Genomic DNA, 72089 nt, shown 5'->3' with positions numbered 1-72089 from the left:
GGATGTATAGATTAGTAGTCCTTATATCTACACCAACTCATAAAGAATTCGAGATGGTAGTTACTCTGGGGGTGGAGGAGTTATTCTAGAAGAGTGTAAAAACTCATCTATAATAATTCAAGCTTCATCAGTGAAGATATATAACTTTGTAAATTCGAAATTACCAAAAAGTTATTCAACTGAAGAAAGTTCTACACTGTATTATCTCTATTTCATTCTTTAAAAGAATGAGAGATACGTCTTCTGTTTATTCAGATGTACTTAATAAGCAGTAAGGATTTCAGTATCCCTTGATGAGTAATGCATACAGTTAAGGATGTTGCATAATATTTTATGAACATGGTTCCAGAAATTTGGGTTGAGTAAAATATACTACACTTGATCTGAAGATCAAGACAATAGATTGATTGAAATGAACAACTTGTTTTATGTTAGTGCAACTGGGAGTTTGTTGGGATTTTATGCCCTAAATAAAACCAATTACAATCTAATCTGATTTGTTATCAATAAAAGATTAGAAGTCATTTATGTTTGCATGTTGTTTTCATATTTGTGGTTTAATATATATACAAAATCTGTTAAGTCCAGAACATATAGTCATTTACAATTACAGTGATGTCAACACAGTGGAATGTGATTGTCATTATATGCTTCAAAAGACAAAGTCCCTATTTCATCAGTGCATTGAATTTACACTGATGTGATAATCAGCGATGAAGTGTACTTACACTTTGCATAAGTGTTATGTTCTTTCCAGAACATTGGTAAAGTATACTAGCTTCGAATGTATGGAGTATACATTAGACTGGACATATATTGATCTTGGTTAAGATATTATAATATTTACCGTTGTATCTTTCCAAGTCAATATCACTAGTTGATCTTAGATCAAAAGATCTTAATCCTGATATGCTTAGGTCAGGAGTGCTATTCATGTTCTTTGATTTGTTAGTTAAGCCTACTTTCTGGTCAGGGTGATACGTACATTTTGGGAACATGGTAGTATGATTGAGTGGGAGCGCTAAACATAGATATGGAATCTATAGCTTCTATAGGTATTTAGAAGTTAAATGATGATTTCCTTCGAGCTTGGCTAAATAGATGTAAATGGAAGAGCTCTTGTTTCAGTGATTATATTTTAGTTCACTAAAACATCATTTACAGGTAGCTAAGTGTTTTAAGGATCAAAATACATTGAGGGGTGAAACGGTTAATTTATCCCTACTCAGTGTAAATCATCTATAGAGAGGATCTTTGATTATTTAAATTATAACGATGGTTAAATGTGATAGCGTATCTATATGGTGGAATGTATAGATCGTTCTATATGACTGAGAGTGCAATTCCAAGTTCTAAGAGTGGATGCAACAAGGAATTAATAAGTTAGGGAATTTACTTGGTAAATTCTAGTTCAGCTTATTGGAAGCTCAGTAATATAGGCCCATGGTCCCCATTCTAGTTGAGACCATACTGCTTGGAAGACTCAAATAATTGATTTTAATTAATCAATTATAATTCTAAAATTAGACTATGTCTAGTTTATGAATTTTCACTAAGCAAGGGCTAAATTGTGAAAAAAAGAGATTCTAAGTTTTATTTATTAATTGGAAGACTTTATTATGTCTAATTAATAATTATATTAAATGATAATATTATTTAATAATTTATTTTAGTTATTAAATAATTAATTTTGGCATTTAAATGGTGAGAATTGGAAAATTGACGTTTTTGAGAAAATAGAAATGAGAATTGTCAAAATAGCAAAATACCAAAGTGGGGCCCATTAACCCTATGGCCGGCCACTTAATGGTGATTTTTCAATTAATATTTTCATTATTTTAATGCCAAGTAATTCCTAACCTAAACCTAGTGATTACATATAAATAGATAGTGATGGCTCACAGTTGAAGAGATTGAAAATCAGATGAATTTTTGCCTTTAGAAAAAAATTGAGCCATCTTCTATCCTTCTATAGCCAAACCTCTCTCTCCATCTTTCCTTCTTCAATTTTTCAAAACCTTGAATGATAGTGAGTGCCCACACACATCAAGTGGTATCTCAATCATAGTCTGGAAGATTGTGAAGAATCCAAACTGAAGTGAAGGACATTTGGGCTCAGATCTTGGTGATACTTTGCGACAGACAGGATACAAAGGTTAGAGATCTGAGTGGAAGGAGACATATTATTCCGCTGCACCTAATGTAAGGTTTTCTGAAACTTTATATGTGTTTAATTTCATTGTTTTAGAAATTCATATTAGGATGTTAATGAAACATACTTGTTAGTAAATCTAGATCCTGGTAAAACATATTCCAACAACCTGTACAGGCGCTATAACACCCTACTAGATTAGGCATATTATCGTGATTTTTTTATTAATTGTGCAATCCAAATTACTAATCAATAGGTTTGTTGAAAAGTGTGATTAATTAAATGACATTTAGTTGAAGTTAATAAAATAAAATGGAAATGAAATAATTTTCATTCTATTCGTTTGTTTACTTACATTTTAAAATATTAGAATATCATTTTAATGAAATGATTTTTTCACTATTTCGATGGAATAACTATTCCTTAAAATAAAAAAAAAATCATTCCAATTGAATTTTTAAAAAAAAATTAATAATTTTTTTATACATTTAAATTATATTTCATTCTATTCTGATTTTTATTCTCATTCATATTACTATTCTTATATTTTTATTTCAATCAAACCTCACATTAATTAATTTCTGATGAGTTACATTTATTATGAATTTAATAAAATGTCTATATATATAATATACAAACTAAAGAGATGATTGCAACACAGTAAATACCTTAGTACGAATTTGATTATTCGTTTGTCGAACACTATATTGAAGCGCCGAGTGGAGTTCCTCAAATATTGCTTTACTATTATATTATACAATATAAGCAGTCAAATAAAAGAGTTCAAAAGTTGAAGCCAAAGCCCGGCCGGCCCAAACATTCCAATTTCTCATTTATAACTCAAAACATGACCATGAAAAAGAAAATCTATATTACAAACTCTCGTATTAATTACATATACTCACGTCCTTATAAATACTATCACACAGCTTTTTTTTTTCAAAAAATAAAATAAATTGTACATATATTACAAGATCATTGTCTGTTAATTAATCTTTTGTAAATAATAAATTAATTCGACAACTCAAAATTATATATTTTGAATTATTACTTTACAACATATGGTAATGGAGATTCCAGCAAATCTCATTCCAGATGAGGCAAGCCCTGAGTGGATGAACAAGGCCGACAATGCGTGGCAGCTGACAGCTGCCACGCTCGTCGGCCTCCAAAGCATTCCGGGCCTTGTCATTCTCTATGGAAGCATGGTGAAGAAGAAATGGGCTGTAAACTCGGCTTTCATGGCCTTTTATGCATTTGCCGCTGTTTTAGTGTGCTGGGTCGGGTGGGGTTTCCGCATGTCGTTTGGAGAAAAGCTTGTTGTTTTCTTAGGGAAGCCAGCTGTTGCCTTGGACGAGAAGTTTCTACTAGGGCAGGCGTTTCTAGGGTTGTTTCCAACGGCCACGATGGTGTTTTACCATGGGATGTTTGCAGGGCTAACGTTAATTTTGGTTGCTGGTGCCCTGCTTGGGAGGATGAATTTTGTTGCGTGGATGTTGTTTGTACCTCTTTGGGTTACGTTTTCTTATACTGTTGTTGCTTTTAGTATATGGTGCCCTGATGGGTGGCTAGCCAAGCTTGGGGTTATTGATTACGCTGGTGGCTTTGTTGTTCACCTCTCTGCTGGTGTGGCTGGTTTCACTGCTGCATTTTGGGTACGTAACTGAGAATTATGAATATTATATCTTTTATATAGATTGTAATTAGTTATCATTTAAATCTTTTTCCAATTTTTGTTTATTTTATTAGTTAATGATTTCGAAAATATCTAATATGAGTTAACAAATGAAAATCGTTAATGATGTTGTCGGTAATTAAATTCTTAATCTAAGCTAGTATATTATATTGAGCATTGCTATTCGGCACTAGTTGTACCTAGCTAGCACCTTCTCGACATGTCGCATTGCGATTGAATAGCGATACTCTCTAAAAATTATTATATTTAATTATACGAGACCCAATACATAATTAGACCAATAGCGATATTGACATACAGGAGGGTGCTAGGCACACGGATGCCCTTTAACATTTCTCTATTATATTCTATTAATTAATGTAAGGTACCCTTGCTCCTTGGTCTGTTTGATTCCTCTAGTCCCACATGTTTGTGTGTGGATTTTAAAAGGCATTATTTATCTTCTAACTTTCTGCTACTCTCTAACAGCATGTTGTCTTTTTAGATGTGGAATATTAATGCAAGCTCTTGATAGTATAAAAAAAGTGTTTGATGCACACAAAAAATTACACAAAAATTTCATATAATTTTTTGTGTAAATGGCATTGCATTTTAAGCATGTCATTATTTAGTTAAGAAAATTAGAGTGATCTTACTACTGAACTGTTTATAAGGTTTTGATGCTTAAATGTAATGATCATATCCATTTGTCGTAACCTATACAAAAATATCTTAATTAAGTAATGATGATGTTATACATATAGTTTCAGTTTGAGTAGTCATTAATATATAAATGTTCAATCGATATTTGTCACATTATTTAAAATAAGGTAAATACTATTTTGGACCCTGTGTTTTGTAAAAGTTATAGATTGGACCCTGTGTTTTGTTAAATGACAAAATAGACCCTGTATTTTCTAAAATAGTAAAAATAAGACCCTGAGCTTAATTTTTAACAACTTTTTTTTAATACAACCAACTTGAAGACAATGCTTAATACGAACAGATACAAAAAAATGTAAACAGTTTTGTCATAACACTTTTAGATTGGATTATAATTAAACTTTATTTTGACAAAAAATCAATTTAGGGTCCTATTTGTACTATTTTAGAAAATACAGGGTTCATTTTGTCATTTAACAAAACACCGGGTCCAATTAGTAACTTTTGTAAAACAGAGAGTCCAAAATGGTATTTACCCTTTAAAATATTTAAAAAGAAAAGTTGCTACGTACGTGTCTTATACACTATATAAGGTGGCATATTTAAGATTTATATTGATCCCTTCCCATACATAATATTGAGAATGTAAGTGTAGATCGTAGTAGTCTTTTTTCAGTGAAATTAAGACGGGTAGTGTGCAAGGATTAACTAGTACTATTATAAGTGTATGTTACAATATTAATATGAAAATGAAACATAATTTGTAATATTATTATTTAACATAATAATGTGAATACGTCAGGTGGGGCCTAGAACTGGAAAAGATAGAGAAAGATTTCCACCACCAAACAACATGATATTGATGCTTGCAGGCGCAGGCCTGCTTTGGATGGGTTGGAGTGGATTCAACGGTGGAGATCCATACGTGGCAAGCGCGGTCGCATCTCTTGCCGTCCTTAACACCCATGTATGCGCTGCCACCAGCTTGCTGATGTGGGTCATCCTTGACACTGTCTTCTCCGGTAAACCCTCTCTCGTTGGCGCTGTCCAGGGAATGATCACCGGTTTGGTCTGCATCACTCCCGCCGCTGGTAAATTAAAATACTATATCCTTAATGGCAACTTTTATAGCTAGCTATATAAAAAATTCATATATAAATTACACTCATTGAGAATCAAGCACTTTTTCCACTATATACAGGAGTGGTTCAAGGTTGGGCAGCCATTATAATGGGAGTGATAGCAGGTAGTGTTACACGATGATGGTGCTTCACGACAAGATAAAGATCTTGAGACACGTAGACGATCCGATGGCCGTATTCCACACCCACGCCATAGCCGGCAGCTTAGGAGGAATCCTCGCAGGGCTATTTGCCACGCCAAAGCTGTCTCGAATCTTCTTCATGGTCTCCGATTGGGACAAGTACATTGGGCTATTTTACGGCCTCCAGAGCGGTCGGACGTCGGCTGGGTTTAGACAAATGGGACTTCAATTGGGAGGCATTCTGTTTGTGATCGTGGTAAACGTGGTGGTCACTAGCTTGATCTGCTTGTTCATTCAGTTTTTTGTTCCGCTTAGATTAAATGATGATGAACTGGAGATTGGCGATGGTGCCGTACATGGAGAAGAAGCTTTTGTGTTAATCGATGGGGAGAAAAGAAGTGAGGGATTTGAGATCAATGCCAAGAGGAATATGGCTTTTGATGTGGAGGAATATTCGTCTGTAGCGTCAAGATCGATCGTGAGTGAACTTCAATTAGTGTAACAAATTATAATCATGATCCATGAGATATCAGTGTGGTTTTACCAAATTAGATTTCAGCTGATTTGAGATTTTGTTCTTTTATATTTGTCACCTATGTTTTGTTTAATTTTATTAGGTTATATATATATATATATTTAAATATCATATATAATTTTATAATATAGAATGTTTAATTTAGATAAATAATAACAGTATAAAATATAACAGTGATTTGAAAAGTTATATATGGTGTGTACAGTTTTAAGAAATAAAAATTTAAAGTCTGAAATATATTAAAAGTATTAAGTCTTACGTAAAAAAAAAAAAAAACATTTAATAATGAAGTTATGAAATTGTAAACCAAAAAAATAGAGTGTTGATAGTTTTTCCTTTTTTAAAAGAAAAATATGTCTTAAGTTTTGATAAAAGGAAAGAATCATTGATAAAGTTTTAACAAAGAACAACTAAAATTAAATAGATATAATAAGAAAGAAGAATATAGAGAGGAAGAAGAATATAGAGAGGTCTGCCCACATTTGTGCTCTGCGGCAGTTTGTTTGTTTTGGTAGTTATTTTTTTAAAATTTTGATTCTATACTTTCCCTCCTTGCTTTTTTGCCTGTTTTTACCAGTTTTGTTCGATTTTTCTTTGTTTTTTCCTCTTGTTTTCTTCAACATGGATCCATTCATTGACAGAATGAAATCCACTGTTTCTTAAACTGATGATGACAGATCGGTTGTTGCCATTACTGATGAAGGTGCACCTGATTTGAATGAAAGACTAGACTTCGTTCTGGTTGTTCGAATCCTCTCTGCCAAGAAGGTCTGGCTGACAACTTTGCAAAAACAGATGGCACAACACTAGGACGGAAGATTGAAGGCTGTAATTTCGGAACATCACTCTGATTTCTTCTTGATCACATTTGGATGCATAGGAGACAAGATAAAGGCTTTAGAGAAGGAACCGTGGCACTTTCAAGGCCACCATATTGTTCTGTTTGCTCCATCAACATTAAATACAGTTACTCCACAACAAATGATCTTTTCTCCTTTTTGGATTCAGGCTTACCGACTCCCTTTCCTTAGTAAGACTCAATCTCTTGCTAAGGCCTTAGGAAATCTTATTGGTGAATTTCTTGAAGTTTTTCAAGATTCTTGTTTTGAAGGTTGGGGACCTTTCCTTCGCTTTCGAGTTCGTATGGATATCACTAAGCCAATACTTAGAGGAAAAATGATCACTCTTCCCAAAATCAAAGATGAATTTTGGGTGGAGTTCCGTTATGAACGCCTTTCGAATTATTGTATGGAGTGTGGACAAATTGGACATATTTTCAACAAATATTTTGTCCATCTTGAAAATACGGACATTGGAATTGAATTTGAATTGGCTTATAGATCGAGCCTTAAGGGTGCACCCTTGCCTACTTCTCGTTATGATCAGTATAGAACGGATTTCTCCAAAGGGAATGCTTGGCCCCTCTTGACTTGACTTGCCTGATCCACATTGACTGCAACTATCCCACAATTATGCACTCGGCCCCCTTCTCACCCGAGACCACTACTCGAGAGTCTTCTAACCAACACAAGGGTATTTAACTTCCTGCATCACCTTTTATCACCATTCAAACTTTCTCTCCTTCTGTCGAATTAAACCACAAGCCTCAAGTCATTACTGCTATTTCTACTGATCTATCTCAAGGCACAAAATCTGATATCTGTAGCAATTCAGTGGCTCATTTGAATGATGTTTTCACTCCTGACATTGGTACTTTTTCCATGAATCACACATATGCCACATACCCTTCAAGTCCTAATTGTTGGGTTTTGTGCCCTAAATAAAACTCATTTCAATATAATCAGATTTACTTATTAATAAAGATCAGAAATAACATTTTATGTTGCATGGTTCACATGATTTATTTCATGATTATATGTATATAATGTATGAATTCTTTTTAAGTCCAGAACATATGAATTTGTTAAAGATTATAGTGTTGTCAACACAGTGGAATATAATCTTAATTATATGTTCAAAAGTTTATTCCCTAACTTGTCAGAACACTGGATTTAGACTGACATGGTATAATCAGCGATAGGTATTCTTACACCTTGGAAAAGTGTTATGTCCTTTCCAGGACATTGGCAAAGTTACCAGTATCGGATGTATGGAGTATACATCGAAAGGGACCGATATTGAACTTTGATTAGATATATTAAAACTTAGCGTAATATCTATTCAATTCAATATCACTTGTTGATCCTAGATCAAATGATCTTAATCCTGATATGGTTAGGTTCAATCTCAAGAGTGTTATTCGTGTTCTTTGATTTGTTAGTTAAGCCTACTTTTGGGTCAGGGTGAGACGTACATTTTGGGAACACGGTAGTGCAATTGAGTGGGAGCGCTAACATAAATATGGAATCTATAGCTTCTATCTGGCGAATAGAAAGTAAAGGATGATTTCCTTCGAGCTTAACCAAACGAAAATAAATGGTGGAGATCTCATTTCACTTAGCTGAAATATCATTTATACAGGGTTAAGTGTTTTAAGGATAAAATACATTGTAGGGTGTTACGGTAATGTTATCCCTTTACAGTGTAAATCATATATATAGAGGATCATTGATCACATTAGGGTTATAACAATGGATAACTAATGACGTGTCTATATCATGGAACATATAGAGCGTTCTATATGACTGATAGTGCAATTCCAAGTTCTAAGTGTGGATTCAACGAGGAATTAATAAGTTAGGGAATTTACTTGGTAAATTCGGTTCGACTTATTGGTATCTCAGTTATATAGACCCATGGTCCCCATACTAGTTGAGACCATGCTGCTTGTAAGACTCAGTTAATTAATTTTAATTAATCAATTATAATTCTAAAGTTAGACTATGTCTACTTTATGAATTTTCACTAAGCAAGGGCGAAATTGTAAAGAAAAGAGATTCTAGGTTTATTTATTGATTAAGACACTTTATATGATTAAGTTATTAAATAATTAGAATTGGCATTTAAATGGTTAAATTGGAAAATTGGTATTTTTGAGAAAATGGGAATGGAAAATAACAAAATGGGAAAGTTGCAAAGTGAGGCCCAATCCCTTTGTATGGCCGCCCACTATGCACAAGAAATTACCATTTATAGTTTTCATTATTTTAAAGCCATACAATTCTAACCTAAACCTGGAGGAAATTCTATAAATAGAAAGTGTTGGCTTCAGGAAACTTACAACTTCACATATTGTTTCCCTCAGAGAAAATGCCACACGCCCCTCTCTCTCTTTTCTTCTCTCTAAATTTCGAAACCTTTGACTGATGAGTAGTGCCCACACACATCAAGTGGTATCTCAATCATAGTATGTAAGACTATGGAAAATCTGCATCAAAGAAGGAGAAAAGAAGATCCAGATTCAGATCTTGATTATGCTCTGCTACAGAAAGGAATCAAGGGCTAGAGATCTGAATGGAAGGAGTCATATTATTCCGCTGCACCCATTGTAAGGTTTTCTTAAACTCTTATGTGTTTATTTCATTGTTTTAGAATTCATATTAGGATGTTAATCAAACATACTTGGTAGTAAATCTAGATCCTGGTAAAATATTTCCAACACTAATATCCCTCAAAAACCATTATGCCAGACTATTAATATGGACTTATCCTCAAAGAAGGCTGGGAAAGCAATTGCAGCCACTATAGCTTCGCACCAACCTATCTTACACCCTGATGATATGGAAGAGTTCGAAGACCAGGAGAATAGTCATCCAAACAGAATTTTCAAGAGACAATTCGACAGTCTCTCTCTAAGGTAAACTCTTAAAAGATGTCGCGCCTCCAATGCTCATAGTCCTTCTCCTTCCTCAGTAGAAGTGACTGCCAACCCGCAAGTTTCAGACTTCATTGATGATTCTGCTGGTTCAGAGGATGTTTTAGCGGTGATTGCTCAGCAATCCCACTCTTCATCATGAATGTCGTTAGTTAAAATGCACGGGGCCAAGGGAGTCTGAGTGCGTTCCGTCGCTTGTGTTTGCTTGTCCGTGAGCAAACTCCCCACCTTTTGTTTCTTATGGAAACAAAGTTAAAATCTAGTTGTATTTCCCGTTTTAAGCAATGTTTAAAGTTTAATAATGGCCTGGAAGTTCCTCGTTTGGGACTAAAGGGTGGCCTAATGTTATTATGGCATGATGTAAATGTAACACTTTTATCAATGAATACTAACTACTTTAACTGTTACATTTCTTATAATGATGGTCCCTGATGGTACTTTTCTGCTGTCTACGGTTTCCCTGAAGCTACAAATAAAAAACACACATGGACACTTTTGAAGAGACTGTTGGAAATATTTTACCAAGATCTAGATTTACTACCAAGTATATTTTATTAACATCCTAATATGAATTCTAAAACAATGAAATAAACACATAAGAGTTTAAGAAAATCTTACATTGGGTGCAGCGGAATATTATGACTCCTTCCATTCAGATATCTAGCCCTTGATTCCTTTCTGTAGCAGAGTATTATCAAGATCTGAATCTGGATCTCTTTCTCTCCTTCTTTGATGATGATTCTCCTTCTTGTTCGTTGATTTTCCACAATCTTACATACTATGATTGAGGTACCACTTGATGCGTGTGGGCACTACTCATTCACTCAAGGGATTTCGAAATTTAGAGAAGAAAATAGAGAGGAAAGTGGTGGCTCAGGAATTCACTCTGAAAAGAATGAGATGCAATTGTGTGTTGTTTCCTGAAGCCATTACTTTCTATTTATAGAATGCCCTCTAGGTTTAGGTTAGAATTGTGTGGCATTAAAATAATGGAAATATAAAATGGTAAACCTCTTGCATAGTTGGCGGCCCATATAAGGAAATTGGGCCTCACTTTACCACTTTCCCATTTTGTTATTTTTCATTCCCATTTTATCAAAAATGCCAATTTTCTAATTTAACCATTCAAATGTCAATTCTAATTATTTAATAACTTAAAAATAATTTTTAAATAATATTGCCATTTATTGTATTTATTAATTTAGACATATAAAGTATCTTAATTAATAAATAAACCTAGAATCTCTTTTCTTTACAATTTCGCCCTTGCTTAGTGAAAATTCATAAAGTAGACATAGTCTAACTTTTAGAATTATAATTGATTAATTAAAATCAATTAACTGAGTCTTACAAGCAATATGGTCTCAACTAGTATGGGGACCATGGGTCTATATAACCGAGCTTCCAATAAGTCGAACCGAATTCACCAAGTATATTCCCTAACTTATTAATTCCTTATTGAATCCACTCTTAGAACTTGGAATTGCACTCTCAGTCATATAGAATGCTCTATATGTTCCACGATATAGATACGTCATTAGTTATCCATTGTTATAATCCTAATTTGATCAATGATCCTCTATATAGATGATTTACACTGTAAAGGGATTAAATTACCGTAACACCCTACAATGTATTTAATCCTTAAAACACTTAACCCTGTATAAATGATATTTCAGCTAAGTGAAATGAGTACTCCACCATTTATTTTCGTTTGGTTAAGCTCAAAGGAAATCATCCTTTACTTTCTATTCGCCAGATAGAAGCTATAGATTCCATATTTATGTCAGCGCTCCCACTCAATTGCACTACCGTGTTCCCAAAATGTACGTATCTCCCTGACCCAAAAGTAGGCTTAACTAACAAATCAAAGAACACGAATAACACTCTTGAGATTGCACCTAATCATACCAGGATTAAGATCATTTGATCTAAGATCAACAGGTGATACTGAATTGAATAGATATTACGGTAAATTCTAATATATCTAATCAAAGTTCAATATCGGTCCCTTCCGATGTATACTCCATACATCCGATACTGGTAAACTTTGCCAATGTCCTGGAAAGGACATAACACTTTTCCAAGGTGTAAGAATACCTATCGCTGATTATACCATGTCAGTCTAAATCCAGTGTTCTGACAAATCTGGGAATAAACTTTCGAACATATTATTAAGATTATATTCCACTGTGCTGACAACACTATAATCATTAACAAATCCATATGTTCTGGACTTAAATAGAATTCATACATTATATATAATCATATAATAAATCATGTGAACCATGCAACATAAAATGTTATTTCTGATCTTTATTAATAAGTAAATCTGATTATATGAATTGAGTTTTATTTAGGGCATAAAACCCAACAGAGACTTGCTGATGTTTCTCCTTTGGACCCTTGGTTACTTGTGGGTGACTTAAATGAGATTTTTTCTCATTCACACAAAAACTCAGGCCCCTTACGATTTGATAATCACATGATGGCGTTTCGAACAACTATTGATCTTTGCTCTCTTCTTGAGCTTCCATACACGGGTTCAGCATTCACTTGGACTAAAAATAGAAGGAATCGACAAGCTTTGAAAGAGCGTCTTGGCTGGGTTTTTATCAATAAAGTTTGGAATGATAGTTTGAACTTGCCACAAGTTTCCCATCTGGACTACTATGGATTAGACCATAGAGCAATCCTCAGTGTCATAAATTTGCAATCCATCAGTAATGCTGTCAAGTATCAATCACGCTTTAGATTTGAAAAAATGTAGATTTAGGAAATTGAATGCTCTGACATTATTTCACACTGCTGGAATCTTTCTCAGGGCAATCTCATTGATGTGTTGAATCAAAACCTCTCTGATTGTGCTACTGATCTTAGATCTTGGCATCGTGATAAATTTGGAAGCCTTAAACAAAAAATTTCTTCTGCTCAAGCTGATGTTACTGCCCTTTTTCGAACACTTCAGCACCATCCAATTCACATGCTCAGCAAGTTCAGAAAGCAGAGGCCATTCTAGATGAATTGCTTGCTAACGAAGAACAATACTGGCAGCAACGTGCACGAATTGATTGGCTGCAATCCATGGTGATAGGAATACCAAGTTTTTTCATGCGAAAGCTTCAGCAAGATACACCAACAACAAGATCAGATCTTTAACAGATGACAATGGTACTGTCTACACTTCGAAAGATGACTTGTCCGGTTTGGTTGCATCATATTTTGAAAACCTCTTCCAAGCTCAAAATGAAGACCATTGGGCCTTGCAACATGTTCTTAATGTCATTCCAACAACTGTTACAGCTGAGCATAATGCTTTTCTCTTGAAAGATTTTACTGCTGAGGATGTTTTTGAAGCTCAGAAAATAATGAATGGAGATGGTAGTCCAGGAATTGATGGGATGTCAGCCTTATTCTATCAAGACAACTGGCATATTGATGGAAACTTAGTGCATGTTTGGCATCATAACTAAAAAACTATTTTTTGTTTTTAAAAACAAAAAATTGTTTTTTGAAAATAATTTGGCTTGTTTGGCGTTATTTTTTGAAAACAGTTTTCAGAAAACAAAGTTAATGTTGTTTTCTGTTTTAAAAACCAATTCACTTTTGGTTAATATTGTTTTTAAAAAATACTAACCAAGCATGACTTGTTTTTTAAAAACTTCAAAAACTATTTTGTGTTCTCATTTCTAAAAACAATTTTTTGAAAACAAAAAACAGAAAACAATACCAAACATGCTCTTAGTTACTCAGGCGGTTCTTCATGTTCTGAATGAAGGGGGCAGCCCTGAAGCTCTCAACAAAACTCTAATTACACTCATTCCCAAGACTAAGAAATCGAAGACAATGAAAGATTTTCGCCCAATTAGTTTGTGTAATGTAGTCTACAAACTAATCTCCAAGTCTTTGGTCATTCCTCTCAAAAAAATTCTCCCCCATGTCATCTCAGATACACAGAGTGCTTTCTTACCAAATAGGCTCATTACGGATAATATTTTGGTAGCTTTTGAGTTGGTCCATTGCTTGAAGCATAAAACAAGAGGCAAAAAAGGTTTTTCTACTCTAAAACTCGATATGAGTAAGGCATTTGACAAAGTGGAGTGGTCTTTTATAGTTGCTGTAATGGGTAAGATGGGGTTCAATATTCGTTGGATCAATCTTATCTTGAATTGTTTGCAAACTACTCAACTCTCTTTTGTTATAAATGGTGCAATTTCGGGCAATGTGAAACCTCAACGAGGCCTAAGACAAGGAGATCCTTTATCTCCTTATTTGTTCTTGATTTTTTCTGAAGGATTGTCTCGCTTATTACAATATGAAGAGTCCATTGGCTGTTTAAAAGGATTAGCCATATCTCGACACTCTCCATCCATCTCTCACTTACTCTTTGCAAATGATAGTCTGTTGTTTTGTGTGGCAGATGATAGATCTTGCGGTGCTATAAAAAGAGCTTTGGACACTTATCACAAAGCTTCAGGCCAGTAACTTAACACCGATAAATCCGTCATGTCTTTTTCCCCAAATACACCTGAGGCCGCTAAACTCTCCTTCCAAAACATACTTGGTATGTCTATATGTGATTGTCACGAATCCTATCTAGGCTTACCTGCTTATTCTGAACGGGATAAAAAGCAATTATTCAATAACATTAAGGAGTGAATTTGGAAGCTATTGCATACCTGGACTGACAAGATTTTCTCAATTGGAGGTAAAGAAGTACTCTTGAAGGCTGTCATTCAATCCATTCTGCCACTTACGCGATGAGTTGCTTCAAACTTCCTGTAAAATTCTGCCGTGAAATTGAGGCTATGATGTCTAATTTTTTGTGGGGTACTACTTCAGACAAGAAGAAAATTCATTAGAACAATGGAAATTTCTTTGTAAATCTAAATTGGAAGGTGGTTTAGGATTTCACAACTTTATCCATTTCAACCTAGCTATCTTTGCAAAACAGGCTTGGAGGTTATTTCAAAATGCTAACTCACTTTTATGTCGTGTCCTCAAGGGTAGATATTTTTCTAGAAACGATTTCATATCAGCTAATACCTGTGGTTTGTCCTCTCTCACCTGGCAAGGGATTTGTTGGGGAAAAGAATTATTGAAGAAAGGTATTCAATTAAAGGTAGGGGATGGATCTACTATAACATTTGCAACCGATCCCTGGGTCCCAGGGAATTCAATCTTCACCCCAATGTTCTACACTGGCAACACGAATAACTGTGTGGTAGAATATATTACACCAGATAGAGAATGGAATTTCAGCAAGTTGTCTGCTGATTTTTCATCTGTGGATATGGAAAGGGTTCTCTCTTTACCTTTATCTAATAATGTTACCTCTGATTATTGGATTTGGCACTACACAGGTGGTGAGTATAATGTTAAGTCTAGGTATCACTTTGCTTGTTCCTTAGCAGATGATACCATAGACTATGTTTCGAATCCAAATATTTCCTGGTGGAGGTCTTTTGGAATCTTAAAATGGCCCCTAAGGTGATGATATTCGCATGGACGACTATTCAAAATGCCCTGCCAGTTGCTGCAGAACTGTTCAAGAAAAAATCACTTACTTTAGCTTCATGTAGCTTGTGCCTAAATGCATGGGAATTCGTGGGACATGCAATGTTCTCCTGCAAGCATGCAAGACAAGTTTGGAAAATTGTTGGGTTTGCATTTAACTACAAAGCTGCTGTGTCCATGAAAGCTGAAGACTTTTTGTTTCAGTTATCAGAATGTTATACCAAATCAGAGTTGGAAATGATTTTCTGCACCATGTGGTCAATTTGGTCTGATCGGAACAATGTCATTCATGGTAAACTTGCACAACAGCCGACAACAATCTTTGCTAAAGCTCAGAATTTTCTCAACAATTACAAGTCTTCACAGCAGCTCTCACTTCCTACTAGTTTATCACCCACTGGCTTTCCTTCGACTTGCAAGGTTTGGAAACCTCCTCCTCCAAACTGCCTTAAGTTGAATGTAGATGTTGCTTTCAATGCAGCTTGTCATAAGATTGGTTTTGGATCTATAATAAGGGATTCCAAAGGCATAGTCAAGGCTGCTATGTCTCACCCTATTAATGGTTGCTGTCAGCCACAAGAAATGGAAGCTAAGGGTCTCTTTTATAGTCTAAAATGGGCTAGACAGTTTAACTTCAAGGTTGACACGGTAGAAATAGATTCCTTGATCCTTGCAAATGCTCCCCACAAATCAACATCAAATCGATCTTCTTTTCAAGATTTAATTATTGATGTTCAAACTCAATTATCCTATCTCCTTTCAGTTTGTGTTAATCATGTTTGTCGTGATGCTAACCAAGTAGCTCACGGTTTGGCTAAACAAGCTTTAGTGTTGGATAATGTTTGTACCTGGCTTGAGGACTTTCCCTCAGCTATTCTATCTGTTGTTGTAAAAGACTCACTAATTTTATAATAACAGTTCTTTTTTCTCAAAAAAAAAAATAAATAAATAAAGAACAACTAAAAGAAAAAGAAGTTTATTTTAATTTTTTATCAACTTAGTGAATAAATAAATTAAATATTATTGTAAATAATAATAAAATCAAACTGAATAGATAATTAAAATGCACCATTTAAAAGAGATGTACTGATGCACATTCTACTTGTTTCAACATCCAGAAAAAAAAATAGTATATTTTTATTAATATTCATGTACGTTGTTATAGCTGTTTAAGATATCCTACAAAATTTTAAGAAATTTGAAATAATTTACAATATATAAAATAATATTCAAACAGTCTATTTTACATGCGTATAAAATAAAATAGTCATGCGTTTGAACGCAGTTTCTGGCGTGTTAAATTTTTCTAAATTTCTTAAAATTTGCAGGATGTCTTAAAAATAACTATAATTTACATGACCATGAAAAAAAATTGATTAAAAAATTATTTCGGATACTAAAACAAATGGAGATGTATCGATGTATATTAGTGGGAAGGCAGAGCAAAAACAGAGGAAAAGAAAATCATCTTTTATTGATTGAAAGAATTGAATGAATTGAATTGATACAACAATAGGTAGCTGGTCTTATATAGGTAAGTACAACAAGTAACTAAAATAACAGAAATAACAGAATATAACGGTCTAAGAGCCCCCTTCAAGATGGAGTGTAAAATTTTTTGACACTCATCTTGGATATGTGTAACGCCCTGTCCAACAGGGACGCCACGTGTGTGCACTTTATTTAAAATACCAATAATTATATAAGATGTAATTATACTAAAAGTGTGGGTAATTAAAATTTTGATAGTTAAAAACTCATCCTTTAAACTATTTAACAAAAGATAAGTAACACGATTTATGGGGTCCCCCTGTTTCCAAAATATTTACAAACTGGTTTCAAAGTATTTTACAACATAAACTTTATATTTTCCAAAATACAATCAAAATAGAGCATCCTGTAAACTGGGCTGCCTGCGGCTGGTATGTACATTGCTGCTGTGATCATAACTCATGGTTGTTCGACTTTAGCTTTTCCTTTACCTGCACCATAAAGCACCAGTGAGTCACAGAGACTCAGCAAGAAAGTGATCAAAACAGTAATCGAAAGAAAATAATTATCCACTTATTCTCATGCCATTATGTTTACTCACTATTCAATAATAATAAGCATTCCCTTAAACATCATACATTTCTGGTACTTAATAAAGTACCACTTTTACCACTCGTTACATACGAGCTGAATATGTCACTATCGTTGCCCGATAACGCAAACGATAAGTAAGAAACCTAACCGCGGTTTCAAGAGTAATTACTCATAACGGTAATAACCGTTTCCAACCCTAGGTAATAACCTAGGCTTAATAAGCTTTAATCAACGTCATGATAATAATCAAGGTCACCTCCATTCATTCATTGATTTTTAACCACATATGGTGCTTACCACTTTTCTTACCTTAATTCAGAAGTCAAGAATATGGCCGACCTGGGTGGAAAAACAAGCTAGGCAATCCCGGTCCCATGTCACGACAATTGAGAAACACAAATAAATACCTTAACATAATATTCCGGATTAAAACCCTAATTTAGAAATCAAACGCAACCTAACTCCCAACAACCCCAATTTAGGTCAAGCATCCCATATTTAATTTAAAACAGATAGCACACAACTCCCCGGGTCAAAACTGAACATAAAACAAACCCGAAGAAATTCTCCCCGCAGTAACCGGCCGACCGGTTCCTGGTATACCAGAACCCATCCGGTCGACCGGTTCTGGCAGACCAGGAACAATAGTTCCTTTTCACCAAAAATCGATCCAAAACCCTTCCAAACCTATCCAAACTTTCCAGAACAGTTTATTAACATACATATGACATAACCTAAGCTGCAAAACACAATGGTTCAATCTCTAGCTTGAAATCACATACTCAAGTGAAGAAATCAAGTTTCTTTTAGCTTCCTCACTCTCCAATCAATCCCAACAGCCATGAATTCAATCCAAACATGCATTAACAAACCATATTTAACTTGGATAACAAACCTACACCCTCACTAAACCTACAGCTTTGAAAATTTTCAAGAAAGTAACAAAACCTAGCTTGAAAACCTAAGAAAACACCAAAACTAAATGGATGAACTTACCTAGGTGCAAGGTTAACTTGGAGATGGAGTTTAGCTCAAGAATTTGAAGAAAAAAAAAGTGAGTTCTTCCCTGGTTCCAGCTGCTACAGCAATCGGCAGAAGGAGAAGAAGAGGAAAAGCTTGGAGATGTGTTTTTTTTTGAAAAAAAGTGGTTTCTTGCCTTGGAAGGCAACTTCTTAAATAAGGGTTTTCTCTTTTTTTTTTTTTTTTTCCTTTGCAGCCACAAAATAAATAAGTAAAGAAAAGGGATTGCCAAAAAAATAAAATGACTAAACTATCCCTCAAAATAACCTAAACTTAAATTATAACCTAGGGGCATTTTGGTAATTTTACTAATTCCCCCAATCCGACATTCTAATAAAATTCTAACTTAATCCGGGATATCCTCAAAATAATCCTTTCATTTAATGTCGTGACATTGCTAACCACAAAGCTAAATTTCCACAATTACCGGGCCCAAAATAACGTATTTACTTAAATAATTTCTCAAAAATTCCTCTAAGTAAGATCATAATCCTACTTCATTTTCCAAGTAATTACATATTTAATAAAATATGTCCATTTAAATATTATTTATTTTCTGGGATATTACAACTATCCCCCACTTATAGGAATTTCGTCCTCGAAATTTACCTGAAAAGCTCGGGATACAACTCCCGCATCTGCGACTCTAATTCCCAAGTCGCTTCTTCAACTTTGCTATTCCGCCACAACACTTTGACTAGTGGAATAGTCTTGTTTCGCAACACCTTTTTTTTCCTGTCTAAGATCTGTACTGGTTGTTCTTCATATGACAGGTCGGTTTGAAGCTCAATGTCTTCATAACTTAAAATATGAGTTGCATCAGATACATATTTCCGAAGCATCGAGACATGAAACACATTATGAACCCCAGATAAGGCAGGAGGTAGAGCCAACCGATAAGCTACCTGACCTACTTTCTCAAGAATCTCAAATGGACCAATAAATCTGGGACTCAACTTTCCTTTCTTCCCGAACCTTCGAATTCCCTTCATTGGGGATACCCGAAGAAAAACAAAATCCCCAACTTGGAACTCAACATCTCTACGCTTTGGATCCGCGTAGCTTTTCTGTCTACTTTGGGAAGCAAGCATACGAGCTCGAATCTTCTCAATAGCCTCGCTCGTTCTTTGGACAGCTTCTGGTCCAAGATACCTACGTTCACCAGCCTCATCCCAGTGAATAGGTGATCGACATTTCCTTCCATAAAGCATCTCATACGGAGCCATGCCAATGGTACTTTGATAACTATTGTTATAAGAAAATTCAATCAGAGGTAGGTACTTGTTCCAAGAACCTTCAAAGTCCATTATACATGCCCTCAACATATCCTCAAGTATCTGAATAGTTCTTTCAGATTGACCATCAGTTTGAGGATGAAAAGCTGTACTGAATCTTAACTTAGTACCCATTGCTTGCTGTAAGCTTCCCCAGAACTTGGATGTAAATTTTGGATCTCGATCCGAAACTATCGACTTTGGGGCACCATGAAGTCGAACTATTTCCTTAATATACAAATCAGCATATTGATCCACTGTATACGTTGTCCTCACCGGGAGAAAGTGTGCAGACTTCGTATATCGATCCACTATCACCCAAATAGAATCATAATACCCTACTGTTCTGGGTAATCCCACTACAAAATCCATGGTGATGTCTTCCCATTTCCATTCAGGAATCTTTAGAGGCTGAAGCAAACCTGCCGGCCTTTGGTGTTCTGCTTTAATTTGTTGACAGGTTAAACATTTTGACACATATTCAACAATATCCCTCTTCATACCCGGCCACCAGTATAAAGCTTTCACGTCATGATACATCTTGGTTGTTCCCGGGTGTAAGGAGTACGGTGTAGTATGAGATTCATCAAGAATCTCTTGTCTGATTTCTTTGTCAACCGGTACACAGATTCTGTTTTTGTATCGCAACAACCCATCAGATAAGCATGAAAAGTCTCTTGCCAATCCAGCCTCTAACTTCTCCTTATGTCCCTGTAGCTCAAGGTCACCTTGTTGGGCTACTCTAATTCTTTCCAACAGATTAGATTGTATGGTGATATTAGCAAGTTTTCCAATTACAAATTCAATTCCCGCTCTCGTCATATCCTCAGCCAACTTGGCTGAGATTTCCTTTAGTTCACAAACTTGCCCTGGTCCTTTCCGACTTAGAGCATCCGCTACCACATTTGCTTTACCAGGGTGGTAGAGAATCTCGCAGTCATAATCCTTGACCAGTTCTAACCATCGTCGTTGCCTCATATTTAAATCCTTCTGAGTGAAAAAGTACTTGAGGCTTTTGTGATCTGTATAAATTTCACACTTCTCACCGTACAGATAGTGACGCCAAACTTTTAGTGCAAAGACAACCGCTGCTAATTCAATATCATGGGTAGGATATCGTTGCTCATACTCCTTCAATTGCCTGGATGCATAAGCAATCACTTTCCCTGATTGCATAAGAACACAACCTAACCCTTGTTTGGACGCATCACAATAAATCACAAACTTTTCGTCACCTTTTGGTAAGGTTAGCACAGGAGCGGTAATCAACCTTTGCTTCAATTCTTGGAAACTACCTTCACACTTGTCAGTCCAAACAAACTTACAATTCTTTCGGGTCAACTCAGTTAAAGGCGTAGAAATCTTTGCAAAGCCCTCAACAAATCTTCGGTAATACCCTGCTAACCCCAGGAAACTTCTAACCTCAGTTGCTGACTTAGGTCGAGGCCAGTCACGCACTGCTTCAATCTTTACTGGATCCACTAAAATACCATCTTTACTCACCACATGCCCCAAGAAACTCACCTGAGGTAACCAAAATTCACATTTCTTAAATTTGGCATACAACTTATGCTCCCTGAGACGTTGTGTAATATCCCGATAAGTTAAATGGTAAATAATTAGGGTTTATATTGATATTATGAATTAATCAGGTAATAAGTGGGATTATGATCCTACTAATTTATTTCAGCATAAAATTTAAATTTTGCTATAAGTGAGTAAATAATCGTAATTTGTTAATTACGGAGATTTATATAGCATGTGTGAATGTAATATGAGCTATATGTGGAATAAAAATATTTCAGGTTCGGCGACCCCGGAGACTCAATAAGTGGATATATAAGCGTAATTTGTTAATTACGGGGATTTATTTGAAATACGTGGATATAATATGAGTTATTTGTGAAATAAAAATATTTTCAAGTTTGACGACCCTGGAGACCCGATTGGAGGCCAAAAATGTCACAACAGTTTTATATAGAAATATTGATGAGATTATTGGGATAAGTTGATTTTAGAAATATCGGGGTATTTTAGGGTACTCGAAGTTGACCAAATACCCTAAAAATAGAGATTTCTTAGTGGCTAAGAAATAATAAGATAATTATTAATAATAAAGTTTTTATTAATATTATTATATTATTATTATTAATATATTATATTATATTATATTATATTATTATTATTATTATTATTATATTATTATTATAATATTATTTATATATAAGTTAACGTAAGTTAACTTTTATATATATATATATATATATTAAGTTATCAGTGAAACAGAACAGAACGAACGACGAACGAAACCCTCGTTCTCCCTCCTTCGATAAAACCTTCTCCCCTTATATCTATTTTCTTCAATTTTCAATCCAAAACTTAGCGATCTAAGCTCTGGTAGTAGCAGGATAGCAAATCTTTGAAGAGGGAAAGCTTAAGGTATGGTTTAATTTCGTTTTAAGTTTAAAAACAATTGGTTTCGTATAGGGGTTTTGTGAATTAGAATAGTTATGAAGGTTCTGACCTTATAGAATTATTCTCGGGTAGTCATGGGACTAGTTTCGATATTTTCTTGTTGAATTAGAAGTGATTTTTGAGTTAGAAATCGAGTTTGGAACTTTTTAAAGCTTAGTCCGAACGTTAATGGCGTTTTTCATTTAAGGGGTCGATTTTTATTTCTGTTACGTAAGGATGGTAGTATTTATGGCATACATGCACCCTGTAAAGTTTGGAGTCATTTGGATAAGTTTTGGTAGTGTTTCGGTGAGTGCGAAAATTGAAATTTTCGTATTTCACAGTTTATAGAAATTCCTAAGAGATCAGAAATCGTACTTTTGTCATAACTTTTGACTCGGGTGTCCGTTTTGGATATTCTATATACCGTTTCGAAGCTTGAGACGAGCTCTACAATATGGTGTATGTTTTAGAGCTGAAATATAAGTTTTATTTTAGTGTATTTATACCGCGGGGTTTGGTAGAACACCCTAGATTGTCTTATGTGAATATAAGCAGTGTTTTAGGATAAACACTTATTAGTTTATCGTTGTTGTGACATAGGGCCGGGATCATCGAGGATAGTTCTCCACTTGGATTGATTGAAATGTATGAACCTGAATTAAAGGTAAGAAAAGTATATTGTACTGCATAGTACGCTGTATGTAATACCGTTAGTATTGTTATGAATTGATCAATATTGAGATATAGTTAATATTGTTATATATAGAAAAGTATATTGTACTGCATAGTACGCTGTATGTAATACCGTTAGTATTGTTATGAATTGATCAATATTGAGATATAGTTAATATTGTTATATATTGAAAAGTATATTGTACTGCATAGTACATTGTATGTAATACAATTAGTATTGTTATGAATTGATTAATATTGAGATATAGTTAATATTGTTATATATTGAAAAGATTGATTGGTTGAGTATTGATAATGTGATAATATTATGCATGTGATATGTTGGCTCACCTGATTAGGTGATGCAATTTTCCTGGTAACGTACTGGGCGTAAGTACGGGCGTTAGTGATATATGATGAGTACCGAGTGTAGGTACGGGCTCACCTGATTAGGTGATGCAATTTTCCTGGCGACGTACTGGGCGTAAGTACAGGCGTCAGTGACATGATAAGTACCGGGCGTAGGTACGAGCTCGTCTAGTTAGACGATGCGATATATTGGTGCCAGATTGTGGCACGGGCTCACCTGATTAGGTGATGCAATTGTATGATATATGGGTGCAGGTTTTTGGGCATAGGCTCACCTGATTAGGTGATGCAGTTATGCGACATATGGGTGCCAGGCTATGGCATGGGCTTGCCTGATTAGGCGATACAATACAAGATCATCAGATTAAAGCATCGACTTGCCTAATTAGGCAACATGATGTCATGAAGATGGTTGCTTTATGAGGTAACATATATATTATTTATATGATTAAATGAATATGAATTCCATTATTGGTATAATGGTTTTGTATTACCAAATATCTGTATACTAATGTTTATTCGTGGCAGATGCCAGTAGTGATTTGGATTTCATCTTATGAACAAAGTGTGATGGTTTGATTTTTATTGTGTATAAATGACAATATTCGAATAATAAGCTATATGATTGTTATTATTACTTTTCTTGCTGAGTCCTTGTGACTCACGGGTGCTATGTGGTGCAGGTAAAGACAAAGAAAAGCTAGATCAACCATGAGGTGGCAGTCTTCTCCAGCAATGTACATATTGACCTCCCCGGCCTGCGTGCCGAGTTGCCAGGAGTTGTTTTAGACTGGCTGTATCTGCTGTGTATTTTGATTTTATGTTTAAATGGTTGTCGTACATATTTCTTTAGCAAAACTTTTTACAACAGGGATTCCCGTAACACACTTTTTATGCCGTTATAATGTCCATTTTTAGTGTTTTATTTTAGTCAAGTTTTTAATATTATCACGGTTTTTAATAATTAATTATTCTATTAGTATTAAACTAGTTTATAAAATCACACACGTGGCGTCCCTATAGATTAGGGCGTTACAACTTGGTATCAGAGCAGCCATGGTTTTAAAGGTCCTGAAGACTGGTCGAATATGTACATTTGCTGCGAGGACAGGTCGACTCATGGTATATAGTAAGTATTTATATTATTTGCTATTGGATTACCTGCCTAGGCAATTATAAAGTATGTTGGGAAAAGTAACATACTGATAATTTTGATAAGAATGTGTGTATGGTATATGCATATTGATATTAATATCCGTCTGAGTTTTAAATAGTTAGAAGACGTGGACTAAATATGTGATAAGTTATACAGTAAGGGCAATCAAATAGTCTGATTAGCGAGCTATTTGGGCTCAAGGCAAACAATATGGAAGAGAATTATTTATGAACATAATGCTGGGAACATGTAAATTCTGTTATACAGGACATGGTTAGACGACAAGGAGAAAAAAATAAATCTAAGATTTGAAAAGATAGCAGGCTCATCTTGTGTCTGTTCTTATACTACCGAGACTTCCTGTTGTACCACTAGATGTGGTGGAATATATGAAGCCACCTTACTAATAGATCAAGAAGCAAAAACTAAATGAACCACAAATTATGGGATAAAACGAAAGGTTCTAGGGTGACCATGATAGCGGTCAAAGTGAGTATAAGAGATGGTGACCTTATCCTGAGTGTTCAAGATGCAAAAAGGCGCCATTTGAGCCAATTTAGAGCCATATCTTGTTTTTTTTTATGGGGTAGCGGGTCATCTGAAAAGAACCTACACGTAGTTAAGAAAGACTTATGTTAAAGGAGAAAAGTGTACGGGTCTTGCCCAAGTGCTGGTTATGACTCAAGGGGACAGGGATATCGGTCCTTCGGCCAACTCAAGTTAGAATTTATGGGCAATATTATAATTACTATTGATATTAAACATTGTACATTTAGTTAGAGACATCAAGAAATCTGAATGGACTGTGCATGTATGTTATTTAATGGTAATCCATTTAACAGGATAGACAGATTAGAAAGATGACAATATGAGTTAAATTGTTGATATTCCCTAGTGGAATATAGAAAATGAGTAGTTAATGGAGGTATCGATCTAATTGATTCAAATAACAAAATCTTTTGTTTAGAAGTAATCTAGCGTTACCAAAGGTGGGACAATTTATGAGTATTGTCTGGAATCCCAGATGAATTGAAGGTGATGATTGTGTAGTAATTTTGAGATTATGTAGTAGTGGGACTACCTATGTTAGCAAGAAGCATCTTGTTTTGGCAGCTCGGCATGAAGGAACTCCATGGTTGAGTGTCCTTGACTTGGGGTGGTTTCATTTAGGAAATTTTCCCATGAAGCGTGCGAGTCAGAGCAAAGCACGTTAGAAACACTTGGATTGGTTCGTGGGACCAGTCGTCAGTCCAAGAAACAACTAGAGTGATGAAGTCATGTATAAGAGCCATCATTCTATGGGCGTAAGGGCCCAATGGAGGCATAAAGTGTGTAACGTATAAAAGAACGTCAGGAAGAGTAGTGGTATCACTGAAGTAAAGAAGATTACCTAAATTACTTAAGGTGATACGGTAATGATGGAGAGTACTTTATAATTGACTGGATAGTCAATATGGTATATAAGGAGTGTTGGATATTATTTTACCAGGATCTTAGATCTACTCACAAGTATGTTTATTAACATCCTAAATATGAACTTTCTAAAACGATAAATTAAACACATATAAAGTTTAAGAAACCTTACATTGGTTGCAGCGGAATTAAATGACTCCTTCCGTTCAGATATCTAGCCCTTGATTCCTTTCTGTAGCAGAGCATTATCAATATCTGAACCTGGATCTCTTTCTCTGAATCTTTGATGCTGAAACTCCTTTGCTGATGATCTTTCTTCACGATCTTCCTCACTATGATTGAGGTATTGCTTGATGTGTGTGGGCACTACTCTAATCACTAAGGATTTCGAAATTCAAGAGGGAAGAGAAAGAAGAAGTGGCAGCTAAAGATAGGGAGAGAGAAGGCTCAGGTTTTTCTCTGAAGGAAAAATAGAAAATTTAAGTGTAAATTTCCTGAAGCCTTCACTATCTATTTATAGCATTCCACTAGGGTTAGGTTTGAATTATTTGGCATTAAAATAATGAAAAAATCAGTTTAAATTTCCTACAAAAGTGGCTGGCCCTACACTTAGTGGATTGGGCCTTGCTTTTTGCAATTTTGCAATTTTAACACCTTTTGTATCTGATTTTCTCAAAAATACCAATTTCCTAATTCAACCATTTAAATGTCAATTCTAACTATTTAATAACTATAAATAATTATTAAATAATATTGTCATTTATCATATTTATTAATTGAACCATACAAAGTATCATAATTAACAAATATGCCCCTATAAACTCTTTCTTTACAATTTCGCCCTTACTTAGTGAAAAATTCACAAATAGACATAGTCTAATTTGAGAATTATAATTGATTAATCAAAACCAATTACATGAGTCTTACAAGCAATATTATCTCAACTAGTGGGGGGACCATGGGTCTATATAACCGAGCTTCCAATAAGTAGATCAAGAATTTAGCACTAAAATTCACTAACTTATTAATTCTTCGTTGACTCCACGCATAGAACTTAGAAGTGCACTCTCAAAGATATAGAATGCTCTATATGTACCACCATAGAGACACATCATTAGTTATCCATTGTTATAATCCTAATTTGATCAATGATCCTCTATATGAATGATCTAATCGTAAAGGGATTAAATTACCGTGCTACACCCTACAATGTATTTATTCCTTAAAACACTTGACCCCGTATAAATGATATTTCACTTATGTGAAATGAGTACTCCACCATTTATGTTCGTTTGGTCAAGCTCGAAGGAGATCATCCTTTGCTTACTATTCGATGTAAGCCATAGATTCCATGTTTATGATAGCGCTCCCACTCAATTGCACTACCGTGTTCCCAAAATGTACGTATCACCCCGACCTAAAAGTAGGCTTAACTAACAAATCAAAGAACACGAATAGCCTTTCAAGATCGAGCCTAATCATATCCGGATTAAGATCATTTGATCTAAAGATCAACTAGTGCGATATTGACTTGAATAGATTTTACGGTAAGTTTAATTAAATCTAAGTCAAAGTTCAATATCGGTCCCCTTCCGATGCATACTCCATGCATCCAACCCGAGCTTTACTTTAACCAATGTTCGGAAAGAACATAGTATTTCTCCAAATACAAGTAAACTCTTGTTGTAGATTATCATATCGTAAAACCCTATGTCCGATAAATCTAGGAAACTTTATTCACATAGTCATGTTTACTTTCCAATGTGTTGACGACACAATAAACAAAAGATCAAGTATGTGAAAAGGGTTTCAGATGAATTTATACATTATGTACATATAATCATGAAATAAATCATGTGAACCATGCACCATTAAATGTTATTTCTGATCTATATTAATAAACAAATCTGATTATATTGAAATGAGATTTATTTAGGGCATAAAACCCAACAAACTCCCACTTGCACTAATATAAAACAAAAAGTGCGTTTCAAATAATCTCAACACCTTGATATACAAATCAAGTGTAGTAGTAGTAAACTCCTCGTAATAGGATCTGAAAGGTTGAATTAACCACAACCTTTTCTCCACCATTACTCTTCCTTAATCACAAAATCATTGATAATGTGAAATTCCTCTCTATATGTCTACTCTCTCGGGATATCGGATTCTATACCTTTGGCAACTACTTTTGGTTAATCAAAGAAATTAACACTAGTAGTTTAAGGCAATTTGGAATGTTGCCAAAGATGTATAGAACTTTCCTTAGACTCGAATAAGTACCTTTCCCCGCCTTTAACATTCACTCCTCTCGGTAGACCTAGAGACTTCGTATAGGTTTTTACACTTCTCCAAAATCACTATTCCACCCCCGTAGTAACCACCATCTTATCAGAAAGATTTACTAGCACAAAGGCAAATTTCGAAATCTGATATGGTGTAGTCTAAGAGTTTTAAACACACCCTTATAGACTAACATATAGTTCCTCTTCTTTATCTTAGGATTTACTTGATTGTCTTCCAATGTTCTTCTCCCCGGATTAATTCGATACCTACTCATTACTCCCACTCAACACAGTGTCCGGGTCTAAGGCATACAAAAGCATATCTAAGACCTCTCACTGTTGATGTAAGAAATTCTTTCATGGCTTTATCTTTTCTGGAATAGTTAAGACTTTTCCTTAGATAAATAAAATCTATACCTAAGAAGTTGTGAAGCTTCTATAGATTGTCATTAGAAAGAAAATGCTTCAGCATCTTACTAAAGTAAGTTGCTTGCATTAGAGTAAGTAATTACCAGGTATACCACAAGCCATAGGTTTAGATAAACTCAAACCTATATTACTAGGAACAGGAAGTTTGTTAAGTCCATTGAATAGACTTATTAACTAAAATTTCCTTTTATGTCCTTGTAATAGAAAACTTTAGGTTATTCCATGTGAATGGATTAAACCATAGTTCTATTGGCTTTTCTTCTTAGTTTCTTATCTTGACAATCCATTACTTGTTTAAACTCACAATGGATTTTAATCACTAGTGTCTCCCAAGTCATAAGAAGGTGAATTCCTAGAAACTCTCCCACTACGACAAGGCACCGTGAATTATGTCTAAGAAAACTAAATGGTATTAACCTCTTTGGTTGTGACAAGACAACTGAGGCAGTGGGATCATCATACGTTATATAAGATGATAGAACACTTTTGGAATCAAGAATTAATATCTCCTTTATTTGTTACTTGTTTTTCAGACTTAGTCATTTTCTTAGAAAAGTAGTATTTGTTTGAACAAACACTTTCTTATCTATTGACAATGGGATGGTCCACCCCTAATCACTTAGAAAAGCTAACAAACCATGGTTAACAGTTCTAGCCTTTCTTAAGATTTTGATTAGGTCATCCATGAATCTAGTAATGATTTACATTAAGTATACAACCATTACATCATTCTGAAATTGTATTACCATAGAAGGATTTAGGCAACGACTAGTAACTAATCATCAACATGCAACTCGAAATTTCTGGGGAGGTAAGTTTGGATATAATTCAAAAATCAATTTAATGATCTTTGAACTGCATATCTACTAACTATTTCTCCACCCCTATCGCCCGCAAGATCTTTAACCACTTACCTTAATGGTGTTTAACCATTGCTAGAAATTAATGAAATTTTTCAAACATTTCAAATTTCTTTGCATAAGGTATAATCTAGAGTTATCGTTTTAAGAATACAACGAAAAACTCATATCCACCCCTGAATGTACATTCATCTGCGAATGAGATGAACTACTTTCAGTGGATATAGGCATATTAACTCTTTGCAGAGATTGATCTTGTCAAATCCACTATGAACAAGATACAAATGCCATAGATTAAGAAAATGTGGTAGTGTCTATGATGACATAGCTTTAGTTACATCAAAGAGTTCTTAGAATACTTCAAGTGGATCCTGGTCACGGTATCACCTAACTCACATTCCATACGCTTTAATCCATTAATAAAAGATGGATATTAAACACTTGAGAAAGTGTAACTGTATTGTATTCTGGAATTAGAAATTTAAGAAAATTTCTATTTGGAATCTAAAATTAAAGTCAAAGACTTAAATTCAACCAAATTTAATGAGTAATTCTTTCTTGGACCACCACTACTAATACAAACTCTAAGTCAGATTTGCCCATACAAGTAGGAGATTTCTAAGATTGAGGATTTATATCAATTGGGAATAGAATTTCGGGATTATAATCATAAGCGTCATTTAATTTCTTAAGAGAAAATATAGAATGACATGAAATGATTTATAGACCATTCATCCAATGATATATTTGAAAGCTAATTCGAAATGAATAAGCTAAGAGGAATTAGGATAATTTCGTTTAAAATAAGAATCCAACGATGCTTCGATTAGCGAAAGTCAAAGTAATCTTATTTATATAATCTTCTTGTTTTATATCGTAAAAATACTAGTCTAAGGTGTCATCAATTGATGAACAGCTAGATGTCGCATATACAATATTTATCTTTCGAGATCTTACACTATTATGTATGTCTAATGGTGAAAATCCAATAGGGATTTATCTCATTAGAAAAACAAACATGTTAGACCAACAATGAAGATTCGAAATTAAACTACAACTTAATAACAGAAAATAACATGGTTCAATATAAATTCATACACAATTCAGAAATTATAAACATATAGCAAGTAGGAATGACAAGTGAAAATACTAAAACTTACAATCCTAAATAATTTCCAAGGTTTTCAACAAACTGATATCAGTGTCCCGTTTAGGCGAGAGTCAAAGCTACCATTCATTGAATAGAGTTGAGCCTCGTCCTAAAATGTTAAACATTCTAGCAACCTTTTATTCGATCAAGATTGGAATTCGCCGTTGTCCCGTTTAGGCGAGAGTCAAGGCAATTCTATCTTATGAGCTTCCACCATTGTTTCATAATTTGCAAGTCAAGTATGGTCGCCACCATTAGGGTGATCCATACCATACAAAACACTTACAAACTACTTATCATGCGAGGTTAAAATCTGCGAAATTGCTAATGAACGTTCCTCCATTAGGAGGATTACTCACTAAAACAAACGCGTGTAAAACCCACAATGGAGATCGAATGTCTCTATAATAAAGCTCATTATTTGAAAAGAGTTGTATTTTCTTTTATTCTCTTTATTTATTCTATTTATTTTAAATATATATTTATTTAATTAAAATTTCCAATTTAGAATGAAAAATTCTAAATATAAATTTTAATTTAATATTTATAAATTTTACTTAGATGGATATGAAAATAACATGAATTATTTCCATCTTAGTAATAATTTCCAATAAATATTTAGAAAAATATTCAATTTAAGTTGTTACAAAATTAATTTAAATTAATTTACAACTCAAATTTAATTTTCTATAAATATATATTGCATTTCGAAAAATTAAAGTATACAATTTTCGAAAAAATGCATATTAAAATAAAAAAAAAAAAAATAAATCCCGGAAAAATTATTCTAATTTAATGTTGGCCCAAAATTAATTAATAAAATTAATTTACAACAAAAAATATAATTTTCCTATTTAATTAAATATATAAGAAAAATTACAAATATTTAAGTATGATGATGAAAATCAACTCAAATATTAATTTTCTATTTAATTAAATACACTAGAAAAATACTTCAAGCAAAAATATCACCTATCTAGATTTTCCTTTGACTAATTAATTCTATTTCTAATAATATACTTTTTAATTCAATTTATTTTAAGTTAATCAATAAATGAAAAAATCATTGATTTAAGTTGATCCAAGAATTAATTAAAATAATTAATTTACAACTTAATCTATTTTTCAAGATAAAATTCGAAATTCTAGCATTTAAGAAATACAATTTCGAAAATTGATTAATAAAATAAAGAAAAAATATATTTTGAAAATTATTTAAATTTAGTTAAAAAAAATAAATTTCAACTAAAAATAATTTTCTATTTAATTAAATGTCATGAAAAAGAAATATTTAAGTATGATGATAAAAATCAACTTAGATATTTAATTTTCAAATTAATTAAATGTATTAAATTCAAGAAATAAATAATTAAGTGTAGAGAAGGCTTAATTATTAATCTCTAGTTTAATACTAGGAAAAATATTCTTAAAATAAATTGTACCAAAATTAATTATATAAATAATTAATTTCACAATTTATAATATTTTCCTATTTAATATTAGAAATAATAAGTAGTCTAGAAATAACTATCTAGAAAATATCTTATTTGACTAAGTATCTTTTCCACAAAATTTGAAAAAATATCTAATTTAAGTTGTAAGAATAGAAAAATCTAGAACTTAAATATTTTCAAATTTAAATTTAATTAAATATCAAAAATTAAGTTGTAACCACTTAATTTGAAAATATTCCATTTTAAGTTAATATTTGAAAAGATATTAACTTAAAAAAATATCTAAAGAATCTTAATAACCAATGCCTAAAATTCCTCAACTTAATTTTGAAATTTTGAATTCAAAGATATTCGCATTTAAGTTGGTTAGTTGAAGATAACTAAATATCAACTTAAATAGGAATATTTAATGAAAAATTTAAATTAAGTTTAAAAAGAATCTGTCATTATAATTCTATATTTAATTAAATACAAGAAAATACATATAGTTTAGCTTAGAATATAAAATTCCTTAAACTATATTTTTCTTAAATTAATTTCAAAATAAATGAAATTAATTATGTTGCTAATCAATTTTATTAGGTTAAACTAGTTTAATTAACCTAGTATTGCTCATTCAAATCGTGCAAATGGGCCTTCACAATCGGGGTGGTTTGTGTGAGGGGTGCCGGGTTCAAGATGTCGTACCCACTTCTATGGCTCCCAACTCTCACACAAGGCCCAAAAGAGAGGAATTTAACCTTAATAAGAACAACCGTTATTAATTGAATAAGTTCAAAACTTAATGGGCCTAAATAAAATCTATCAATGACTATGACATTTTATTTAGCAACATTAACCTATATGCATCTATAATAAAATTAAACACATAGCTCACACAGCACACTTTGGATGGGTCCTATCATGTTGCTAGTGTCATACACAGATGAAAGAAGATTGTAAATATACCCGTTACAAATTATTATCTTGACCAAGTGGAGCCATCGATCATTAGATCCGGCAAAAAGTAACCATGGCTATTTGCAATCAAGTAATAATAGGTTTTAAAAACTTACACATAAGCTAAAACACATACTCCTGCAACAAGGTTAGCTGGATAGTTGGATGTAGGATTTATTTAATTTTAAATAAATATTTAATTTCGAAAATAATTAATTAAATAAAAAAAAATAAAAAATTTCGAAAATTTTTAAAAAATTTAAAAAAATTCGAAATTTAAAAAAAATTTAAAATTAAACCTACAATTTTTGAAAAATTAGGTTTCAACCAACCTAAATATCATTTCAAAAATTTGCTAACTACTTTTAAATTTTAAATGTTATTTTATAAATAAAAATTAAATAAAAAAATTAGAAAAGATAAATAAATATCTTTTTCAAATTTTTTAAATGTAATTTAAATAAATAAAATAACAAAATTTAAAAAATTAGCAAAATATCTTATATCTATTTAAAATTACATGATTATAAATATCTTATTTTAAATTTAAATATGGTCAAAATATCTAAAAAAAATTTAATTAAAAAAATCTTAAAAGATAAGATATTTTTAAAATATCTTAAAAGATATTATAAATATCTTTAAAAGATATTATAAATATCTTAAAATATCTGACCTTAAATTTAAAAAAATATAATCAAATTTAAAAATAAGATAGATTTTTAAGCAAAAAGATAAATACTAATTCTATTCAAATTCAAATTACACTAATATCTTGAATTAAATTAAAAAAATTTAAATTAATTCAAAATGATAATTAGAATTGAATTAGGAATAGTAATAGTATATATACAAAACCATACAAAAAATTGGAAGTTAATTCCATGAAAAAGTATGAAAAATTGAAGAAAATTGAAAAAATTCGAAACTGCATGGACAGTTCTCATGATCGTGAAACTATCAAGATGTACTCCATTTTGTCAAATCTTCAAAAAATCATAACTAATTCAAATAAAATCCAAATTGAGTTTTGTAAAAGGCTAACTTGCTTAATTTTTTCCATACTATCCAATAAAAATAATGCCAGAACCGAAATAACAATTATTTTTCACGAAAATTTCACAATCATCAATCAATCATCAAATAACACTCAATACAACATGATACCATCCAAAGAACATACAAACAATCGTTTTAAAGTCCAAATTACATGTAAGTAAATCAATTACCATGGCTCTGAGGCCAGTTGTTGGATATTATTTTACCAGGATCTTAGATCTACTCACAAGTATGTTTATTAACATCCTAAATATGAACTTTCTAAAACGATAAATTAAACACATATAAAGTTTAAGAAACCTTACATTGGTTGCAGCGGAATTAAATGACTCCTTCCGTTCAGATATCTAGCCCTTGATTCCTTTCTGTAGCAGAGCATTATCAATATCTGAACCTGGATCTCTTTCTCTGAATCTTTGATGCCGAAACTCCTTTCGTCGATAATCTTTCTTCACGATCTTCCTCACTATGATTGAGGTATTGCTTGATGTGTGTGGGCACTACTCTAATCACTAAGGATTTCGAAATTCAAGAGGGAAGAGAAAGAAGAAGTGGCAGCTAAAGATAGGGAGAGAGAAGGCTCAGGTTTTTCTCTGAAGGAAAAATAGAGAATTTAAGTGTAAATTTCCCCGAAGCCTTCACTATCTATTTATAGCATTCCACTAGGGTTAGGTTTGAATTATTTGGCATTAAAATAATGAAAAAATCAGTTTAAATTTCCTACAAAAGTGGCTGGCCCTACACTTAGTGGATTGGGCCTTGCTTTTTGCAATTTTGCAATTTTAACACCTTTTGTATCTGATTTTCTCAAAAATACCAATTTCCTAATTCAACCATTTAAATGTCAATTCTAACTATTTAATAACTATAAATAATTATTAAATAATATTGTCATTTATCATATTTATTAATTGAACCATACAAAGTATCATAATTAACAAATATGCCCCTATAAACTCTTTCTTTACAATTTCGCCCTTACTTAGTGAAAAATTCACAAATAGACATAGTCTAATTTTGAGAATTATAATTGATTAATCAAAACCAATTACATGAGTCTTACAAGCAATATTATCTCAACTAGTGGGGGACCATGGGTCTATATAACCGAGCTTCCAATAAGTAGATCAAGAATTTAGCACTAAAATTCACTAACTTATTAATTCTTCGTTGAATCCACGCATAGAACTTAGAATTGCACTCTCAGTATATAGAATGCTCTATATGTTCCACCATATAGACACATCATTAGTTATCCATTGTTATAATCCTAATTTGATCAATGATCCTCTATATGAATGATCTACACTGTAAAGGGATTAAATTACCGTTACACCCTACAATGTATTTATTCCTTAAAACACTTGACCCCGTATAAATGATATTTCAGCTTATGTGAAATGAGTACTCCACCATTTATGTTCGTTTGGTCAAGCTCGAAGGAGATCATCCTTTGCTTACTATTCGCCAGATAGAAGCTATAGATTCCATGTTTATGATAGCGCTCCCACTCAATTGCACTACCGTGTTCCCAAAATGTACGTATCACCCTGACCTAAAAGTAGGCTTAACTAACAAATCAAAGAACACGAATAGCCTTTCAAGATTGAGCCTAATCATATCTGGATTAAGATCATTTGATCTAGGATCAACTAGGCGATATTGACTTGAATAGATTTTACGGTAAGTTTAATTAAATCTAAGTCAAAGTTCAATATCGGTCCCTTCCGATGCATACTCCATGCATCCAACCTGAGCTTTACTTTAACCAATGTTCTGGAAAGAACATAGTATTTCTCCAAATACAAGTAAACTCTGTTGTAGATTATCATATCGCAAAAACCCTATGTCTGATAAATCTAGGAAACTTTATTCACATAGTCATGTTTACTTTCCAATGTGTTGACGACACAATAAACAGGATCAAGTATGTGAAAAGGGTTTCAGATGAATTTATACATTATGTACATATAATCATGAAATAAATCATGTGAACCATGCACCATTAAATGTTATTTCTGATCTATATTAATAAACAAATCTGATTATATTGAAATGAGTTTTATTTAGGGCATAAAACCCAACAAGGAGACCATTGACATTTTGGGAAAAGATTACTTTATTGTGCAATTATGGAAAGGCATACTGACCCAGAATGGAGAAAAGCTTATGAATTGAGAGGCAATTTAATAGACACGTAATTGAGTGATTGGTGGATGTTGGATCACAAAGTAGGTTGTTTATTAAACAACGAGTTATATAATTGAGTGTAGAATAAGTTTTAAAGTGGTTAACGAAGTATGAAGATAGTGATGATTGCAGAGAAGCAATGGTATCATATGAATCAGGGAGTGAAACCTTAGTGGTGATGATGAAAAGAAACTTCAGGATCAAGGAATGATCTTTAATTAATTGTTATTAGTTGAGAATTCGGGAAATGGGTATTTCCAGTTTAGTTGTGGGTACCTGGTATGAGCAGTGTTGCCTCTACTGTATAGGTTTAATCAAATTACTTTATAATGGTGGTTAATCGTAAATGATTGGAAAAAAAAAATTAATTAAAAGTTCTGTCAATTCAAGGGAAATTGATACAAGTTAAAATAAGTGGAGATGAACAAGATTTAAGTTGACAATAAGATGGGAATTCCTCGAGTTTAAGTGAACAAAAACCGATGAGGAATTGCAAGAGGTTTATGAAGGGAGTGATAGCAATTGAATTTTATTAATGAAAGAATGAAAGCAAGAAATACAATTAAGAACGACAAAGAAGCATCTACTTTCTGATAACCCACCATGAGTTTACTTTGGAGTTAAGCATATTTAAGTTGGGGTAATCTCAAGATGGGAAATCCTTCGGGGAGTCACCCCGGGAAGTGTATGAGTGAGGACAAAGTACGCTAGAAAGATTCATATTAGGATGCAAAATCGGTAGTCGTTCCAGAAATTATTAAGAGGAAGTGATGTGTTAATAAGCAGAAATTTACAAGGTATTGAGACAAGTAAGTGGGTGGAAATAAGAAGTGCTCTAATTTAATATCTATCAGAAATGAATACTTAACTTGTTACTAAGTTAAGTCAGTAGATCAGCTTAGGAGATCTCATAGAAGGAATAGAAAGACATAATTATGAATTATGTACTATGTGATCTTATGATTTTGACCGAGTAGTAAGGATTGGACATACAGAGTTAATATGTTGTCTATCAGTGTAGACAATTTATACTATAAATGAGAATACAAAATTCATACAAAGGAATAGTCTAATCTTGTAAAATTCCAAGGTGTATATTTTTGGCTATGATGTTAAGAATTAAAGAAGGTTATTGAGAACCATGGAAGTTAAAGCGAAAATAGTATAATGCTTTATTCTTGAAAGGTGGGTAACCTGCGAAGATCAATAGAATATTAGAAATATACTGTGAGCATATTTGATAAAGGTTAGAATATCTTAGAATAATATCTTCCCTTATGAGGTGTTTATTTAAAAAGTGATAATTAAATGTACCACTGGTTAGGTACCTTAATAAGTGTGGTACAAGAGAACTATTATATACATGTTCACTGGATTAAATAGGCTAGGTAGCCTATTAGCTAGCCTTAACTCCTGCGTTGTCCGGAATATATAATGTGTTTCATGTCTCCATGTTGAGAAAATATGAATCAGACTCGACCCATGTTCTGAGTTGTGACAATGTTAAACTTCAGACAAATTTATTATATGAGAAAAATATCTTGTCCAGGTTTTGGACTAGAAAGATGAAATGAGACAATTCTACTAGTTAAGAAAGTGCTATAAAAAAAACAGTAAGATAGAAGCAGCAATTTGAGAATTAGAATCATAAATATTGGGGTAATATCCCGAATTGTTTAAATAAATTTCGAGGACGAAATTTCTATAAGGAGGGGATGGTTGTAATATCCCGATAAGTTAAATGGTAAATAATTAGGGTTTATATTGATATTATGAATTAATCAGGTAATAAGTGGGATTATGATCCTACTAATTTATTTCAGCATAAAATTTAAATTTTGCTATAAGTGAGTAAATAATCGTAATTTGTTAATTACGGAGATTTATATAGCATGTGTGAATGTAATATGAGCTATATGTGGAATAAAAATATTTCAGGTTCGGCGACCCCGGAGACTCAATAAGTGGATATATAAGCGTAATTTGTTAATTACGGGGATTTATTTGAAATACGTGGATATAATATGAGTTATTTGTGAAATAAAAATATTTTCAAGTTTGACGACCCTGGAGACCCGATTGGAGGCCAAAAATGTCACAACAGTTTTATATAGAAATATTGATGAGATTATTGGGATAAGTTGATTTTAGAAATATCGGGGTATTTTAGGGTACTCGAAGTTGACCAAATACCCTAAAAATAGAGATTTCTTAGTGGCTAAGAAATAATAAGATAATTATTAATAATAAAGTTTTTATTAATATTATTATATTATTATTATTAATATATTATATTATATTATATTATATTATTATTATTATTATTATTATATTATTATTATAATATTATTTATATATAAGTTAACGTAAGTTAACTTTTATATATATATATATATATTAAGTTATCAGTGAAACAGAACAGAATGAACGACGAACGAAACCCTCGTTCTCCCTCCTTCGATAAAACCTTCTCCCCTTATATCTATTTTCTTCAATTTTCAATCCAAAACTTAGCGATCTAAGCTCTGGTAGTAGCAGGATAGCAAATCTTTGAAGAGGGAAAGCTTAAGGTATGGTTTAATTTCGTTTTAAGTTTAAAAACAATTGGTTTCGTATAGGGGTTTTGTGAATTAGAATAGTTATGAAGGTTCTGACCTTATAGAATTATTCTCGGGTAGTCATGGGACTAGTTTCGATATTTTCTTGTTGAATTAGAAGTGATTTTTGAGTTAGAAATCGAGTTTGGAACTTTTTAAAGCTTAGTCCGAACGTTAATGGCGTTTTTCATTTAAGGGGTCGATTTTTATTTCGTTACGTAAGGATGGTAGTATTTATGGCATACATGCACCTGTAAAGTTTGGAGTCATTTGGATAAGTTTTGGTAGTGTTTCGGTGAGTGCGAAAATTGAAATTTTCGTATTTCACAGTTTATAGAAATTCCTAAGAGATCAGAAATCGTACTTTTGTCATAACTTTTGACTCGGGTGTCCGTTTTGGATATTCTATATACCGTTTCGAAGCTTGAGACGAGCTCTACAATATGGTGTATGTTTTAGAGCTGAAATATAAGTTTTATTTTAGTGTATTTATACCGCGGGGTTTGGTAGAACACCCTAGATTGTCTTATGTGAATATAAGCAGTGTTTTAGGATAAACACTTATTAGTTTATCGTTGTTGTGACATAGGGCCGGGATCATCGAGGATAGTTCTCCACTTGGATTGATTGAAATGTATGAACCTGAATTAAAGGTAAGAAAAGTATATTGTACTGCATAGTACGCTGTATGTAATACCGTTAGTATTGTTATGAATTGATCAATATTGAGATATAGTTAATATTGTTATATATAGAAAAGTATATTGTATCGCATAGTACGCCGTATGTAATACCGTTAGTATTGTTATGAATTGATCAATATTGAGATATAGTTAATATTGTTATATATTGAAAAGTATATTGTATCTTGCATAGTACATTGTATGTAATACAATTAGTATTGTTATGAATTGATTAATATTGAGATATAGTTAATATTGTTATATATTGAAAAGATTGATTGGTTGAGTATTGATAATGTGATAATATTATGCATGTGATATGTTGGCTCACTTTGATTAGGTGATGCAATTTTCACAGTAACGTCTTGGGCGTAAGTACGGGCGTTAGTGATATATGATGAGTACCGAGTGTAGGTACGGGCTCACCTGATTAGGTGATGCAATTTTCCTGGCGACGTACTGGGCGTAAGTACAGGCGTCAGTGACATGATAAGTACCGGGCGTAGGTACGAGCTCGTCTAGTTAGACGATGCGATATATTGGTGCCAGATTGTGGCACGGGCTCACCTGATTAGGTGATGCAATTGTATGATATATGGGTGCGGGTTTTTGGGCATAGGCTCACTTCGATTAGGTGATGCGGTTATGCGACATATGGGTGCCAGGCTATGGCATGGGCTTGCCTGATTAGGCGATACAATACAAGATCATCAGATTAAAGCATCGACTTGCCTAATTAGGCAACATGATGTCATGAAGATGGTTGCTTTATGAGGTAACATATATATTATTTATATGATTAAATGAATATGAATTCTATTATTGGTATAATGGTTTTGTATTACCAAATATCTGTATACTAATGTTTATTCGTGGCAGATGCCAGTAGTGATTTGGATTTCATCTTATGAACAAAGTGTGATGGTTTGATTTTTATTGTGTATAAATGACAATATTCGAATAATAAGCTATATGATTGTTATTATTACTTTTCTTGCTGAGTCCTTGTGACTCACGGGTGCTATGTGGTGCAGGTAAAGACAAAGAAAAGCTAGATCAACCATGAGGTGGCAGTCTTCTCCAGCAATGTACATATTGACCTCCCCGGCCTGCGTGCCGAGTTGCCAGGAGTTGTTTTAGATTGTATCTGCTGTGTATTTTGATTTTATGTTTAAATGGTTGTCGTACATATTTCTTTAGCAAAACTTTTTACAACAGGGATTCCCGTAACACACTTTTTATGCCGTTATAATGTCCATTTTTAGTGTTTTATTTTAGTCAAGTTTTTAATATTATCACGGTTTTTAATAATTAATTATTCTATTAGTATTAAACTAGTTTATAAAATCACACACGTGGCGTCCCTATAGATTAGGGCGTTACACGTTGTAATACCATTCGAAGATGCCTTTCGTGAGTCTCTTCCGAGTCTGAATAAATTAGAATATCATCGATAAAGACAATAACAAAATCATCCAGAAAATCTCTGAACACTCGGTTCATCAAGTCCATAAATCTTTGTAGGGGCATTTGTCAATCCGAAGGACATTACCAAGAATTCATAATGACCATACCGGGTCCGAAAAGCTGTCTTGGGAATATCCTCCTCTCGAATCCTCAGTTGGTGATAACCAGATCGAAGATCAATTTTAGAAAAGACAGTTTTACCCTGCAACTGATCAAACAAATCATCTATCCTTGGCAGAGGGTACTTGTTCTTCACTGTCAATTTGTTTAACTCCCGATAATCTATACACATTCGTAATGTTCCATCTTTCTTTTTCACAAACAAAACTGGTGCACCCCAAGGTGAAGTACTAGGTCTAGTAAATTTTAAATCCATCATCCCCTGTAATTGAACTTTTAACTCTTTCAGCTCTGCAGGTGCCATCCTGTAGGGAGCTTTCGACACAGGCTCAGCTCCTGGTATTAAATCAATCTCAAAATCAATTTCACGTTTTGGTGGCAACCCTGGTAACTCTTCTGGGAATACATCCAGAAATTCTCGAACCACTGGGACATGCTCCGGTCCCGCTAGTGGTTCCCTGGAAATATCCACAACACTTGCTAAGAAACCAATGCACCCTTCACACAACAAATCCCTTGCCTTAAGGGCTGAAATTAAGGGAATCCGAGATCCTTGCATCTTACCCACAAATACAAAAGGGTCCTCGCCCTCAGGCTGAAAAGTTACCATCTTTCTTTTACAATCAATGGTAGCGTTGTATTTAGCAAGCCAATCCATTCCCAAAATAACATCAAAATCCTCCAGATTTAATTCTATCAGATCAACTGATAACTCTCTTCCTTCCACAAACACTGGAAGGGATCGAACCCACCCGCCGGAGATAACCAACTCCCCAAGTAGGCAACAAGGTTCCAAAACCTCTAGAACGCACATCACTAGGTTTATTCAGCTGCTCAATTATTCTACTTGAAATATAAGAATGTGTCGCACCGAATCAATTAATACGATCAATAAAGTACCGGCAACGAAGGCGACTGTCACAGTAGATGGACCAGCATCAGCCTCAGCTTGAGTCATGGCAAACACTCGAGCAGGAGCGGGTGTATCATCCTTCTTTTGCTCTAACCGTAGCAATTGTGGGCAATTTCTCTTCATATGACCCACCATTCCACAGTGGAAACAGGCCCTGGCACGACACTCGCCAGTGATGCCTTTTACACCTCGGACATTCAGGAAAAGTTCGCCAGTTTTCATTCCCACTACGACGGAAACCTTGGTTACCCTGGAATCTTTTGTTTGGGCCTGGTGCTGATGTTTCACTAGGTCTTTTCCTGCGGTCACCAAGATCAGTACCCCTACCCGAACCAAGACACACTCGCCGATTGTTTCCATGAATCTCTTCGGCAATATTTTTCTTTCGTATACCGAGCCTCTCGCACCCTCGAAACTAAAGCCAACTCAACTATCCGAGCATAAGTTCGGGCAACCCCGGTTGTTTAGAAGCAACAATCACATCCCGGGCGATGTGTTCATCCAGCCCCCGAATAAACTTGGCTTTTCTAGCGGCTTCGGTAGCCACCTCATACGAGGCAAACTTTGCCAGTCGATCGAACTTAGTAGCATACTCTGTCACAGTCATACTACCCTGAGTTAACCGTATAAACTCTTCTGCCTTTGCTGCCTTAATAGACTCATTATAATACTTTTCAAAAAACAAGGCCCGAAAAGTTTCCCAGGTCATATTATTCAGATCATGGCCCTGTGATACAATCTCCCACCAAATACGGGCATCATCTCGTAGCATATAGGTAGCACACCTGACCCGGTCATTATCTTCAACTCGCATAAAATCAAAAATGGATGTTATCATACTCATCCATTGCTCTGCTTTGAGTGGATCAGCACCACCCTCAAACAGCCGGCGGGTTACGCTTCTCGAACCGTTCATATAATGGTTCCAAACGATTTCCCGCATCCGGTGGCACTACTAGAGGTGCGGAGGATCGGGATTCGATTTAGAGCAGCCGTGCTCGCCGCTCTCTTAATTCTCCGATTTGTTCACCCCGCCGCCGAATAGTTTCTTGCATAGCAGCATATAAGCATTCCTAATTAGGTGGTGGTAAAGGGTTCTCACCTTCACCGGCAGCCCGAGCCCGACTAGCTCGCGGGCACCCCTACCCGATCCGCCTAGGGTGCATAACTATACACCTGCGATCACATTCCAAGTAATAACAATACTGAGAAGTATTTCCATATATTATAATCCTTCCCACAACATTCTGATATCGACATAATTCAAATAACCAGATAATCAGAAAATTAACAAACTATCTTTTAACTTAAAACTTACTAAACCATGAGTCAATCGAGTCCTTGCGGCCAATGTACATATCAAACCGGTCTTCAGGATCTAAAAACCTTGGCGCTCTGATACCATGTTGTAACGCCCTGTCCAACAGGGACGCCACGTGTGTGCACTTTATTTAAAATACCAATAATTATATAAGATGTAATTATACTAAAAGTGTGGGTAATTAAAATTTTGATAGTTAAAAACTCATCCTTTAAACTATTTAACAAAAGATAAGTAACACGATTTATGGGGTCCCCCTGTTTCCAAAATATTTACAAACTGGTTTCAAAGTATTTTACAACATAAACTTTATATTTTCCAAAATACAATCAAAATAGAGCATCCCGTAAATTTGCCGCTGCTACCGGTATGTACATTGCTGCTGTGACCATAACTCATGGTTGTTCGACTTTAGCTTTTCCTTTACCTGCACCATAAAGCACCAGTGAGTCACAGAGACTCAGCAAGAAAGTGATCAAAACAGTAATCGAAAGAAAATAATTATCCACTTATTCTCATGCCATTATGTTTACTCACTATTCAATAATAATAAGCATTCCCTTAAACATCATACATTTACGGTACTTAATAAAGTACCACTTTTACCACTCGTTACATACGAGCTGAATATGTCACTATCGTTGCCCGATAACGCAAACGATAAGTAAGAAACCTAACCGCGGTTTCAAGAGTAATTACTCATAACGGTAATAACCGTTTCCAACCCTAGGTAATAACCTAGGCTTAATAAGCTTTAATCCACGTCATGATAATAATCAAGGTCACCTCCATTCATTCATTGATTTTTAACCACATATGGTGCTTACCACTTTTCTTACCTTAATTCAGAAGTCAAGAATATGGCCGACACTGGGTGGAAAAACAAGCTAGGCAATCCGGTCCTATGTCACGACAATTGAGAAACACAAATAAATACCTTAACATAATATTCCGGATTAAAACCCTAATTTAGAAATCAAACGCAACCTAACTCCCAACAACCCCAATTTAGGTCAAGCATCCAATATTTAATTTAAAACAGATAGCACACAACTCCCCAGGTCAAAACTGAACATAAAACAAACCCGAAGAAATTCTCCTCAGGCAACCGGTCGGCCAGGTTACGGTATACGAACCCATCCAGGTCGACCGGTTCGCGAACCAGGAACAATAGTTCCTTTTCACCAAAAATCGATCCAAAACCCTTCCAAACCTATCCAAACTTTCCAGAACAGTTTATTAACATACATATGACATAACCTAAGCTGCAAAACACAATGGTTCAATCTCTAGCTTGAAATCACATACTCAAGTGAAGAAATCAAGTTTCTTTTAGCTTCCTCACTCTCCAATCAATCCCAACAGCCATGAATTCAATCCAAACATGCATTAACAAACCATATTTAACTTGGATAACAAACCTACACCCTCACTAAACCTACAGCTTTGAAAATTTTCAAGAAAGTAACAAAACCTAGCTTGAAAACCTAAGAAAACACCAAAACTAAATGGATGAACTTACCTAGGTGCAAGGTTAACTTGGAGATGGAGTTTAGCTCAAGAATTTGAAGAAAAAAAAAGTGAGTTCTTCCCTGGTTCCAGCTGCTACAGCAATCGGCAGAAGGAGAAGAAGAGGAAAAGCTTGGAGATGTGTTTTTTTTTGAAAAAAAGTGGTTTCTTGCCTTGGAAGGCAACTTCTTAAATAAGGGTTTTCTCTTTTTTTTTTTTTTTTTTCCTTTGCAGCCACAAAATAAATAAGTAAAGAAAAGGGATTGCCAAAAAAATAAAATGACTAAACTATCCCTCAAAATAACCTAAACTTAAATTATAACCTAGGGGCATTTTGGTAATTTTACTAATTCCCCCAATCCGACATTCTAATAAAATTCTAACTTAATCCGGGATATCCTCAAAATAATCCTTTCATTTAATGTCGTGACATTGCTAACCACAAAGCTAAATTTCCACAATTACCGGGCCCAAAATAACGTATTTACTTAAATAATTTCTCAAAAATTCCTCTAAGTAAGATCATAATCCTACTTCATTTTCCAAGTAATTACATATTTAATAAAATATGTCCATTTAAATATTATTTATTTTCTGGGATATTACAATATGAGATCATGGAAGTGTGCTGGGAACAGAGGCTTAGTCATTATGTCTGTGATGTTGGACTTTGTAACACCCTAACTATCTTAGGCGTATTACGTGATTTTTAAACGTACTGTGCAGCTCGTTGCTAATCAACGAGGTTTATGGAAAAACGTGATTAATTAAAATTTTGCTTTTTAATTAAACTTATAAACAATATTACAAAAGACTCGGGATCCCGATTATAAAAATCATTTACAAAAAGATTTAGCGATTAAGCATTACAAAAATAAAAGTCGTCTAACGACCAGTTACAAAAATCAGCCTCGCTGTCCCGATGATCGTACGCTCCAGGCCTAACCGCCCCGACATGTACAATCTCATAAGCTCGCTCACGGTCCATCAGCTATAGCCTTGCCTTTACCTACACATGAACATAAACTGTGAGTCGACAGACTCAGTAAGAAAAGCATAATAATACTCATACATAATACTAACTGCCGTGTCCAACACGATACTGAGTCCCGCTACTGCCATGTCCAACATGGTACTGAGCCACTACTGCCATGTCCAACATGGTACCGAGTTACGAACGTTCATAGGGACGGTACTATTGACACGTAACAACACGATCGGTCGAGCCGGTCATACTCCATTCTTGGTCATACTCCGGCTGTACCGACGTGTTACTATATCCTCTGATCGGTCAAACCGGTCATACTCATTGCTGGTCATACTCCGGCTGTACCGACGGGATACGTCAATAGCACGGAACCACCAACCAAGTGTCGGCTGATCGGTCAAGCCGGTCATACTCATTGTTGGTCATACTCCAACCTGTACCGACGTGACAGGGTTGGATGGTTCGAAGCCAACATACAACTAATGTAATCTAATAGGCTTCCTACATGCACGCTAAACATGTAATCTACATATGCATACTGTTATACTAATCTTACGGATTCCGAATTCGGGTGTGCGTCAACATTTGGGCCCGAAGGTGACGGCGGATTGCGGCTCCTAAACCATAAAAATCACAACGCTATAAGTGACACGCTAAATCACTTCCCGGGGACTAAAACTAGGAACTAAAAGTTTCCCTATCGATAAAAAGCATGGCAATACCCCTAAAAACATAAAAACGAGGAAAACTAGGGTCCCTGAATTTTCCCCAACCGTGACCAGGTTGCCCAACCGAATTCCGGTTACGGAAAATTCGAACCCCCATCCGAATTCGGATGTACAACCGGAATTCCGGTTCCTCGCAGGCAGCAAACCCAAATTCTCATAACTTGCACAATTCAACCCCAAATCACCTCAAACTTTCCAGACCTGTTCTATACCTCCCCTAGAACATATCCAAGGCATCAAAACAACCCAGAAACCTCAAACATGAAAAATGCCATTGGAGCTCAAGCTTTGAGTTCTAAACTCAAACTTGAGCAAAACCACCTAATCAAGCATTCCACTAGCTTAATTCTACTTAATCAAGCTTATCTAAGCCTCTGAAAACAATTAAAAACAACAGCAACATCACAGAAACAGATTACACAATATTCATGTTGAAAATCAAACTTTTGCATAATAAACCTCTAGCATGCTCAACCTAGGAATCATACTTCACAAGAGCTTAATTACCAACTAAAAATCATGCTTTAAACTACAGAAAACATCAACAAAACACAGCAGCAACAACTTCAATTAATCATGCATGCATCACCATTTTCATCATTTTTTTCCAACAAATTAAAGAGAGCAAGTTAGAGATTATATACCACAAACAAGAATTCACAATATAGGTTGAATCAAGCTTGAAAAACCCAGCCTTTGAATCCCAAAACCCAGCCGAAAATGAGAAGGAAAAGAGAGAGGTTTTGAAAGCTTTTCTTTGAAATTTTCTTTCCTTTTCTTTACTTAGTGATTTTTTGATAAAAAGAGAAATGAAATATACCACATACACTATTCATTTCAGCCAAGTAAACATAAATAAATATTTAATTTTCATTTAACAAATTCACATAAGACAAAACACTAATGGGGCAAAAAGACCATTTTGCCCCTCCACCATAAAATCACATAATTCATACTAAAGGGGTATTTTTGGGACATTCTAAATTCCCGGCCATTCCCGACATTCCCAATGTCTAAAACCCGTCCCCAAACTACTAACATACTAAGTTGTGATTTCTACTGAGCCAAACGCCGAGTTCCAAAATACCGGGCACCGGAAATGCAAAATATGCAACTACTGAATTCCATAAATAACAGTAATAAATTATTTAAATAGCTATAAATAATTTCTTAATTAATCATAACCAACTGATAATTTCCAAATTAACTAAGCGGGCTTTACAGACTTGGACGGGACATGATTACCCTTGATTGTGCCATTGCTGATTTTTTTTCTTGTATTAGATGACAGTCGATTTCAACGTGCTTGGTATGATCGTGATAAATGGGATTCTGTGATACGTGAAGTGCAGCATTGTTGTCACAAAACAGAGTGGAGGGAAGTCGTATGCTAATGTTGAATTCTTTGATGAGAGAATGGAGCCAAGCTAATTCAAAAGCTGTATTGGCCATGGCTCTGTACTTTGCTTCAGCAGATGATCGAGACACTGTTTGTTGCTTTTTAGATTTCCAGGAGATGAGTGAATTCCCCAGGAATATGCAATACCCTGATATGGATCTTCTTGTATCTAAGCAGGCTCCCCAATCCGTATGAGCAAATGCTTGAAGTTGAAGAGGTGCAGTGTTAGGTTACTTTTAGTATTAATTTTAAATTAATTTTAGTATATTTTTAATTGAGTTTTAATCGTGTTTGGAGCATTTTTACGCTTGTTATCTTTTATTTTTGCAGATTTAAAATAGAAGAAGATTAGAAAAATATCAGAGAAAAAGATGGGAAAAAGATAAAAAAATATCATGATATTTAAAATAGAGAAAATTGTGGAAGCCAAAACTTCAAGCCTGAATTCGACGGTGTTCTGATTGGATTTTGGAAATAGTCAAAACATAAAAGTTCTAGATCTCTCTTTTATCTTTGCGGAACATCTTGAATCGTCTGATTTCAAGAAATATTGAGAGAGCTATGGCTAAAATACTATCAGTCAACGCAGCAGAAAAAAAATATCTCGTTTGAGGTTTCCAAAAAATTTAAATCCGAATGGGAATTTAAATATTGCGTTTTTTTTTTTTGCATATTTTTAGGCCTTCAATGCCTATATAAAGGGAAGAATGGAGTTGATTTCATCAAGCAACTTCAGAGAGAAAAAAAGAGAGAATTCTGATACAGAGTGGAGAGATCAACTGAAAAATAGGAGGCATACTTCTTAGGGTTTTCAGCATTCTTCTCTTCTTCTCTTCTCTATTTTCATCTCTTTTCTTAAAGTTAATATGTGTAATTGTGCTTCAATGAACATGAGTAACTAAACACTTTATTAGGGTTAGGTGGATATTGTTTGACATTGTTTATGGTTTTAATATGAGTTATTTTCCCCCTAATTTCTATGTATTCTATTTTATTTGTGCTTAACTACTTTTAATTGCTTGATCACCAATTATCTGTCTATGATTTTGATGCGAGATCTGAGAAGTGAGTGTCAAATATGCTATAGTAGAATAGAACTGAATTTAGATATAGGACGAGAGTACCTATATGGTTTAGATAGCTTATAGGGTTTCTGTGTTTAATGCCTGTTGCATGTTAAATTTATCACGAGAGTAGACAGTTTGCATGTAATTGAGATTTATATATCTGAGAAGACTATAAATTACCTTAGTAAACCTGCTATTGCATAGAAATTAATATTAGAAAAATAATCATATTAGGCCATATCCAATAAAACCAATTGAAATCGAAGCCCTAGTTTTTATTAACTTTCAATTTTCTTGTATAATTGTTTCTTACTAGTTTCTTATTCTTAATTCTTTCTTTATTTTTTATTTAACCTAATAGAAGTAAAAGTTTAATTTTAACGTACTTAACTACACTCCCTGTGGGATCGACCTCACTCCTAGTGAGTCTACTACTTTAAACGATACGTACACTTGCGTGTGCAAAAATATCGCAACAAGTTTTTGGCGCCGTTGCCGGGGAGTGATAGTTAATATTATTAAAAATTAAATTTTGTTCTAATTTGGTTTTTCCTTTTAGTTTTAGTATTAATTTTGTTATTTCAAATTTTTATCTTTTTAGTACTAATTTAGTTTTATTATTTTTTTTTTAATTTTACTAATGTTTTACTTATGAGTTTGACTTGCAAGACAAATCCAGATGCTATATCTTGAGGATTTTGCCCAACAACACAATGAGCCATTCTATTCTGCTTGGAGGAGATTTAAAGAGTATGGAGAGAGATGTTATCCCACTTTCTCAAGTGGATGTTTTACGTGGCTCTTTTATAACGGACTTAATGATGAAACAAGAAGATGTGTTGATTATGGAGCAGAGACAACCAGAGCACCTCTATTAATGAGAGGCTATGATGTAATAAATCTATTGAATAACATGGCAAATTTTGATTACGACTGGCATTGGGATCCATCACTTCAGGGTTGGAGTCACCAATACCCACCTTATTGCCCAAATTCATCCCAACAATCTGAAAAAGAGGAACAACTGCTAGCACTTATGCAATCACTTACAGGAGAGATTAATCGTTTAACTGACATGGTGAGATCCTTATGTGATAATTCAATGGCTCATGATTTAGAATGTAATAATTCCAATGATGAAAGTTATGAGAGTTATTGCTACAATGAAGAAGGGTCATTAGTTGAGTACAAGGAAGATAATGAGCCTACAATTGAAGATCAAGATCCTTGTGAAGAGGAACTCATTGAATATGAAATCACAAGTGAGGGTATGAATAGCCACGTGGAGAGTGAGCAACAAGAAGAAGGTTTGTTAGATGAAAGAGTAGATACTGTGACATTGGAAGATGAGAAAGCACATGACATCATTGATTCGACTTCATCAATGATATTGACTAATAAACCACCAATGAATCCATATATTTCATCAACACCATATTACATCCTCTGCGAGCTACGAAAGGCTTCTCCCCAAGCTCATCATCCAAAGTCTTATGTTGTTGGTATTGACTTTGATTCAAACTCATCGCTTGCCAAGCTTGAAGGCAAGTACAACAACAATTTTCAAGTTGTCTTGCATGACGCTTATTATGGGCGTCAACCGCTTATTGATGTGGCACCCATGTAAGTTTCCTTTCCTTGTTCTTTAATGTGTCACTTTAGTTTGGGGGAGGAGTGACTTAATTTTTATTTTGAGTTTTTAAGTTTTATGTCTTTTAATTTTTAATTTTTATTGTTGTGAGTCAATTTTCTTAATGTGAGTCAATTTGAAAGTAGGTAGATAGCACGATTTGAAAAGTTCACTTATTTTCGAAAAATTCTGTGTGCTTGGTGATATTACGTTCTTGACTAATTTCAATTTTGAGCATGGAATCATATTAGGTAATTTTCTAGTAATTGAATTGTTTTATGTATGTTGATTGTGGAATGTGGAAAGTTGTTTGGAAATTTTAGAACTTGCTTGCTTGCTATTTGAGGCGAAATAATAAATTATGCATGACTAGGAAAGTGATTTAGGCAATTATTTGGATCGATTGTGCCTTTCAAGCCATCCTTGTAATTTTCATCATAGTTATCCTTTTGAGCCTTAACCTATTCTTTATTTCTACACATATTGAGCCTAAGAAAAAAGATAAACCCATGAATATCCTAAGATTCAATCCTAATTATACCATAAGTAGATCTTTAGTTTGGGGGAATTTGGATGGGAAGTTTGTTGTATGTGTGTGGAAAAAGTGTGAAAATTGAGAGAATATAAAAAAAAAAAAAAATTGATTGACAACAACTTGAAAAAAAGGAGAAAAGAAAGAAAAAACTGACAACCAGTGTCAAATCTAGAAAAAAAAAAAAGATAAATATAAAGTTGTTGCAACCTTGTTGAAGAATATATCTCTCATGTAATTAGAAAAAGGGGTATTGGGATTGTGTGAAAAATATTGTGGGTGACATGATTGGAGAAGCTTATGGTATAGGAAAGCCTAAATGACCATTTCAACTACCTTACCTAAGCCTAACAATACAAGCCTAGAAAGACCTTCTGATTCTTGGTTGTGCATTAATCTATATTAGTGGAGAATAGTAAGTATCACAAGCATATGGAATTTTGGGTTAGTGGATTGTTGATTTTAATTGGCATGCATAAAGTGGTTTAATTGTTAGTTAATTGCATTCTATGGTTTCATGAGCTAAATGAAAATAAATTGAAATCTGTCAAGGGTGTAATTGAACTAAAATTCTGGATTATATGCATAAGTGAATTTTTTCATAATCATATTATTGAACCTACTTGAAAATTACTCGTGTTTTGGAGATTGACTTGTTTAATGTTTATTTAGTGTTTTACTCGAGGACGAGTAAAAGCTCAGTTTGGGGGAATTTGTTAGGTTATTTTTAGTATTAATTTTAGATTAATTTTAGTATATTTTTAATTGAGTTTTAATCGTGTTTGGAGCATTTTTACGCTTGTTATCTTTTATTTTTCCAGATTCAAAATAGAAGAAGATTAGAAAAATATCAAAGAAAAAGATGGGAAAAAGATAAAAAATATCATGATATTTCAAATAGAGAAAATTGTGGAAGCCGAAACTTCAAGCCTGAATTCGACGGTGTTCTGATTGGATTTTGGAAAAAGTCAAAACATGAAAGTTCTAGATCTCTCTTTTATCTTTCCGGAACATCTTGAATTGTCCGGTTCCAAGTAATATTGAGAGAGTTATGGCTAAAATACTATCAGTCAACGCAGCAGAAAAAAAAATATCTCGTTTGAGGTTTCCCAAAAATTTAAATCCGAATGGGAATTTAAATATTGCGTTTTTTTCCATATTTTTAGGCCTTCAATGCCTATATAAAGGGAAGAATGGAGTTGATTTCATCAAGCAACTTCAGAGAGAAAAAAAGAGAGAATTCAGATAAAGAGTGGAGAGATCAACTGAAAAATTGGAGGCATACTTCTCAGGGTTTTCAGCATTCTTCTCTTCTTCTCTTCTCTATTTTCATCTCTTTTCTTAAAGTTAATATGTGTAATTGTGCTTCAATGAACATGAGTAACTAAACACTTTATTAGGGTTAGGTGGATATTGTTTGACATTGTTTATGGTTTTAATATGAGTTATTTTCCCCCTAATTTCTATGTATTCTATTTTATTTGTGCTTAACTACTTTTAATTGCTTGATCACCAATTATCTGTCTATGATTTTGATGCGAGATCTGAGAAGTGAGTGTAAAATATGCTATAGTAGAATAGAACTGAATTTCGATATAGGACGAGAGTACCTATATGGTTTAGATAGCTTATAGGGTTTCTGTGTTTAATGCCTGTTGCATGTTAAATTTATCACGAGAGTAGAAAGTTTGCATGTAATTGAGATTTATATATCTGAGAAGACTATAAATTACCTTAGTAAACCTGCTATTGCATAGAAATTAATATTAGGAAAATAATCATATTAGGCCATATCCAATAAAAACAATTGAAATCGAAGCCCTAGTTTTTATTAACTTTCAATTTTCTTGTATAATTGTTTCTTACTAGTTTCTTATTCTTAATTCTTTCTTTATTTTTTATTTAACCTAATAGAAGTAAAAGTTTAATTTTAACGTACTTAACTACACTCCCTGTGTGATCGACCTCACTCCTAGTGAGTCTACTACTTTAAACGATACGTACACTTGCGTGTGCAAAAATATCGCAACATGCAGGTGAGGTAGCATGGAAGAATAATCCTTGGCCTGGTGTGCCTTTAACATATTGGATGATGAGGTTGGCTATTTGTAGGTGAGGTTCCCGTGGTTCTTGAAGGTATTAGCTAAGTTTGTTGACAGTAAATGAGATATCGGGTCTTGTTATAGTGAGGTATATGAGCTTCCCTATTAGACTTTTATATTGTGTAGGATTTGTGAGCAGTGGTCCAGTTTCATTATTAAGATTGTTATTGGGCTCCATTGGGGTGGAGACTGGTTTTGTGTTGAGTTTGCCACTATCTTGTAAGAGTTGCAAAGTGAATTGTCTTTGACTGACAGAGATGCCTTTTTTACAATGAGCAATTTTGAGGCCTAAGAAGAATTGTAGGGGGCCAAGGTCTTTTAATTTGAATTGATTGTTGAGATTCGAGATGAACTGTTGTAGGGCAGTAGTGTTATTGGTTGCCACGATAATGTCATCCACATATATGAGTAATCCAAGGAATGTGTCATGTGATTGTTTTATGAATAAAGAGTTGTCATTCTTGGATTGAGTGAAGCCTTGGTTGAGTAGAGTGGTGCTTTGCTTGGCATACCATTGCCAAGATGATTGTTTGAGCCCGTATATGATTTTTTTGCAATTTGCAGATTGCATTTTTAGGAATTGGGCCTTAAGGTTTGTAACCTTGTGGTAATTTCATATAGATTTCTTCATAGAGATCACCATGAAGGAAAGCGTTGTTGATGTCCATATGGTGTAGATGCCATTGTTTCATTGCAGCAAGAGCAAGAAGTAATTTCAGTGTGTTAAATTTTGCTACAGGAGCATAAGTTTCAAAATAGTCGACACCTTGTTTTTGAGTGTAGCCTTTGGCTACTAATCGTGCTTTGCATCTTTCAACCGAACCATCTGGATTTAGTTTGATTCAATAGACCCACTTGTTGCTAATTGTGTGTTGGCCAAGGGGAAGAGGAACAACTATCCATGTTTCATTTGCTTCAAGAGCATCAAATTCTGTGTCCATAGTCGTGTTCCATACTTTTTCTTTGCAAGCTTGTGCAAAGGAAGTAGGTTCAGTGATTTTGGAAATAGCAAGAGCAGCAACTCAGAATTGTGGGGAGAATTTCTTGTAAGAAAGAAAGTTTGTTATAGGATAGGTTGTGCTGGATGGGGCACAATTGTAATCCTTTAGATATGCAGGTGTTGTAATTTTTCTGCCTGATTTGGTTGCTGGCAGATTACAGACTGCTGGGGTTCGATAGATGTCGCCTATAGTATAGGACAGGATTATAAATTGTCGGGAATGTAAGAAAAAAATATACAGATTTTTCTGCCATTAATGGTAGAGAAATCTGTATTTTCTCCCATTTTTTTCCTGTATTAGTTTTATAATTTTACCTAAATTAAAATAAAACAACTAACTAATTTTGTTACGATAACAACTAACTTTAAACACACATTAAATTTATACAATAACAAAATAAATATATATAATAAATAAAAAAGAATATAAATAAATAAATGTATTTATACCGACCTCGGAGAGAGAGAAAGAGAGAGAGGGAGACGGACAAGAGGTGGTGGTGGTCCGACGTATGAGACGGAGATGAGAGGGACACCAAAAAGAGGTGTTGGTGGTCCGACATATGCGACGGAGAGTAGAGGGAGACCGACGGGAGGAGGGTGGGTGGAGATCGATGGACGAGAGAGACAAGAAGAAAGGGAGATTGAGAGAGAGGGAGGAGGACGGCGAGAGAGGAGGGCGATGGTGCGGAGGCGCGAGTGGGGTTTTGGAGAGTTAAGATTTTTGTTTTAGGGTGTGGGAAATGGAGAAAAAATAGGTGGGCATGTGGGAAATAGAAAAAAAGTAGGTGGGCATGTGGCAAATGTGGGCGAGAAGTAGGTGACGATTTTTAGAACGTCTCCTATAAGGGTCCATTAAAAAATCGCATTTTATTAAAAAACATCGTCTATTTTGTTTAGTACGATTTTAAACTGTCAGGAATACTAAATTTTTCCCGACGGTTTTAAATAGTTACTTAATTTTTTTAGCGACTGTCCCCGAAAAAAATTGTTTCTAGGACCATCGCGAATTCTGATATTTGTAGTAGTAAAGGTTGTTCTCCCTGGAAGACAGTTCCGAATAGTCGACTCCAGCTGGTTCTATCCTATTCAGAAGCCTCTCCAGCGAGTGCCTTTGGTCCGTGGTCTCAGTAGCACGTTGTTCCCATATGCACTAAGACTTATGCTGACGTGGAAATCTCACTTGTAGGAGAGTTGGTTAAGGTTAGTCATTGTCTAACTAACTTAACAACTTCAATTCTTGCAGCCACCGACTTTAAGAACTCAATCCCAAACCTATAAATACCACCTTGACTTGTCATTTAAATAACACGATTCAGATTGAGCTTGAGAGAGAGAGAGAGAGAGAGAGAAAAGATTGAGAGGTAGAGAGAGAGAGAAAAGATTGAGAGGTAGAGAGAGAGGTATAGAGAAAAAAGAGATAATGGATTTGGGTTTTTGAAGAATCTTTTGTAGATGAAGAAGATTCTTGGGTAAGAGTGTGAGATTTGAAAAACTTTGAGTGAACTCAACAGAGAATCTCTCTCGACTTTAATTTACCTGTTCTTGCTCAATCAATAAAGAAGATTTAGTGGTGTTTCAAAACTGGAGTAGAACCATAAATCACATCGATATATCAGACTTAAACCAGTATATATCTTAGTGTTGATTTCTTATTTTCTATATTTATTATTTTTGGTTTTATGTACTCTATTTACCTTTGTTTTTATCTAATTATTGTCTTTCGTATCTTCGCTACTTATTTGATTGTTTAAAGATTCATTGATTTGATAATGCACTGTTAGTCGTAATTTTCCCATAAATTAGAGCTTAGTAATCGATTAAGAATGTAGAATCAAGATTCTTTCCACTGCAATTCCTAAAGAAACTTTGAATGTCATCAATGGCGAGATTCAAATTGGAGAATTTCGATGGAACTGGGGACATTGCTCTATGGAGAGAAAGTCTGAAAGGAATCCTAGTGCACCAGAAAGTCTCCAAGGTTCTTAGATGAGATGTTATTGACAGAAAAGAAACCAGAGAAAAAAGTAGAAATGGAGGAGATGGCGTACTACACGATCATCATGTATATATCAAACAGTGTTCAAAGAAAATAAATCGCAGAGAAGACGACAAAAGCATTTTGGAACAAGTTAGAAGAACTATACTTAAAACTATCAATTGCTAGAAAGGTTATACGGTTTTAGAATAATTTTTTCACTTTGTTTAGATGATAATATCGATAGATATAATGAGATTATTGTAGGATTTGTTAATATAAACCACAAAGTTGATGAAGAAAGCTAGGCCATCATCTTATTGAGATCGCTTCCAATTTCATATTAAGAAGTCAAGGCAACCATCAAGTATTGCAAAGACGTAATTGCATTGGAGGATGTTCTTGCCGCACTCAAGTCGAAAGATTTTAAATTACAGTTGGAGAAGGAATCCAAGAAAGAAGAAGTGCATTTGGCAAGAGGAAGATAACCCAAAAAAGTAAGTTCGAAGACTAAACACCATCACTCTCAATCAAGATTGAAGTACAGAGAGAAGGAAACAAGGAAGTGTTACTCTGTACACAGTCTGGACACTTGTAAAGATTTTGCAAGAAGTACAAGGAGCAACAAGGCTTCGACAAATCTTACAATAGAGATAAGAAGGATAAGCTGCTTCACCACAGGAAGGATTCAGATGCAGTCGCGGAAGATAGTGACGACTGCTCCATAGATGGAGTTAGAAGTTAAAAGTTATGGCCAAAACAAATTCGAGAAAATTGGAAATGCTCTCTGCAAGATTTGGCCACGGCGACCATAAGTTTGGTTGCGGCAATTGGGTTCGAAAAACCTAAAAATCCAATTTTAAAGTTCCGAAAAATGCACAAACTCAATTCAAACATCACCTAAGTCATAAACAACAAAATTTATGCTAAACTAATGTATTTCCAGGCATTAATACATCAAATCAACATGCTCAACCCACCAAAATTACAACTTCAAAGAGACAAATCGAAGCACTAAAATATTAGCACCAACTCATGCTTTAGAACTCAACCTAACCATAAAATAGTTTTTCATACTCAAACTTAAAGCTACACCAACAACAACATACAAAGAAATGATCTGAAATTAATTTTATACTCAAAACTACTAAGTTCAAAACTGAACTACTAAATCATAGCTTTACTAACCAAAGCTCTTCTCAAAAAATTTCTCAAATCTTAACATGCAAATAAACTCTAAAACAAGCATTTAGAAGTCAAACACTCCTAATTTCAAAGATCAAAAACAAGGTTAAAGAATTGATAACTACCTTAAATAGTCTTTAAGAAAATCAACTAAAGTTCCTTGCATAAACCAACCAGAAAATTCAATTGAAGAGCTTCAAGTTTGCATAAAAAGGGTGAGAGAGAGAGAGAGAGAGAGAAGGGGGGTCAGTGGTGAGGAGGTTCTAATACAAAAATAATAAGTCATTTTTCAACAATAAAAGACTTAACTCAATTTCTTTGTAAAATAGGTCAATTGACCATTTTGCCCTTAAGGCATCAAATCCACATAAAAAGAAACTAAGGAAAATTCTGACATTTTATTTCCATAAAAAAATTCAGACATTTTTAGTGAAATTTTTCTATCACACAATAAAATAATTTTGTACCCCGAACTCGGTTCGAGCCAAAATACTTGATTGTGATCAAATCGTGCTAACTTGTCTAAAATACATGCAGTAGACAATATAAACATACTATATAATAATATATTATATTATCACAATAAATATTAAAATTATAATTTTACCCTTCTAATGTCAAAATTACGAAAATGCCTATAACTAATAAATGGGGTCTTAAATACAATAATTCTCAAATAATTTCATATAACTAATTACATAATCATATTTTATTATTATAGTTAATTCATTTTAATTAGAGTTTCTAATCTATTTATTCTTGAATATTATATTCACTACTACAATTTGGCCTTTTAGTGACACAAAATATTTAGGAGTAATTTTTAGTGACCCACATAATTTGACTCTAAATTTTCAGTGTTAGTCTCCTATAATGTGGGTCACTAAAAATTTGAAATGTCACTAAAAAGTAATATCCATACATTTTTTTTTAATTTTTCTATTAATTAAAAAAAACTAACCTATAGAATCACGCCAGAAGAGATTGGAAAAGCATGTCCCAACCTGCATAGCGCGTCACTATATCATACCTTTAAATTTATTAAAAATAATTAAATTTAATATTAAGATATAGTGACGCGCTATGAGAGTAGGTACACATATACTCAGACACATTTCGCGCGTCACTATAGGAATAAAAAATTGTGCTACTAAAAACAAGCTAATTTCCATAAAAATAAATATAAAGAAATGATTATATTAAAAAAATAGTTAAAAAAAGAAAATTAGATGAGTATAAATTCATCTCTTCCAAATTAAAACCATATAAAATCTAACATAGCAGCACTTTCTCTCTCCCTCTCTACTTCGTGCGAACAAGAACCCTAGGCCCCCTCCAGTCCGGACCCCAAAGCTCCTCCAGTTCGAACCCCAAAGCCCCCTCCAATCTGAGGACCTCGGCAACCGTCACCTTCCTCCAGTCTAAGAACCCCAGCGACCGTCACCTTCCTCCAGTTCGAGAACCCTAACACCCCGACCCTCTTTCTTGGTCGTCTCTCCCTCTCTCTATTTTTGCGCACTAAAGGTCCCATCTCCAGCGACGCCCAGCACCCTCTCTTTGTCGTCTCTCTCTCTCTCTCTCTCTCTCTCTCTCTCTCTCTCTCTCTCTCTCTCTCTCTCTCTCTCTCTCTCTCTCTCTCTCTCTCTCTCTCTCTCTCTCTCTCTCTCTCTCTCTCATTTTTGCTCGAATGGTGTTGATGGTCCTCTCCATCGCCTCTTTATTTCTTTCTCTTTGTTTCTGTATGTATGCAGATGGACGGAAAGAGCTATGTTCGATAGGGCTTTGTGTTTGATCGAGTTTGGGTCTGTGGTTGATCTAGGTTGTTCTTCATTCTGTGTGTGATTTTGTTAGTGTAAATGATTTTTTTTCCAAAAGTGTATGTTGTAAATGAGCCCTTCTTTGACTGTAAAAATGATATTCTTTTTCAGAAATGTATGATGTACTGAATTAGAGTTGTATTTATGTTGAGAAATTATTGATGTAATTAGTATTGATTTTGTTTGTGTCGGGCTTAAATTATGTATTTTGAATTTTATATATGAAAAATATTATTATTGGTAAAAAAAGTTATTCATTTTGTAAACTTTTGGTTTTAGCATGATTATTAGAAAATATTGATTAGTGAATCAATTTTATTAAAAAAATAATTAACATATTATTTAATAATTTTAAAATAAAAAAAAATTAAAATATATATACATTTATACAGTGACGCCCTTTTTGAGTTACTATCTATATATGAAATAAAAAACGATATAGTGACACTCAAAATTGAGTTACTATTTATATGAAATAAATAATTAAATAAAAAAATGATATAGTGACACGCATTTTGTAACTCTAAAAAGTATATTTCTTGACACCCACATTAGTGACCCGCATTGAAGGGTCACTAAAACACTTTAGATACTCTCAAAACAGGTCACTAAAAGGGGTTTTTGTCGTAGTGATTGTCTATTGCCATTTTTAATCTATTTCCACTTTGATTCAAATTGCTGGGATGCTGTGAATTGTGGGCTAGTTGGGTAGATGCAGTGGTTGTAGTGGTGTGTTGCTAATTTTTCTTTTGTCTAACTATATCTACACACCGTACTACTTCTTCAAGTTTGATGAATCCATATGCTCGGTCCAAAAATTCTACCATTGATCCTACGATTAATCTTTAATGATCCTTCCACAATTCTCTTAGAGGCTCAATACCTTCCAATATTGCGGCTAACCTTCCCTCCTCAGTGAGACCCTTAACTTTTGTTGCTTCAGTCATGAACTTGCTAATGTAAGCTCTTAAAGGTTCTCTTGGCACTTGTTTTACTTCTTCTAGGTCTTCTAGATGAGAGGGAAGCTGATGAGAGGAGGAAAATTGTGCATGGAATTTAGATGAGAAAGAAATCCATGAATTAAACTTTCCTAGAGGTAGGTTGAAATACCATTACTGGGCGGCCTTTACTAGTGTGGCTGGAAAAATTATGCACTGTACATTAATTACCTCTTACTCCTGGAAGGCTATTTGCATCTCAAAGTATATCAAGTGAGATAAAGTATCCTCTTTTCATGCATACATCTTGCATACTGACATTTTTAACTTTGGGGGTAGGTCAACAGCATTGATTTTAGGTGAGAAGGGTGATCTGCTTGTCCCATCAAGTTCAAGATCTTGATTTTTAGGTCAGTTAGGCCTTATACGAGGCTTTTAAGTTGATTTATTTGTGCTTGCACAAGTGGATGAACTTGGCCAGCCTATTGACTAACCTGTGTCACATTAGGATCTCTTAAAACTAGATCTGGACATAGTTATTTAACTGGATGGTAGGTGGAATATTTTGCCCATCGAGTCCCCCTTTTGCAATTTTAAGCGTTTCTAAGGTCATGTACGATACCTAACCGGTCGAACACTGATGCACCAAGAGGTCTTTGTGTCTGACCCACTTAGTTGAGAGGTTGGCCTGATACCTCTGTATGAGTATGATTATTTAGTTGAGTACCTCCTCCCAAGGGACGATTTGGCAAGATCTGCCCATCTACCGTTTGGACCACAGTTTGAACCTGTGGCCTTGGATTTGATAGTACGTTGACTAATATAAGTCTATGCGGTATGATTAGCTAAATACTCTTCCGACCCATCCTGGGATCACAAGGGAACGCTAGAATCAGTCACTAGTTGGTGACTGGTAACTTGGTAGGCCCTTCTGATTAGTATAGTGGCCTGTTTAGAGTGATTGCCAATGGCTGCCTACAGGGCTCTCATGACTTCCATCTCTTGATCTCTCCACTCTATGAACTAACATCTTTGTTCATCAAAGGCAAGGTTGATAGCTACTCGGATATCTTGATGGTGATGGTGAAATATGTTATTGTGGCCTTGCATTAACCCTGGCACAGCTCGCAAGTTTTGAAGCTCAGCATCATCTCTAACTGGCCTTTGAGAGTTCGTGGTGGATGTGATATCAGTGCTAGGAGTGGTGTGCTCAGCCACCGTACTGGTATTCCCAGTTTCTTTCATGCATGCCTAGAGTGAACCCAGTTAGAGGGAAAGTCACTCCACGGCCCACCATTGGTGGTTGTGTATTAACTTGTCCGAGGGTTGTCCCTATGGTTCTCTTACATTGTCAGGAGTCTGCACGCTTGGATCTATCACCATCTAGTTGACTAGATCAGTTTGAATTCTCCCACGAGTTACAACCATCCTGTATCCTATCAAGACTTTAAGACAAAAAACTTTTGTTTCTGCTCTCAATGAAAGCACCAAAATATTGACTTTGCTTCTAGCCAACAATAGTGAGTCTAAATAAAGCGATTAGATAAAATAAATAATAGAAATCAAAAACAGTAAATAAAGAGAACACCAGAATAGAGTTTCATGTTGGGTTTTATGCCCTAAATAAAACTCATTTCAATATAATCAGATTTACTTATTAATATAGATCAGAAATAACATTTAATGTTGAATGGTTCACATGATTTATTTCATGATTATATGTACATAATGTATAAATTCATCTGAAACCCTTTTCACATACTTGATCCTGTTTATTGTGTCGTCAACACATTGGAAAGTAAACATGACTATGTGAATAAAGTTTCCTAGATTTATCAGACACAGGGTTTTACTGATATGATAATCTACAACAAGAGTTTACTTGTATTTGGAGAAATACTATGTTCTTTCCAGAACATTGGTTAAAGTAAAGCTCAGGTTGGATGCATGGAGTATGCATCGGAAGGGACCGATATTGAACTTTGACTTAGATTTATTAAACTTACCGTAATATCTATTCAAGTCAATATCGCCTAGTTGATCCTAGATCAAATGTTCTTAATCCTGTTATGATTAGGCTCAATCTTGAAAGGCTATACGTGTTCTTTGATTTGTTAGTTAAGCCTACTTTTAGGTCAGGGTGATACGTACATTTTGGGAACACGGTAGTGCAATTGAGTGGGAGCGCTATCATAAACATGGAATCTATAGCTTCTATCTGGCGAATAGTAAGCAAAGGATGATCTCCTTCGAGCTTGACCAAACGAACATAAATGGTGGAGTACTCATTTCACATAAGCTGAAATATCATTTATACGGGGTCAAGTGTTTTAAGGAATAAATACATTGTAGGGTGTAACGTTAATTTAATCCCTTTACAGTGTAGATCATTCATATAGAGGATCATTGATCACATTAGGATTATAACAATGGATAACTAATGATGTGTCTATATGGTGGAACATATAGAGCATTCTATATACTGAGAGTGCAATTCTAAGTTCTATGCGTGGATTCAACGAAGAATTAATAAGTTAGTGAATTTTAGTGCTAAATTCTTGATCTACTTATTGGAAGCTCGGTTATATAGACCCATGGTCCCCCCACTAGTTGAGATAATATTGCTTGTAAGACTCATGTAATTGATTTTGATTAATCAATTATAATTCACAAGTTAGACTATGTCTATTTGTGAAATTTTTCACTAAGTAAGGGCGAAATTGTAAAGAAAGAGTTTACAGGGGCATATTTGTTAATTACGATACTTTGTATGGTTCAATTAATAAATATGATAAATGACAATATTATTTAATAATTATTTATAGTTATTAAATAGTTAGAATTGGCATTTAAATGTTTGAATTAGGAAATTGGCATTTTTGAGAAATTAAATACAAAAGGTGTTAAAATTGCAAAATTGCAAAGCCCAAGGCCCAATCCACTAATGCTATGGCCGGCCACCTATGTAGCTATTTTAAGTTGATTTTTTCATTATTTTAATGCCAAATAATTCAAACCTAACCCTAGTGGAATGCTATAAATAGATAGTGAAGGCTTCAGGAAAATTACACTTTTCTTCAGACTTTCTGAATCAGAAAAAACTGAGCCTTCTCTCTCCCTATCTTTAGTTGACCACTCTCTCTCTTCTTCTTCAATATTTCGAAATCCTTAGTGATTAGAGTAGTGCCCACACACATCAAGCAATACCTCAATCATAGTGAGGAAGATCGTGAAGAAAGATCATCAGCAAAGGAGATTCAGCATCAAGGATTCAGAGAAAGAGATCCAGGTTCAGATATTGATAATGCTCTGCTACAGAAAGGAATCAAGGGCTAGATATCTGAACGGAAGGAGTCATATTATTCCGCTGCACCCAATGTAAGGTTTCTTAAACTTTATATGTGTTTAATTTATCGTTTTAGAAAGTTCTTATTTAGGATGTTAATAAACATACTTCTGAGTAGATCTAAGATCCTGGTAAAATAATTTCCAACAACTGGCCTCAGAGCCATGGTAATTGATTTACTTGCAAGAAATTTGGACTTTAAAACGATTGTTTGTATGTTCTTTGGATGGTATCATGTTGTATTGAGTGTTATTTGATGATTGATTGATGTTTGTGAAATTTTCGTGAAAAATAATTGCGATTTTATCTCTGCAATTATTTTTATTGGATAGTATGGAAAACATTAAGCAAGTTAGCCTTTTACAGAACTTAATTTGGATTTTATTTGAATTAGTTATGATTTTTTGAAGATTTGAAAAAATCGGGGCTGTGCTGATATTTTCCTGCGATCGCAAATCTGTCCGTACAGTTTCGAATTTTTTTTGTTTTTCTTCGATTTTTCATACTTTTTCATGGAATTAACTTCCAATTTTTTGTATAGTTTTGTATTTATACTATTACTATTCCTAATTCAATTCTAATTATCATTTTGAATTAATTTAATATTTTTTAAATTTAATTCAAGATATTAGTGTAATTTGAATTTGAATAGAATTAGTATCTATCTTCTTGCTTAAAAATCTATCTTATTTTTAAATTTGATTATATCTTATTTTTTTAAATTTAAGGTCAGATTTTATAAGATATTTATAAAATCTTTTAAGATATTTTTAAGATATCTTATCTTTTAAGATATTTTTAATTATATCTTATCTTTTAAGATATTTTTTTTTAAAAATTAAATCTTTTTAGATATTTTGACCTTATTTAAATTTAAAATAAGATATTTATAATTTAAATAGATGTAAGATATTTTGCTAACTTTTAAATTTTGTTATTTTATTTATTTAAATTAAATTTAAAATCTGAAAAGATATTTCATTTATCTTTTCTAATTTTTATTTTTAAAATAACATTTAATTTTTAAAAGTAGTTAGCAAATTTTGAAATGATATTTAGGTTGGTTGAAACCTAATTTTTCAAAAAGGAGGTTTAATTTTAAATATTTTTTTTTAATTTTCGAAATTTAAATTTTATTTCCGAAATTAAATTTTTTTTTAAAATTTTATTTTATTTTTCAAATATTAAAATATTTTTTAATTATTTATTTTTCGAAATTATTTATTTAAAATTAAATAAATCCTACTTCCAACTATCCAGCTAACCTTGTTGCAGGAGTATGTGGTTTTAGCTTGTATATAAGTTTTTAAAACCTATTATTACTTGATTGCAAATAGCCATGGTTACCTTTTGCCAGATCTAATGATCTGATGGCTCCCTTGGTCAAGATAATAATTTGTAACAGGTATATTTACAATCTTCTTTCATCTGTGTATGACCTAGCAACATGATAGGACCCATCCAAAGTGTGCCTGTGTGAGCCTATGTGTTTAATTTTATTATAGATGCATATAGGTTAATGTTGCTAAAATAAATTATCATAGTTATTGATAGAATTTATTTAGGCCCATTTAGTTTTTGGGCCTATTCAATTAAAAATAGTTGTTCTTATTAAGGTTAAATTCCTCTCTTTTGGGCCTTGTGTGAGAGTTGGGAGCCATAGAAGTGGGTACGACATACTGAACCCAGCATCCCCTCACACAAACTACCCCAATTGTGAAGGCCCATTTGCTTGATTTGAACAACTGTACTAGGTTAATTACACTAGTTTAACCTAATAAAATTGATTAGCAACATAATTAATTTCATTTATTTTGAAATTAATTTAAGAAAATTATAGTTTAAAGAATTTATTATTCTAAGCTAAACTATATGTATTTTCTTGTATTTAATTAAATATAGAATTATAACCATCTAGATTCTTTCTGGAACTTAATTTAAATTTTTCATTAAATATTCCTATTTAAGTTGATATTTAGTTATCTTCAACTAACCAACTTAAATCTGAATATCTTTTGAATTCAAAATTTCAAAATTAAGTTGAGGAATTTTAGGCATTGGTTATTAAGATTCTTTAGATATTTTTTAAGTTAATATCTTTTCGAATATTAACTTAAAATGGAATATTTTCAAATTAAGTGGTTACAACTTAATTTTTGATATTTAATTAAATTTAAATTTGAAAAATATTTAAGTTCTAGATTTTTTTTCTAATACAACTTAAATTAGATATTTTTTCAAATTTTGTGGAAAAGATACTTAGTCAAATAAGATATTTTCTAGATAGTTATTTCTAGACTACTTATTATTTCTAATATTAAATAGGAAAATATTATAAATTGTGAAATTAATTATTTAATTAATTTTGGTACAATTTAATTTAAGTATATTTTTCCTAGTATTAAACTAGAAATTAATAATTAAGCCTTCTCTACACTTAATTATTTATTTCTTGAATTTAATACATTTAATTAATTTGAAAATTAAATATCTAAGTTGATTTTTATCATCATACTTAAATATTTCTTTTTCATGACATTTAATTAAATAGAAAATTATTTTTAGTTGAAATTTAATTTTTCAACTAAATTTAAATAATTTTCAAAATATATTTTTTCTTTATTTTATTAATCAATTTTCGAAATTGCATTTCTTAAATGCTAGAATTTCGAATTCTATCTTGAAAAATAGATTAAGTTGTAAATTAATTATTTTAATTAATTCTTGGATCAACTTAAATCAATGATTTTTTCATTTATTGATTAATTTAAGATAAATTGAATTAAAGTATATTATTAGAAATTGAATTAATTAGTCAAAGGAAAATCTAGATAGATGATATTTTTGCTTGAAGTATTTTTCTAGTGTATTTAATTAAATAGAAAATTAATATTTAAGTTGATTTTCATCATCATACTTAAATATTTGAAATTTTTCTTATATATTTAATTAAATAGGAAAATTATATTTTTTGTTGTAAATTAATTTTATTAATTAATTTTGGGCCAACATTAAATTAGAATAATTTTTCCAGGATTAATTTTTTATTTTAACATGCATTTTCGAAAATTGTATTCTTAAATACTTTAATTTTTCGAAATGCAATATATATTTATAGAAAATTAAATTTGAGTTGTAAATTAATTTATATTAATTTTGTAACAACTTAAATTGAATATTTTTCTAAATATTTATTGGAAATTATTACTAAGATGGAAATAATTCATCTAAGTAAAATTTATAAATATTAAATTAAAATTTATATTTAGAATTTTTCATTCTAAATTGGAAATTTTAAATAAATATATATTTAAAATAAATAAATTAAATAAAAAGAATCAAAAAAAAATACAACTCGCTTTAAATAATGAGCTTGATTATTATTAAGATATTCGATCTCCATTGTTGGTCTTACAAAAGTTAAATGTTTTCAATATAACCTCGAGACGCTAGACTTCGTCCCCCTATGGATGGTTATTCGTTGAACGCATTTAACACCGTAAGATTTCATTTGATAAGTGTTTTGTAAGTTTTCGTCTCTATTAGACTCTCCCCTACGGTGACTACTTAGAGATAAACTTATGAAACATGAAACAATGGTGGAAACTCATAAAATGAGAATAACCTTGACTCTCGCCTACCGGGACAACGTTGGATTCTTATTTTGATCGAATAAAAGGTTCCTAGAATGGTTTCTATTTTAGATGAGCTGACAACTCTATTCAATAAATGATGCTTTGACTCTCGCCTCTTAGGGACCTTTGTATCAGTTTGTTGAAAACCTTAGAAATTATATAGGATTGTATGTTTTTAGTATTTTCACTAGTCATTCCTACTTGCTATATGTTTATAATTTCTGAATTGTGTATGAATTTATATTGAACCATGTTATTTTCTGTTATTAAGTTGTAGTTTAATTTCGAATCTTCATTGTTGGTCTAACATGTTTGTTTTTCTAATGAGATAAATCCCTAATGAATTTTCACCATTAGACATACATAATAGTGTAAGATCTCGAAAGATAAGTATTGTATATGCGACATCTAACTGTTCATCAATTGATGACACCATAGACTAGTATTTTTACAATATGAAACAAGAAGATTACATAAATAAGATTACTTTGTCTTTCGCTAATCGAAGCATCGTTGGATTCTTATTTATAAACGAAATTATCCTAATTCCTCTTAGCTTATTCATTTCGAATTAGCTTCAAAACATATCATTGGATGAATGGTCTATAAATCATTTCATGTCATTCTATATTTTCTCTTAAGAAATTAAATGACGCATATGATTATAATCCCGAAATTCTATTCCCAATTGATATAAATCCTCAATCTTAGAAATCTCCTACTTGTATGGGCAAATCTGACTTAGAGTTTGTATTAGTAGTGGTGGTCTAAGATAGAATTACTCATAATATTTGGTATAAATTTAAGTCTTTGACTTTAATTTTAAATTCCAAATAGAAATTTTCTTATATTTCTAATTCCAGAATACAATACAGTTACACTTTCTCAAGTGTTTAATATCCATCTTCTATTAATGGATTAAACTGTATGGAATATGAGTTAGGTATTCTGTGACCAGGATCCACTTGCAGTATTCTAAGAACTCTTTGATGTAACTAAACCTATGTCATCAAAAGACACTACCACATTTTTTTTAATCTATGGCATTTGTATCTTGTTCATAGTGGATTTGACAAGATCAGTCTCTGCAAAGAGTTAATATGCCTATATCCAGTGAAAGTAGTTCATCTCACTCGCAGATGGCTGTACATTCAGGGGTGGATATGAGTTTTTTGTTGTATTCTTAAAACGATAACTCTAGATTATACCTTAAGCAAAGAAATTTGAAATGTTTGAAAAATTTCATTAATTTCTAGCAATGGTTAAAACCATTAAGGTAAGTGGTTAAAGATCTTGCGAACTGATAGGGGTGGAGAAATAGTTAGTAGATATGCAGTTCAAAGATCATTAAATTGATTTTTGAATTATATCCAAACTTACCTCCCCAGAAATTTCGAGTTGCATGTTAATGATTAGTTACTAGTCGTTGCCTAATTCCTTCTATGGTAATACAATTTCAGAATGATGTAATGGTTGTATACTTAATGTAAATCATTACTAGATTCATGGATGACCTAATCAAAATCTTAAGAAAAGCTAGAACTGTTAACCATGGTTTCTTAGCTATTCTAAGTGATTAGGGGTGGAGCATCCCATTGTCAATAGATAAGAAAGTGTTTGTTCAAACAAATACTACTTTTCTAAGATAATGACTAAGTCTGAAAACAAGTAGCAAATAAAGGAGATATTTTTTCTTGATTCCAAAAGTGTTCTATCATCTTATATAACATATGATGATCCCACTGCCTCTGTTGTCTTGTCACAACCAAAGAGGTTAATACCATTTTCTTAGACATAATTCACGGTACCTTGTCGTAGTGGGAGAGTTTCTAGGAACTCACCTTCTTATGACTTGGGAGACACTAGTGATTTAAATCCATTGTGAGTTTAAACAAGTAATGGATTGTCAAGATAAGAAACTAAGAAGAAAGCCAATAGAACTATGGTTTGATCCATTCACATGGAATAACCTAAAGTTTTCTATTACAAGGACATAAAAGGACATTTTCGTTTATAAGTCTATTCTATGGACTTAACAAAACTTCTTGTTCCTAGTATTATAGGTTTGAGTTTATGTAAACCTATGGCTTGTGGTATACCTGGTAATTACTTACTCTAATGCAAGCAGCTTACTTTAGTAAGATGCTGAAGCATTTTCTTTCTAATGGCAATCTATAGAAGCTTCACAACTTCTTAGGTATAGATTTTATTTATCTAAGGAAAAGTCTTAACTATTCCAGAAAAGATAAAGCCATGAAAGAATTCCTTAAATCAACAGTGAGAGGTCTTAGATATGCTTTTGTATGCCTTAGACCAGACACCTGCTGTTGAGTGGGAGTAATGAGTAGGTATCAGATTAATCCAAGAGAAGAACATTGGAAGACAATCAAGTAAATCCTAAGATTAAGAAGAGGAACTATATGTTAGTCTATAAGAGTGTGTTTAAAACTCTTAGACTACACCACATCAGATTTTGAAATTTGCCTATGTGCTAGAAAATATTTCTGATAAGATGGTGGTTACTCTGGGGGTGGAATAGTGATTTTGGAGAAGTGTATAAACCTATCTGAAGTCTCTAGGTCTACCAGAGAGGGACTGAATGTTAAAGCTGCAGGAAAGGTACTTATTCAGTCTAAGGAAAGTTCTATACATCTTTGGCACCATTCCAAATTGCCTCAAACTACTAGTGTTACTTTCCTGATTAACCAAAAGTAGTTGCCAAAGGTATAGAATCCAGTATCCCAAGAGAGTAGACATATAGAGAGGAATTTCACATTATCAATGATTTTGTGATTAAAGGAAGAGTAATAGTGGAGAAAAGGTTGTGGTTAATTCAACCTTTCAGATCCTATTACGAGGAGTTTACTACTACTACACTTGATTTGTATATCAAGGTGTTGAGATTATTTGAAACGCACTTTTTGTTTTATATTAGTGCAAGTGGGAGTTTTTTGGGTTTTATGCCCTAAATAAAACTCATTTCAATATAATCAGATTTACTTATTAATATAGATCAGAAATAACATTTAATGTTGCATGGTTCACATGATTTATTTCATGATTATATGTACATAATGTATAAATTCATCTGAAACCCTTTTCACATACTTGATCCTGTTTATTGTGCCGTCAACACATTGGAAAGTAAACATGACTATGTGAATAAAGTTTCCTAGATTTATCAGACACAGGGTTTTACTGATATGATAATCTACAACAAGAGTTTACTTGTATTTGGAGAAATACTATGTTCTTTCCAGAACATTGGTTAAAGTAAAGCTCAGGTTGGATGCATGGAGTATGCATCGGAAGGGACCGATATTGAACTTTGACTTAGATTTATTAAACTTACCGTAATTTCTATTCAAGTCAATATCGCCTAGTTGATCCTAGATCAAATGTTCTTAATCCTGTTATGATTAGGCTCAATCTTGAAAGGCTATACGTGTTCTTTGATTTGTTAGTTAAGCCTACTTTTAGGTCAGGGTGATACGTACATTTTGGGAACACGGTAGTGCAATTGAGTGGGAGCGCTATCATAAACATGGAATCTATAGCTTCTATCTGGCGAATAGTAAGCAAAGGATGATCTCCTTCGAGCTTGACCAAACGAACATAAATGGTGGAGTACTCATTTCACATAAGCTGAAATATCATTTATACGGGGTCAAGTGTTTTAAGGAATAAATACATTGTAGGGTATAACGGTAATTTAATCCCTTTACAGTGTAGATCATTCATATAGAGGATCATTGATCACATTAGGATTATAACAATGGATAACTAATGATGTGTCTATATGGTGGAACATATAAAGCATTCTATATACTGAGAGTGCAATTCTAAGTTATATGCGTGGATTCAACGAAGAATTAATAAGTTAGTGAATTTTAGTGCTAAATTCTTGATCTACTTATTGGAAGCTCGGTTATATAGACCCATGGTCCCCCCACTAGTTGAGATAATATTGCTTGTAAGACTCATGTAATTGGTTTTGATTAATCAATTATAATTCACAAGTTAGACTATGTCTATTTGTGAAATTTTTCACTAAGTAAGGGCGAAATTGTAAAGAAAGAGTTTATAGGGGCATATTTGTTAATTACGATACTTTGTATGGTTCAATTAATAAATATGATAAATGACAATATTATTTAATAATTATTTATAGTTATTAAATAGTTAGAATTGGCATTTAAATGTTTGAATTAGGAAATTGGCATTTTTGAGAAAATCAGATACAAAAGGTGTTAAAATTGCAAAATTGCAAAGCCCAAGGCCCAATCCACTAATGCTATGGCCGACCACCTATGTAGCTATTTTAAGTTGATTTTTTCATTATTTTAATGTCAAATAATTCAAACCTAACCCTAGTGGAATGCTATAAATAGATAGTGAAGGCTTCAGGAAAATTACACTTTTCTTCAGACTTTCTGAATCAGAAAAAACTGAGCCTTCTCTCTCCCTATCTTTAGCTGACCACTCTCTCTCTTCTTCTTCAATATTTCGAAATCCTTAGTGATTAGAGTAGTGCCCACACACATCAAGCAATACCTCAATCATAGTGAGGAAGATCGTGAAGAAAGATCATCAGCAAAGGAGATTCAGCATCAAGGATTCAGAGAAAGAGATCCAGGTTCAGATATTGATAATGCTCTGCTACAGAAAGGAATCAAGGGCTAGATATCTGAACGGAAGGAGTCATATTATTCCGCTGCACCCAATGTAAGGTTTCTTAAAC

The 72089-nt window shown here is 33.4% G+C and overlaps 1 protein-coding gene and 1 pseudogene across 1 annotated transcript; both read left to right on the top strand.

Moving 5' to 3' along the window:
• The first annotated feature begins 615 nt into the window (after positions 1-615).
• On the top strand, positions 616-6333 carry LOC115719958 (ammonium transporter 2 member 4-like; annotated as a pseudogene).
• A 9209-nt stretch (positions 6334-15542) lies between these two features.
• Positions 15543-48313, top strand: LOC115719959 (uncharacterized). The gene is made up of 3 exons (XM_061109301.1): positions 15543-16469; positions 48004-48028; positions 48072-48313. The coding sequence occupies exons 1-3, from the start codon at positions 15543-15545 to the stop codon at positions 48311-48313; spliced, it is 1194 nt and encodes a 397-aa protein (XP_060965284.1).
• The last annotated feature ends 23776 nt before the right edge of the window (positions 48314-72089 follow it).

This window comes from Cannabis sativa, chromosome 2, assembly GCF_029168945.1.
Source record: "Cannabis sativa cultivar Pink pepper isolate KNU-18-1 chromosome 2, ASM2916894v1, whole genome shotgun sequence".
NCBI classification, from domain to species: Eukaryota; Viridiplantae; Streptophyta; class Magnoliopsida; order Rosales; family Cannabaceae; genus Cannabis; species Cannabis sativa.
The sequence above is the reverse complement of the archived record's forward strand: the minus strand, read 5'-3'. Positions and strand labels throughout refer to the sequence as shown.

Bases quoted from the DNA above. Each gene is read 5' to 3' on its own strand.
- LOC115719959 (XM_061109301.1), top strand. From the start codon at position 15,543: ATGGCCCCTAAGGTGATGATATTCGCATGGACGACTATTCAAAATGCC. The intron at 16,470-48,003 runs GTAAAAGACTCA...TTCTTGTATTAG, and splicing joins CAGCTATTCTATCTGTTGTT to ATGACAGTCGATTTCAACGT. The intron at 48,029-48,071 runs GTATGATCGTGA...CGTGAAGTGCAG, and splicing joins AGTCGATTTCAACGTGCTTG to CATTGTTGTCACAAAACAGA.